Raw genomic sequence first — 55,448 nt, 5'->3', positions numbered from 1 at the left:
AACCACTCCTGTATCTTTACCAAGAAAAACCCAAATGGGGTCTCAAAGGGTCAGAAGAGACCGAGCAACGCTATGTGCCTATGTTGCTGATCTGTACCAGTGGAGGTAATTTTTTACACCAGCAGTTACTTAGATAGAAGAAATCACAGGTCTAGACCAAATAGATATGTACAGATCCACACTGTATCATTATAGCATATAGGGTCCTTGAAGGCTATGTCAGCAGATTATAAACTCTGGTATCCAAATGTAGATGTATAGTATTAGATTTGTTGCCTGTAGAATTAGTCATGATTTCCCAGGCCTTGCACATGCCACAAGTGTTCCTTATATACGTGCCTCTCCATTTTAGAACTCTATGGACATCCACTCTTCCTGTTTTAAGATTTGTGATCAAATGCTCCAGGTTTATGGGATAAAGCTGTCCTTGTTGTGTCATTTCATTATATGTCCTTTGCCTTGTGAGCTAATCATGTCCTCTTATTGACTAAAAGTAAACATACCATTAGAGTTTTGAGTTGTAGTTTCAAGGGAGCAGACTCACAGAGTACCTTAAATAGGAAGTTCTCCCCAAAGAACCTAAACTGTGAGTGCAAGTTGGGGAGATAGCTTAGGGAGAGTGGCATACACAGTGTATATAATAAATACACACAGATGTACATATATGTGTATTTATGTGTACACATATGTACAAATTCATTTCCATTAGGGTTTTTTCCTTTTTGAAAAAATGTAGCTGAATCATCTTGCCTTCTCCCAACTCTGCAGATGCCATAATCTAAAAATATATTGCTATTCTATATAAGTGAATACTTTGAGGAAAAGCCCTTAGTATCTATACAAAAGTCCCCATGAAAGAATATGGGATAGTGTTATTCCTTTTTTTTTTTTTTTGGTATAGGGAAAATAAAGTCAAGGATGTTGATCACAGGAAAATCTTAAACTAGGAAATTAACTCACTGCTTGCAGGTTAAATTATAAAAGCCCCAACTTAAGTCTTCATTCCTAAAGTCACTACCTCTTCTCACCCACTTCAGCAACAGCCTTCTCATCTTCAAAGGTTGAGAGGTAGTTTGCCTGTTCATAAAGCTTCTTGGCAGAGGCTGGGCAGGAGTGAGCTCTCAGGTGGGTTTTTCTATCCCTTTGCAACAGAATTTATGAGAGAGCCAATTTAAAACAGCTTTGTTTGAGGTCCAGATTTTTGATTCAGAGAAAAAAATTATATAAGTATATACTTACATAAAATTGGAATACTCCTCTTCCCCTAACACAGATTTCTGATTTATACTTTTTGTTCACAAAGCAATTTTCTTATCAGTGGCAGATTCATTTTGAACCAACACAAACATACAACCTGTAAATGAGATAGCTGAGTACTCATTTCACCATCTCTTTAAGTTGGAAGAAAGCTGAAAGATCATTCTAACACTTAACAACCACGTGCATGGATTCCAGTAGAAATGTAAGCCCCTTATGGGTACAGAATATTTCTCATTTTTGTCTCTGTAGCCCAGTGTCTAGTGTTATTTTCTTCTTTTGGAAAAGACCCTAAGCTGTCCTGCCTGAAAGTGTATTCTCCAGGATAGGAACTACTTCTACCACTTGGTAGAAAGGATAAAGCCTAATTAATCCCTCCTGACTTAAGGTAATGGATTTTTTTTAAAATTTATTTATTTATTTTTAGTTTACCACACACGGTTCTACATAATTTTGAGTTCCAGATTTTCTCCCCTCCCTCCTCAAGACGGCCTGGAATCTCACATAACTACCATGTATAACTTCGCATTGAATTAATTTATACACTAGTCAAGGTGTGGAGAAGAATTATGACCAATGGAATGAATCATGAGAAAGAAGAGACAGAACCAAAAAAAAAAACAACCCCCAAAAACAAAAACAAAAGAGAAGCAAAAAAGGCAAGCATGTAGTGTGCCTCAATCTGTATTCAAACTTCACAGTTCTTTCTCTGAAGATAGCATTCTCCATCGTGAGTCCCCTGGAGTTGTCCTTGCACCTTAACGTTGCTGAGAAGAGCGAAGTATGTCAGGGTTGGTCCTCACGGAGTCCATATATCTGTGGTTGTGTACAATGTTCTCCTGGCTCTGCTCCACTCGTTCAGCATTGTGTCGTGTAGGTTTTTCCAGGTTGTTATGAAGTCCGTATCATCCCCATTTCTTATGGCACAATAGTATTCCATTACCTTCATATACCAAAGATCATAGATTTTTAAGAGCTGGACGGGACTAGAGGCCATGGAGTCCAACCTTTTCATTTTACAATTGAGCAAACTAGGGTTGAGAATTGTTGAATGACTTGCTCCAGGTCATCCTGACTTTTGACCATGCTACCCATCATACTGCCTTTCCTTTTTTACCCCCTGCTCTTTTTGTACGCTTAGTACTTAGCACAGTGCCTGGCACATAGAAGTTGCTTAATACGTGCTTACTGATTTCCTGAGCAGTTTGGAGGTTGGGCCTTTCAGTTGGTACGGGACCAGAGGTACCATTCAAGACCTGATAAACATCACCTCACGATACTCAACCTAATTTTATTGTGCTGTCATGTCTGTCATCTTAACATTTTTTGAGGGTTACCAATGAATTCTAAGTACATCCTTATGACCACTAATACTATCAACACTTATTTTCTTCACTTATTAGCCACCCACTACTTCCATATAGGAATCCATCTCATCAGCACTCCGTCCTTATTTCCTCCCTTCCTAGTTCCCACTTAGGAGATATAATTCAAGCAACAATCTTGTTTTAGTTGTTCAGTGATTCAGTCATGTCCAACTCCTTGCGACCCCATCGAGCATAGCACTCCAGTACTATCCATGGGGTAGATACTATAGTGGTTTGCCATTTCCTTCTCCAGTGGATTAAGGCAAACAGATTAAGTGATTTGGCCAGGGGTCACACAACTAGAAAGTGTTTGAAGCTGGACTTGAATTCAAACCTTCCTGATTCTAGGCACAGCACTCTTAACCACTGAGCCACCTAGTTGCCTCTTATTGTTTAATAAGTTTTAGTTTTACATACACTTTCAAGGTTGGGTACTTTTTGAGGAACTGGGAGATTAACAAAGGGTGGCAGGAGTCAAAAGCATTATCCTGAACCAAAGGTAATCTAAATTCAAGAATTTGGATAAAGATAGTCAAAAATGTTATGTCTTCATATTTTCTGCAGGGAAATGAATCAGATATTCTTCACCAAGAGCAGAAAAGCAACAAGGTTATCCTTTTGTCTATAACTAAGACACAAGTGCTAAGACATCTGGTGTAGATTCTTTCTGCAAACCTAGGTTAACTTGTTAATTACCCATCCTCTTCCTCAAAGAACCATCTAAGGCCTTGACTAGGACAAGGGATGGTCTCGAGGTCTAGAAACAGTGAGAGGATGTTCTCCTGGTTTAATAAAAGACTTTAGACATCATCCCCCATTAGAAAAGCAGACCAAGAATTAGGTTTTTAAAAGTATTACTCTTGTTCCTGGAGGTTTCCTCATACTCCTTTTGCTTCAGTTTTCTTTAGGCAACACCTCTCAAAAGACATTTACATTGAGGAAAAAGGGGGTAGGTTCCCCTACATGCAAGGGGAGAGGGAAGTAAGGTCAAGAATTAAGTAATCAAGAGTCACCTCCAGTCTCTCTCTACTACATAGCCCTAGGCAAGTCTTTATGTTGTTTTCTGTTAGACAAGGATTGATCAGAATATTAAAACTTAATTTTTTAATCTTTCTGCTTGCTCAATCCTCAACTTGAAAACATTTGTTAGAATGCATGGCTATTCTCTTAAATTGACCTGAGCTTCAGAGGGTTCTTTGGTTAAAATTAATCTGTTCAGAACTTAGGAGAAACTGTGAGACTCCAGAGAATAACAGCTCACACACTTCTGGTGCCATAAGGTTTACAAAACATTTTCCTTAGAACAAAGATAACCTCCAGATAAAGATAACGCTCTTTGGTCACTCAATCCATTCAGAAGATCTGGGGCACTGTTGTTCTACGTTGAGTATCAGTGTCACTAAAGAGGGACAAGAAATTCAAGGGTATCAACAGGATCTAAGAATTTAGACCTAAAAGAAACTAGACCATCTAGTCCAATTTGATTAATTTTTAGTGAAGAAAATGAGAAATTTTGAATTCCAATGCAGACATGCTAGTATTATAAAATAACAGAAATGAAGACATTAAATAACTTTCTGATCAGGAAAGGGAATAAGTATTTCTATAGCACCTTATTACATGCCAGGTACTGTGTTAAGTACCTTTTTACAAATATATCATCACCTGATTCTCACAACAATCCTTAAAAGTAGGTGCTACTATTATCCCTATTTTATAACTGAGGAAAATGAGTCAAACAGAGGTTAAGTGACTTGCACAGGGTTACACGGCTAGTAAATGTCTGAGATTGTATTTGAATTCAGGTCATCCTGACTCCAGGCCCAGCACTCTATCCAATGAGCCCCCTAGCTTCCTCTGATCAATTCAAATAAGACTTTCCTGCCCCCAATTAAAAAAGAAAAATAGACCTCTAAATCATTTCAGCTTTAATAGCCTACAACATTGACCAAAAAGATGTGGCAACTTAAGGCCTTTTCATTTTGGCCTGATTGCTACCAAACACAGAGAAGAACAAAGGCAAATTGAGACTCGAAGAAGCAAGTGTACAAAAGGAATAATTTTAAAGTTGTGAGAATTGGTTGAGAGTCAAAGATTTGAGCTCTTCCTGAATGAGGTCTCCAAGATGTAGGGAATGGTTCTTGGGCCAGAGTCCTTGGTGGCTGTCATTGCTTGGTGGGTTGGTAATTCAGAGGACCAATCGTGCTTGTTGGGTCATGAGAACCTTGAATCTCTTCTTGATAGTGATACGGTGTCTTGAGTACTTGTCATCTGGGGAAAATCTGGCTGGGTGAGCTGAGCAGGTCTGTTGTCCTGCAGGGTCTGTTTTCTGTTAGGAGAACAAAGAGAACTGAAGGTGAATTCTCTCCTCTGACACTGACACCACTCTAGTACAGGCCCCTATTACCCCATACCTTAATTACTGCTGATGGGTCTACCTGCCTTAAGTCCCTCCCTACTCCAATCCATCCTCCATTCAGCTACATAAGCTATTTTCCTAAAGTACAGGTCTGACCATATTACCCACCTACTCAAACTCCAGTGGAGTCCTATTGCCTCCAGTATCAAATACAAAATGCACTTTTTGTCATTTAAAGCTCTTTATAATCTAGCCACTACCTACCCCTTCCAGTCTTCTTATACCTTACTCCTCACCACATATTCTTTGATCCAGTGACGCTGGCCTGGCTATTCAACAAACTTGGCATTCCATCTCTTGGCTCCAGGTATTTTCTTTGGTGTCCCCCATGCCCAGAACACTCCTGTTGGAATACTGACCTCTCTGGCTTCTTTTAAGTCCCAACTAAAATCCCATCTTCTAGAGAAAACCTTCCCTAGCCCCTCTTAATTGCAGTGCCTTCCCCCTTGTTAGCTTCTATTTATCCTGCACATACCTTCCCTCATATATATTTGTTAGCATATTGTCTCCCTCATTAGATTGTAAGTTCTTTGAAGGCAGAGCCAGGTCTTTGGGCTCTTTTCTTATCCCCAGTATGTTTACTGATTGTTTTGGACCAGAGACAAAGAAAAGGTTGGAAAGATCCATATAGGTAAAAGGTATGAAGTTACTCATTCTCATTCATCTCCTTGGCCCCTCCCCTCATCCCCAACCTACTTAGCTCCAGCAAAGCCCTAGTATTAGTGCTTACCAACACATCAGAACTGTGCTAAGTATGATTAGATCATTAGATTGTGAGCTCCTTGAGGGTATGTAGGGACAGTCTTTTCCTTCTTTTTGTATCCCAGAGCCTGGTGCATAGTAGGTTCTTAATAATGTTTATCGACTATGAGGTTAAGTACTCAATGAAGAGAGTGGGGAATGGAGTGAGATGGGAAGGTTGAAGAGAGATGAAAAGTTTGGGGATAAATATTAAATTAAGTGGGATTTATAATTAGGAGTGGGAAATGAGTTCCTCCCCCAACTTCGACTCTAGAAATCCTTTGCTAGATTCCTTCAAAGTCCAATACAGTTCAAATACCATCCCAGCAAGAGGCCCCCCCCAGATTCCCACTGCAGCCAGCACACCTTCCCCACCACCCGAAATTACCATGTGGTTTCCCGTTAGAAGGTACCTCCAGAGTCAAGCAAAGTGTCTGGGCACAAAGTAGGAGCTTAACAAATGTTTACCCAATTGGTTTCTATCTTTGGGCCTTTGCTCCTCTTGCTTTTTTTTTTTAAATAAATTTTCTCTTTTACACGACCATCTCAGTATAAATAGTGCACAAAAGCTGTGCCAGAAAAAAAGTGAAGCGGGCAAGTCATTTATCTTCACTCGGCCTCAGTTCCTTCTTCGGTAAAATAATACCACCTCCCAGAGCTGTTGTGAGAACCACAGATATGTGTAAAAGCGCTTGCAAACTTTAAAGCGTCATATAAATGCTAGCTACTAACTTTTGTTGCGTAGGGTTGATTTTAAATGGGCTCTTTTAACCCGAACGGTTACTTTCTTCCTCTCCTCCCTAACCCTCCTGTAGTCTCTCTTCTAAGTCTACACAACCCCCGTGCCTTCCTCCCGAAGTCAGCCCCAACACTCGGGGATTACCTTGCTCTCCTTACCTTTAGGGTGTAGACCCGGTCCCCTTGCTCGTTGAGGTAATACTGCAGAAACATCGCGGCCAATTCACTTCGCAATCCGGATACGCCACGGAAAGACTCGGGCTGCCACTACACTTCCACCTCCACCGTAGCCCAGGAGACTCCAACGACCGCCGCGGAAGGCCAGGCCTGCCCCCACTACCCACGTGTTAGTTCTAGGGACACTTCCGGGAAATAGAGCCCCCGGGGGCATGCTGGGAGTTGTAGTCCCTGACTCCTCTCCTCCTTCCCTCCTGAAGGGGGTGTCCTCGCATTGGGATTGCACTTGAGAGCACATCCCTATCCTGGAAATTGGGATAGGCGATGGAAGAGAGCGTCTAGAGGAAGGAGAGTGGGCTTCTAATGCCACTGGAAGCCATTACCCAAGGATCCTTCAGGGATAGAGAGGTTGATATTTTTGAACCCAGATCTTGAATATCCCTCCCCTGCATGCACATTCCAGTAAGTACTTCCACTGAACAACCGAAGTGCCCAGAACCTTGCAGGGGGCAAGTAAATAAAGGCGCCAAGGCAGCGCCAAAGCCGCCCTTGACCCGGGTTCGAGACCAGGGAGCCGAAAGAGGCCTTAGAGCGGCTAGGTCAAACCCTTCATTTTTCCAGATGAGGATATTGAAACTCAGACAAGTTAATTAACTTGCTCGAGGTCACCCGGGGGTAAGTAGGGGAGCCAGTCCAGAGATGTGAGCCCACCGCCTCTTTACTACATCCTGCATACTGGAGAGTGGATGAATTAAGATTAAAGACTAGAAGCCCAAGAATGGTAGGGGAATGGGTTAGCAGAAAAGAAGAAAAAATGAATGGGTGACGGGGTGGGGAAGTGGTGAACTTGGAAATCCGAGAAACATAATTCAAAATCGTAGTCCCGGAAGGTGGGTTTAATTTCTGGGTCGGGAATCTGGGGACAACCTCATTGTACTACTTACCTAGGATGAGTGGATCGTAGACTGAGAGTTGAAAGTGTCCTTCCAGGCCCAACCTCTTATTTTATAAATGGAAAGAGACTTTAAGAGCTGGAAAGGACCTTATTGTCCAACCCCCTCGTTATACAGATATGGAAACTGAGGCTGGTGAGGTTAAATAACTTGCTCATTCAGGGTCATTCAGCTAGTAATTGTCTGAGTTAGGATCTGAATTCAAATCTTCCCTGCTCCAAAGGGAGCACTCTCTTGTCTGTGCCTTCGCAACCTGGTTCTCCTCCCCCATCCTCCCATAGAATGTTCCTCAGTCCCATGGCTTTGCCTTCACTCTTCTCTCCCTTCCCCCACTGCAGAATGCCCTGGTTTCTAGGTTCCAGTTCTGTTTTGATTCAATCTTTTCCCTTCTGCTACCCTCAATTCTTGGGCAGCTACTGTAAACCAGGTGGCCCTCTAGGCTCTGGACCTGACCCTTGCCCCATCCTGGAGGCTGCTAGGCAGCCCCGATTGGTGCCCAAGCCAGAGGGTCCAGTCCCAGATGGAGGTGAGCGGGTCTGGGGGCCTGTCACAAGAATCCATGCCCTATCCCCCCCATCCCTAGGGACAGAAATTTGGGACTGTAGTCCTGGGGATCACCTTTTTGGCTTGGAATGTGGGACCCAAGAGGAAGATAAATCAATGGATCCATCTTATTCTCAGGCAACAGACCTGGGGAGGTTGGGGAACCAATTTGGAGCCTTGGGGTTCACATAGTCAATATCTTCAGAGCTGATTTGGGATGCCTTGGAGGAACTGAGCCAGGTAGCTCTGAATTGAGAAAGAATGGCCATTAGCAGATTGATTTAAATAGGCAAGAAACCTCCAGTCACTAGGCATTAACCCCCTTAAAGAAAGATAAAAGGGCCTAGTAGAATTAGGTCTAACACATATGTGCTTCTTTCTGCCAACTAGACCCTCTTTTCCCAAGTTTTTGCTTTAGAAATTGATATTTCAGGAGGGATATATTAGATCAGGGAGGATAGAGGAAATTGGGTGGAAAGGGCTTTTGACAGAAATTTGGCCAGAGTGGTCCTCTTTTACTGAGGCATGCCCTGGAAGCTACCAAGAAGCTAGGCGGCTTGGGGAGACCTCAAAACAATACCACCCCCCCTTTCCCCATAGGTTACTATAGATACAGTACAATAACTGTCCTAGGGTGGATTACCTTGGTTTCCTTGAAACCTAGTGACATCAGTTTTTCTTTGCCCAGAGAACATCTGGAAGCTTGTTTCTTTGATTTATCAGGGGCTGAAGGTTGGGTGTTATCGGGGAGGTGGTTAATTCATGGTTATTCAACCGCAGTTGGAACATAGACTGTACTAGGACCCTAGGCCCGCTAACCCATCTCATCTTGTTCCCTTCCTCTTTCTATAATGGCTAGCATGTCTTGACCTTTCATGCTTGTCATCAGTGATGGACTTGTCCACCATCTTCCATGACTCCATGATCACATTTTATGGTCGGCAGGGTAAACTGTGTGTGAGTTTTGTGTTCTTTGTGGGATAAAGGTGGGATTAGGCCTTGGTAGATTGTTAAACTCTTGTTATGATTAAATGGAGGTGTCTCCTTAGAAAGCATCTTATATATGTGGTGTTATATTTTCTTGTATTCCCAATGCCTTGTGCATACATAATAAATGCTCAATAACTACTTGTTAATTGAAAGCCTTGCCCTTTCCACTGCTGAGGGAATAACCCAGGTAAACCATAGAATCAGAATCAGTCTTAGTAGCAACTGCCACATTTCACTGGGTCTATCAGTTAGCTGCCTGAAGCATAAGAAAACCTGTCATTTTTGTTCACCTGGACTACTACTTGTCTCCTTATTACTCAGCCTTTTACTCTTCTGGAGTGGAGAATCTCTGGGAATCTCTGTGGGCTTCCACTCCTCAAGTTAAAAAGACTCTAGATTAAGTGGCTAGAGATGGCTGAGAGTAGGGGGGATGTCTCTGACTTTACTCTCATAAGCAGAAATGAGTTGTTAATAGGAATGAGAGTTTTAGGGATAAATTGGTTATGGCTATAGAATTCTTTTTATTGTACTTTTAGGTGAGAAGAGGAACAGGGGACTTAAAAAAAGGAACAAGGAAATGAAAAAGGGGAGGAATGAAGAAACAGGGCCAGGAACCTCTTTGAATCTATCTCTAATTTAGGGATGCCAAAGGAGCCTAGGGAAGGGCCAGGTTCTAGATTCTCCCATCAGATACTCAAACTCCTAGATAGGGTCGTGCTTTGAGTTGTTACCTCCTGCATGTCAACCCAGTTCTGTATCTTGGGATACCACCCAGTGGAGGTAGACTGCTAAAAATATCCTTAAAGATGTCATCAGTGACATTGTAAGCACTTCCCTGTCTTTTTTTTTTTTTGACTGGCAAAGATGTTTACCTTATGAGTTAGGGGACCAGCTCTGCAATGCATCAGTGTCCAAAGGGTACTCAGATGTTGAGGCCTCTAGTTGCCTCATTTCCTGCTCCATTCCCTCCTTTTTCTCAACAGCTCCTCCATTGTCTGGACCTGAAATGACCCCGAAGCCTGGGCCTGTCCCACCCTGTACTTCACTTCCATTGCCCCCACCCCCTCTAGGACCATCAGACAAGCCTCTCTGGGAGCCACCACCTCAAGCTCCCATTTCTTCATCATTCCCTCCGGGTAGCCCTTTGGTTTTGTCTGCTTTCCCTAGTACACTGCTGGTGACAGGGGATGGGGGATCAGGCCCTAGTGGGGGTGGGGCTGGTAAGGTTATTGTCAAAGTCAAGACAGAGGGGGGCCCAGCTGAGGCCCCCCGAACTCAGACCTTTATCCTCACTCAGACTGCCCTCAACTGGATTGCCCCAGGTCCTCCCCGTGGGGGCCCTGAAGGTCCCACTCCCCGGTTCCTGGCAGCCACCAATGTCAAGACCATTCTCCTTGCTAAGGCGGTTGGGGTGGCTCAGGCTGGTGAAGGAGAGGGACCCCCTACCCATCCTCCCCTAGCCCCACCACCCACTGCACAACTAGCTCCTATTATACCTCCAGAAAAGGCTTGGCGGGGGCCAGATGGGACTCCTGGGGAGGGAGGCCCACCCCCACCTCGTCCCAAACCCTCTCTGGGTGACCTTTCCTGCACCTCCAAGGGTGTTTATGAAAACTTTCGTCGCTGGCAACGTTACAAAGCACTGGCCCGGAGACACCTACCCCGGAGCCCTGATGCAGAAGCCCTTTCCTGCTTCCTCATGTGAGTGAGTGCCTCCTTTTGGAGTTAAGCTTGTAGACTCCTTCAGACTATTTATTCTTGGAAGGAAGAATCAGGAGAAGCCTGATGGGCGATAGACTAAAGTTGTTTGGAAATATCTGATGGTAGGTCAACTTCCCAGAAAAAAGATAATTCCTTCACATTCACGAATAGGCGGGGCTGTTCAAATGGGTCAGCAGGACGGGGACATTCCTAAGGGGATGAGGGTCTGTAAACAGATAACACTCTGTGCCTTTAACTTATATCTGTACTGGTGTAATGAAGTTTAAATGACCATCAAGAGGGTCACCAGAGGGTGGTATATATTCTAGGGGATGTATATTGAAAAGGCAAAGGGGCAGACTTAGCTGGAGACTTAGTGTTGGTATGAGTGGGAGGCAGGAACAGCTTTATGTTATGGATCCGAATCTCAGACCCTGGGCTTCAGGCTTTTTGCTGGCTGCCTCCTCGAGTTATTTTCCAGCTGCCAAAATGAAGGGTCTGTTACCCCACTTCACTCTCCCCCCAATCCCTTTAAAGCTCAGTGCCTTCGGTAATTTCCCTGTTACAGTAAACCCTAGGGAAAATTCTGAATCCCAGGACTTTGGGGAAAGTCCAGGGTCTCAAATATACCCTTTCAGATAGGTTCCATAAATTTTTAGCCTTTCAAAAAGCTTAGCAAATTTACAAAAGAAACACTCCTACCTTACATTGGTCATCCACCTTAACTCGGCTACCCATGTGACATTGAACAAGTCCTTTTATTAGTAAGAACCAACATTGATATAGAGCTTTAAGGTTTATATATACATAGATTTAAATAACCTATGTTATTTAACTTAATCCTCACGACAACTGTGTAAGATTGGTGCTTTTGCTGTCCTCATTTTACAGATGAGGAAATTGAAGCAGGCACAAGTTAGGTGACTGGCTTAAGGTCATATGGCTAAGCAATTGTCTGAGACAGGATTTGAATTGATCTTCCCTAGCTTAACTTCTAAGACCAGCTCTCTTTCTACTGCACCACCAAGTTGCTTGACTGGGTTAACCAACAGACATTTATTAATCACAGAATATGTAGCAAGCACTGAGAATACACAGACAAAAACCCTTGAAGTCTCTACCCCTCAACAAGCTTATAATTCTATTGGGGGAACCAACATATACATACGTAAGTAGGGTGTACGGGAAGGGAACAAGCATTTATTAAGTGCCTACTATGTTTCAGACCCTATGCTAAGCACTTTTACAAGATATTATCTTATTTGATCCTCACAACAAACTTGTGAGGTAGGTGCTATTATTATCATCCCTATTTTACAGTTGAAAAAAAACTGAGGCAAATAGAAGTTAAGTGACTTGCCCAGAGTCACATATCTAGTAAGTGTTCTGAAGCAGGATTTGAACTCAGGTCTTCCTGATTGCAGGCCCAGAGCACTAACCACTTCTCTATCCAGCTGCAAAATATATCCAAAGTAAGTAGAAAGTAGTTTTGGTGGGTACTAGCAGCTAGAAGGAATCAAGAAAGACTCCATTTAGGAAGGCAGCTAGGGATCCTAAGAGAGAGAGACAGTTAAGGAAGGTGTGCACTCCAGGCATGAGGAATGTGCTTTACAAAGGCATGGATGTAGAAGTACCAACACATTTGGAGTGTCGAGTCCTTTTCTTCATTTTGCTGACAAAAAAGGATTGATGTGGGTTGAATAGATAAGAAGCAACTAGAAGGTCCTCTATCCCTTTGTAAGGGCAAGCAAAGTGGGACTTTTTACTGTTTTTTCTTTTGGAGTACTTCTCAGCACTAAGGCAGTCAAGTACCTTTGAGTGAGTCTTGCCTTTGTTTGTAGGAAGGCCCACACCCTTTTTCTAATTAGGTCATTAGAGTTGTAAAGCCCTTAAGAGGTGTGAAGCCTTCAGGAGGTGTAAAGCCCTGGGGCCCAGAAAAAGGGTATATATATACCCAGAGGATAGCCATTGAACTCAGAATGAAAATTGAGAATCCAGGTGAGAACTCTCAGTACTGCAGGAGGAGAGGTTTTGCTTGGGGGCTCACTCGCTGGAAGAGTGTTCCTGTGATTTGGCCACAGAGGCTCAGGGTAGCCATTAAGGAGCCCCCTGGCTTCGAAAACCCAGATATTAGTGCTTCTCTCTCTGGTAATTATGTAATTATTGCTATGGACGGACTGTTAGAAACATTGTCTGCTGATTTGTGTTGTTTTGCTCTGTTTATGTAATTTCTGCTTACATTTTCTGTTTGTGTTTTCTCTGAAGTTCAGGGTGCTGACTTTTTCCCCTGAACTAAGTGAATGATATGTGTATGTTTAATTTAAGTGAGATTGTAAACCCCTTAAAGTTGCTTTCCTTAGAAAAGCAGATCAAAGAACCTGTGCTAGCAGCCCTCCCATGTGCTGGTGTTGTTGGTCTTACACAGCCACAGTAGCACAAGTAGCATTGTTGTTACACCCTTCCAAAAAATATGCTTGATATATATTCCTTCATTTATACTTCATTTGTGTTAACAAACTCCTGCTTTAAGATTCAAATGTTCCTGTCAGAGTTAAGCTCGTCAGTGAGTCATGCCTTACTGTGAGTCATCTCAATTATATAATTAGGTTACTAAAGTGTAGCAATGGATAGAGTGCTAGACCTGGAATCAGGAAGTCCTGAGTTCAATTCCTTCCTCAGAGCAATTAATTAGCCCTGTGATCTTGGTCAAGTCACTTAACCTCTGCCTGTCTCAGTTTTCTCATCTGTAAAATGGGGATAATAATGGCACCTACTTCCCAGACATTGTGAAGTCAAAATGAGATAGTATTTGTAAAGTGTTTTGCAAGCCTTAAAGCTTATCATCATTATCATCATCATAATCACCAGTAACACCACCATCATCATCATCACACATAGCTAAGATCACTACATTATGGAAATGGGAGTTTTGAATGGGGAAGGTGTCACGATGGGAGAGGTAATTTTGGAGCATAAGATACTATTTAGGGGGCTTATAGTAAGTAGGGTGTTATTTTGGGGTGCCTTGGGCCACTAGAGAACAGCATGAAGGGGCAGCTAGGTGGCACAGTGAGTAGAGCACCGGCCCTGGAGTCAGGGGAACCTGAGTTCAAATTCCGCCTCAGACACTTGCCACACTTACTAGCTGTGTGACCTTGGGCAAATTACTTAACCCCAATTGCCCTGCCTTCCGCCCTCAAAAAAAAAAAAGAACAGCATGAAGATAGTAAGTCCTTGAGGACTGGAGTACAGTGGGAAAAAGGGAAGCCCCAGAAACCAGGAGGAGGGCACAGAAAAGGAATAGAAAAACAAGAATGATAAACTCTGCCTACGGCCTTGACGATAAGTTACTGTGCCCTACCTGTGAGAAGTATCTCATGGGCTGCAGATTGCCTGTTCAAGTTTTCAGACATCTGGGCTCAGCTACTCCTGAAAAGCTTTTGTAATGAAAGGCAGAAAGATGTTAATTAGGTCTGAAGGCACATCGGCCATAAACTTGGGGTTGCTTCCTTCACCAACAGATTGCGGACCCCCTGTGCCTTTGTGGACAGTTTCATGAGTTCCTGTGGCTCCCCCAGACATCACCATCTGGTGGGAAGTCTGGCAATGAGCCTCTCCAAATTTAGCTAGGCTCACCCTTAGTTAACAGGATCTGTACTTAAGTGCTTCTAGCTTGGAGAGTTTGGGGACAGCTTTAGAGAACTTATGAAGTACTAGGGTAGAATTTTAGTGGTCTTTCTGTCTCTCTCCTCTGTCTGTCTCTCTCTTCTCTCTGTCTCTCTCTCTGTCTCTTACGTCACAACCCCTCAAATCTAGCAGCTATTAGTCAACCAAAAAGCATTTAATAAGTGCCTGCTATGTGTTGGGGATATAAACACAAAGAATGAAACAATTCCTACTCTCAGGGAACTTATATTCTAAAAGACCTGCCCACTTTGTGATAGAACGAGGGAGGAAATTACTGCGTCTGATTGGATGTGGGCTGTGGGTGTGATGGTGACAGAGATGAGTGAGATCTGATGGGGATGGGAATGTGGAAGGTGGATGGAAGGAGTGGGTGTGAAGTGGGTAGATGTCAGGATGGGCGCATGTGTGAAAGGGTCACAATGGGGAGAAGTAGAAGTAGGATGTGACAGGAATAGGGGTGTTTTTAGCCCAGTGCTTCGTTCCTTGGCCCGGCTAAAGCCAGCTATGACCCTGGAGGATGGACTGCCACGGGCGGTGCAGGAGTGGGAGCGAAGTAGCAACTTTGACCGAATGATCTTCTACGAGATGGCAGAAAAGTGAGTTTGACCCTTGTTCACTTGACTGAGGAGGGATTTATGGTAGGGATCATTTGATGGGATGACTGTGGGTGGGGTGGGCGTGAGACCAGGGGGTCTCATGGCAGATTGGTATCTGAATGGTATGTGATAGGGCAGAACAGATGTGGGATGACACAAGGTTTCATGGGTCCTTGGCATCCCACCCCCATTATCTTGCAGCATGTTCTCAGCCTAATGCCAGAGTTGTCTTGTTAGATCTTCCTGTTGCCTCCATTATTTTACCTATCATGAACTTCTCTCAGGATCAGCTGATTTATAACCCTTCCCACCTACCTGCTGTATATCTCCAACTAGGTTACCCCTATCATCTCCAAGTGAACTCCTAGCTTAGATAGCTAAGGCCATCTCTCCTCCAAAATTCCCTTTTTTAGTTAATGGTACCACCATCCTCCCACTCACTTGGGTATGAAATCTTAAGGTAATCTTTGATTCTCTCCTTTCCCACATTCCGTACATCCAGTCAGGTACAATGTTTGGTCAAGTTTGCCTCTACACCTCTTGCATCTGTTCTCTTTTCTCAACTACACTGGGACCATTCTGGTTCAGTCATATCATTAGTTCAAAAGAAAATTTTATTGTTGGCTCTTACATTTTATATCACAGTCATTTCTCCTTCTTCCTCCCCTTCTTTGTTAGAACAAGATAATAGAAGTGAAGAAAGTCAACACAAAGACTGCGTCTGAAAGTGTAAATATTATATTCCACATCTGCAGTCCCTGAATTTCTACCTGGAGGAGGAAGTTATGTTTCCTCCTTCACCAACAGATGATTGTCTAGGACAGAAATTAGTCATTACAATTTGCCATTGTTTGACTGCTTTTTAGTGATAAAATTTTCATTATTATAATCGTATTCTCTTGGTTCTGCTTTCCTTAGTCTTCATTACTTTGTTCAAGGCCTTGTTTGGAAGACCTTTCATGTTTTGTGTCTGAATTCTTAAAATTCATCATTTCTTATATTGTAATAATATTCCATCGCATTCATATACCAAAATTTGTTTAGCCAATCCCCAGTCCATGGTTATTAATTTTGTTTCCTGTTTTTTGCTACCACAAAGAATATGGCTATGAATATTTTGTGTTTTGTATACATATATGTGCATATTTACACATATGTACATATGTTTGTGTGCATAAATGTGTTCATACACACACACACAAACCCTTTTCTTTCTATGATTGATTTCCTTGGGGTATTTGCCCAGTAGTGGCATCCTTAGTTCCTTGTTACTTTTTGCCTGAGCTACTATAGGATAGTCTTCTAAATGGCCCTCCTCTCTCTCTCCAATTCTTCCTTCACATCACCGCTAACATAACACACAGGTCTGACCTTATCACTCCCTACTCAAATCTTCAGGGACTCTTCAATACCTGTAGGACAAAATATACTAATTTGCTTTTGATGCCTTCCACAATATAATTACAATATTTTCCCTGCCTTATTAAAACTTATTCTTTCACTCACTCTGAGTTTCAGGCAGATTGGACTACTTGCTGTCCCCTAGCTTGACATGCTATTTCTCTGACCTCTGTGCATTTGCGTAAGTAGACTTCCATTCACAGTATGTACTCCCTCCCTCCCTCTTCTCTGTGTTTTGGAATCCTTCTCTTGCTTTAAGACTCAGGCCTGGTGCCAACTCTGCTGTGAAGCCTTTCTTAATCACTTCATTCACTTCCTTCTCAAAGTTTCCTATGCTATTTTGTCTGGCCCTCTTCTTTGTCCCCATCATATTCTAACTTCTATTATGATTACCTATGTGTCATATAACTAACCCTCTCCTTTCTCTCCCCTCCCCCAAAACCCTCCTCTCTTGCCAGAGGGTATATAAGCTTCTTGAAGTCAGACACTGTTATTTTTGTTTTTTGTATTTCTAAGGCTTAGTACAGTGCCTTACACACAGTTGGTATTGAATTAATGTTCTTTGAATTAAATGTTAGTTATGTTCTCCGCTTAGTGCTGAGATATAAAAAAAAGGAAGCTATAATCCTGATCATGAGGAGTTTCTAGGCTCCTGCCCGGCAATACTATATATTCCAGTTATCACCATTCTTATTCATTAAAGGAAATATTCTTGGGTCCAGATTCTATTCCCTATTACCGCCTTTCTTTGTGCCTACTTCATACACCTGAACTGATGAATTGGAACCAACTCTGACATCCTGTACCCACTACTTTCAGAGTACGGAAACAAACAAACCAACCCAACTGAGGCCCTCCGGTCTACCATTTTCTCTTAACCAGCTGAGAATCAGCACTCATTTTGGTGTACTTCTCAATCCACGGCCACACCATGTGCAATAATCATAGCACCTACCTCACAAGGTTGTTGTGAGGATCAGAAGAGATTCTGTATATAAAGTGCTTTGCCAACAAGAAATAGGAGGTATTATTATTATAATTAAAAGTAGGATGTGTGTCTTTTGCATCTCACTGGGTAAAAAGGTAAATACAAAAGAGGATAGACATGGTGATCCTAAGGAGCCCTAAGCTATTGGAAGGGGCTATAAAGTAAGACTGAGGGGGGGAGGGGGGTCTGAGCACAGGAAAGACCCTCTGTTTCTTCTTTCTTCTCACCCAGTTTGGCAGTGGGTCTGTCCAGAATGTAGATAAGGAAATGCATGTAATGACAAGGAGCACTAGATTTGGTCAGCACACCTGGGTGCAAATCTTCGCTCTGTGGTTTACTATTCGTAGTTCCTGGGTCAAGTCATTTAACATATGCGAGCTTCAGTTTTCTCATGGGCAAAATTTGGAGATTGGACTAGATGGTTTCTAAGGTCCCTTCCAGCTCTAAATCTATGGTCCTATGACCTTATAGGACCCGTTTCAAGCCTGTGATCACCTTCCTAGGTGACTCATGTTAGATAGGACTGTGAACCTCAATCTTAGGTTGCTTCATTTCACTTTCAAAATGGATGTAGCCTGGGAGCTGGAAAGTGAGTCCGTGGATCTTGCCATGTGCCCCTTCCTTGCCTTCCTTATTCTCTACAGGTTCATGGAGTTTGAGGCCGAGGAGGAAATGCAGATTCAGAAGGTGCAGCTGATGAGTGGGTCTCAGTGCTTGCCTCCTCCAGCCCCTCCTAAGCTTGATCCCCCAGGACCCCCAGTCTCTGAGATTTGTCAGCAGCAAGGTGAGCCAAACTTCCCCCAGAAGGGAAGAGAGTACGAACCAGCTATAGATCAGCTGGGATTTGTGAGGTTGTCACTGCAATCCTGCTACCTGAAATTTTTGAGTTCTTAACCTGAATACAGCATTCATTTGCATGTTACCCTGCATTATTTACATGCTTTTCTCTTCCTCTTAAAAAAAAAAAGCCCTAAATGAAGACTCCTGCTTTGTCTCTACAGCTTTTCCCTCAGAAGATGTAGTGGAATGAACATTGCATTAAGAGGCAGCAGAGCTGGGTTTTTGGTCCCTCTTCTTCTACTAACTAGCTGTGTAACTCTGGGCAACTCCATTAATTCTCTTTGGACATCAGTTGCCTCCTCTGTGAAAGAGAGATACCTTATCTGCCTGGAGGAAGGGATTTGCGTCAGATTTTTAAAAATAAACTTTCTCCCCCTGTTTTGTTAATCTTGGTCTGTTTTCAAAAACAAACAAAAAGCCTACAACTAAATATTTTTAAAATGTTTTAGGAAAATTCACAAAAAGTTAAGCAAATTGAACATATTCTGTCTTAAAATTTTTAGACAAAGAAAATTTTTGGAGCTTAAAAATACATTGCTCCTTGGTTTCTGTTAAGAAGTTAGTACAAAATAAAATCACAACAACTTTTAAATTAACGATGTTTTCTCATACTTTTCTCTTGTAAAGAATGGTATTTCTGGCTATTTAGGGATAAGGCTGTTATCAGCCTTCCTATGTCCAGAATGTAAACATTGCTGGTATTTTCTGAACAATGATTATAAAAGTGAAATTCTGGGGTATTTTAGCACTTTGGTACTGAAAGCAGTTCATTTCAACATGAATAAAAACTTGATTAGTATTTGAATATAAATTTACAGCTGAGGTTCATATTGAGCTTATTTCAGGTTTTGGACTGAACGGTCTTTTCTTATTTCTTTTGGTTCTAATATATAGATGACTCTTAGGTTCCCTTGATTCCGTGTTTTTTTCTTAGGACTGCCAACTCCTGATGGTTTCTCCCTTGGGCTCTCATGTCCAGTGTCCCCCAGCCTTTGCTAAATCAGGTCAGGCCTACCTGGCCTGGAGATACCTTGTATGTGTGTGTGTGTTTGTCCTTCATTCTTGAAGAGGACCATGGCATCAGGGAAATGATGACATGACTTGTAGTTGACTTTGATTTGAGTGGGGGAGGTCTGTGCAGCGCCACCTAGCTGTGGAGATACCTTAGTATAGCCAATCAATAGCATTGATGGATATAGAGATTGGAGGAGAAGCAATAACTAAAGGAGGGGACAAGAGTCATGATGGCATGCATTTCAGTTAGACTAAATTTTCAGTCTTTGTCCTTTTACTGACACCTCTCTAGGGTCCTAACCATAATGGGATTTTGTGGGCAATATTCCCATTTTGAGGGGCTTGATTCCTAGCCAGAAGTTCCTTTCCAGTTACTTATGAGGCGTTAACATTTTTATGTGTCCCATAGCAGTATGACTACATGCGGGCTTGTGCTATCTCTACTTCTCCTTTCCCCCACCCCCAGTTTACATCCCGAAGAAGGCAGCCTCTAAGAGTCGCCCCCCACGTCGTCGCCAACGCCGACCTCCTCGCCCCTCAGCCCCTGAAGCACCCAAGGAGATCCCACCAGAAGCCGTGAAGCAGTATGCTGACATCATGGCTGGGCTGGTAGGCGTCCCCCATGCTGCCTCTGGGGAGCCAGAGAAGAAACAAGAAGAAGAAGAGGAAGAGGAGGATGAAGAAGAGGAGGCCTATCCTGACCCGGGTCTGCTGAGTTACATAGAGGAGTTATGTGCTCAGGATGTCTTTGTCTCCAAGGTGAGGATATGCCTGGAAGGGCCAGGGCTTTTGCCCTTGGAGTCCAAAATTTGGGTGGTTTTTTTTCTTCATTTTGTTTTGTTTCTTGCCCAAGAGGAGATAAAGCAAGGAGCTGGGTCCCACTGCCTAGCTTTAGATGAGACCTTGGGAGGGGGCAGGAAAAGCTGAGACCACACAGTGTGCTCCTTAGAGATTCTCTTGGCTGCCAGGTACCCCCTTGTTCCCTGACCTTGTTCAAACCCATCTTCCTTCTTTTCAAGCTACCTTGAAGCAGGCAGATGGTGCTGTGGGAAAGAAAGCGTGACTTGAAGCCTGGAAGACCTGGAAGAGTTCAAATACTATTTCAGACACTTATTACCTGGGTGACCCTGGGCAAGTCACTTAACCTGTCTACCTCAGTTTCCTCATCTGTAAAATGGGGATCATGACAGCACTTACTTCACAGGGTTGTTGTGAAGATCAAATAAGATAACATTGTACAATGCTTTGCAATCCTTAAAGCATTGTATAAATGCTAATTATTTTTTTCCTCTCCCGCAGGTGGAGGCTGTGATTCACCCTAGGTTTTTGGCAGAGGTGTTGTCTCCAGAGCAACAGAGGGATCCCTTGGCCCTAAGTGAGGAATTAGAACAGGAAGAAGGACTTACTCCCACTCAGGTAAACCATGGGAGGGAACTGAGTGGGGAGGAGGGGTCAGGAGAGAGCCAAGAGGGAAACCCCAAGAACTTGTCCAGACCCTGCTCTGCCTAGAATAGAGCTGTCTAGAGATGAGCAGTTCCAGATCTGAGATGCAGATGCAGGTGCAGGTGAGGAGGGCCGATAGCTTCTCATTTTGCCCAAATTGCTAGCTTTCCTTCCTTCTCCCACCCCTCTCCCCTTATCACCAAGGGCAGAGTTTGAAGTTCTCTTCTCCTTTGTCCTAGCTGGTGCAGAAGCGGCTGTTGGCATTGGAAGAGGAGGATGAAGAGGAGCCCCCAAGCTGCAGTGGAGCCCAATCAGACTCTAGTCCTTCTCCTTCCGATGAAGAGGAAGATGGGGTTGGGCGGCTCCGACCTTCACCTGGGGCTCATATGGCTGGGGCCACTGTCCGCCTGGGGCAGACAGCTTCTCCAGGAAAACGGGCAAGGGGAGAAGGGCATGGTGGACAGGACAAGGTAGCAGAGGGCCCAAGGGGACTAGGAAGGGATGGTAATACTTTGCCAGCCCCCAGTAGCTGGGACCTTCGGCTAGGGATCTCCACTCCACGGGTGACTAGGGGCCTTTTAGGGGTGGAAGGCAGAGGGTCTGGGAAGGGTACCACTTTGGTGTCTTTGTATCAGGAAGGCCACTCAGCGGGGCCTGGAGATCAAGGGGACCATTTAGTGACTGAGGGGATCCTAGAATCCTCTCCTTACAGCTGGCCAAAAGGACCTTATTTGGAGGGAGCCACCCATTTGGAGGCTGGACCTCCAGAACCAGTTGATTTCACTACTTCTCCACAAGGTCAGGGAATGGGACAACAGGTCACAGGTCTCAGAAAGGGATGCCAGGTGACAGGTCTTGGGATGCTTCCTCAAGGGAAGGAGCCATCTTCTGCTCCCCAGGAAGAGACTGTGGTGGGGACTTCTTGGAGAGGTGACAGAGGAGCTCCCATGATCAAAGGCTTTGGCCGGAGCCCCTCCTCTAGAGCAGCTGGGGATAGGGAAAGGACCCCATTCAGCTCAGCCCCTTGGGTGAGTAGCAAGGGGGATTCCACAAATCTGGAAGTGGTCTCAGGACAGACTGAGGGGATCAGAGAAATATCTCAGTATGTGGAGTTTCAGGGAGGCCATCATGCCCCAGGAACCCAAAGCCACATTTCTTCCTTGGGGCATAGAGGAAGTATTCCATTTGAGGACACAGAAAAAAGTATGGCCTCTTCTGAGGACAAGGATGACACAAGTCCCCTAGAAAATGTTAACTACTGTAGCTTTTCAGAGCCTCTGAGCACCAGCAGCCCTGTCTTAGGGATTGGAGGACACATTATTGGAAATGGAGGGGATCTTAGTGATTTGTGTCCTGGAGGTAACTCCTCAGTAATAGCGGGCAACAATTGTGCCTCCAACCTGGGGTCTGCCATAAATACTCTCTCCTCTAGATGTCCAGACCATGACCTACTCTTGGGGTCTGTGGAACGTTCCTCCTTTCCAGGGATGAGGCATGATGTTAGTATAACCGAAAGTAATGTAAACTCAGCTTCCCCTCTGCTGGGAATCGCTGAGAATGGCAATTTACTGGCTATCAGAGATGACCATGACCTCCAATTAGTTATTGGAGTTAACTCTAGTTCACCAAAAGGTAAATGTTATGAATGCCAAAGAGAGGGCAGAGAGTATTTAGGCCCACCAAAGTTCAAAGACACAAGTCCCTTACCAGAAACCAAGGATGACTCTAATACACAAGAGCCCCCAAAACCAGCCTCCCCTAACCAGTGTCTTGGGGACATACCCCCAATCCTGGAAACTAGTGACCCTTTGGCTCTTGGAGAAACCTCTTGTCCAGGAAAGGAAAAACTTGGACTCATAGATATGGTTGGCAAAGAACAAGAGGAGGAAGAGGAGGATGAGGAACTTTCTAACTTTGCTTTCCTCTTGGCCTCTAAACTTAGTCTCTCCTCACGGGGGCTGCCCCTCAGTCCTCTACCTGCCTCTGCAGTGGTTAGGGGACCTAGTCGAACATCCCAATCACTGTCTCCAGAGGCTTTAGGCCTCAGTCAACTTCTGTCACCCATACCGAAGTCTGGGAAACGCTCTCTGGGTGGTGGACCGTCTCCTGTAGACAAAAGGCCCTGCCCGGGGAGTGAAGTGGGTGACTCTGGGGAACTGTCCTTGAATTTGGGGGAAGCACGGACTTCACAGTCCCGAAAGAGACGCCGTGAAGGTTATGTCCCTGGGAGGAGAAAGAAGCGAAGGCGGAGCTTGTAGGGGGCAGCCAAATCATCCTACCCTCAATGGGTAATTCCCTAGGGGTGGGGGTCCTCAGGGTTGGTTTGGGCCCTGTGGCACTCAGAGCTCTTTAATCTTCTCTCAGCCATTCCTTTCTGGTTGCTCTATAAACATGGTGAGGTTTGGGGGGAGATCAGCAACTGACCTGGATGGAGATGACCACCTCAGTGAGAAGTAAGATGTGAGAGGACCCTTGGAGGGAGTTTTATGAGAAAGTGAATTAAAGACATCCCTGTTGGAAATGGTCTGCAGTGAATCTTTCCTTTGTTCTTACTGTCTTTGCTGCCAGGGGAACTGAGGCAGAGTAGAGGAAGGGAGGAGACATCATGGGTGGATCCTAGGTTCTGTGTGTTCACAGAAGATGTGGGATCCTATCCTCCAGCCTCATGCTCTTTCCCTGCAGCCATCATCAGAACAGGTTGGCTTTCATGTCCATCTCCTGGGTTTGATAGGGTTCTTCAGATATTTCATCCATCCCCTTTCCCAACCCCTGACAGATGACAGCCCTATGCTGAGATAGCTCTAAGAGGAGTCAACTGGCCTCACTGCATGATTTGTCTCCATGTCTCACAACCCTCATCATTGGTAAGTCCTTTTTGGTATCTAACCTCTATCTGCCCTATTGACATTTAACCAGTTTCCTCTAGGTTGTCCCAAATGGAATGTGTTTTTGTCCTCCCCCCGCTCCAGCTCCAGGAAGAAGTTGGGCAGGGGGTTCCTATAGAATGCCCACTATTAATATCCATAGGCATACAGCACCTCGTTGGGTTTAGGAGCAACTCTTGGCTCCAGGGCAAGCTGATACACTAGAGCTGACAGTGTTGTTCCATTTCTTTTAGCTGTCATCCTCTGCCCCTCCTTTCCCTCTCCAAAGGCTGCTGTTAGCTGTGCTGGGGTGAGCAGTCATTCCCCATTTTTAGTGATAGAACAACAGGAATTGGGCAGAAAGGATAGTGTGCGCGCGCGTGCGCGTGTGTATGTGTGTGTGTGTGTGACATCAGTGATGATGTATATATAACAGTGGCAGGGAGAGGAGGATAGGGTATGTTGTCTTACAGTAGAGTATCTTGTCCATCTGGAATTAAAAAAGAACCGTTCTGGTTGTATCTTGGATGACCTTTGGAGGGCACAACCATCCCCAGACATTTGGAATACTCAAATGAGCAAACCAACTGCCAAGCCTCCAAACAATTATGCCATTGATATGGCTGAGCTTCATGGTTTTTTTTTTTAATAGATATAGATATAGATTTATATTTATATATAAAATAGTTTCTTACAAAAAAAACCAAAACCAACTTAAAAAACAAAACAAAACAAAATCAGGAGTCACATGAACAGAGATGGAGGCATGGGCTAGTCCCCCGGTGCTGCCCTGAGTCTGAGGGGCTGGAATCGAGCTAGGAATAAAGGGGTGTGGAGGGGGCCAGGATTCTCAGTCGTTTTTCGGCTTGGAGGTGTTCACAGTCCCATTGGACGTTGGGGTAGGGATACCGTGAGATGTGGCCTCTGGGGCTTGGGGGTTGGCCCGAAGGGTATATGGGGGGCGTAGGTAGGTGCTGAAGAGTCTTCCATAGAGTGGGTCGTGCAGGGAGAAGTTCTGGAACTGGCCTAGTGAAATAAGGGGGAAGGAAGGAAAGGAGATGGGGTAAGGAAAAGAGAGAAGAGGTTATGGAAAAGAGGACTCTTTCATAGCACAAGGAGGAACAGATCCTAGAATTCCCACAGAGTTGTCCCCCAGCCTGACATCTTTCTTTCCAGAATTCATGTATCCTCAATCCCAGCTTTCTCCCTATAGTTTCAACTCTCCTGAAATACAGATTTCTGCTCTCCCCAGGCCCCCCACTACTTTCCTTGACTTTCTTGCCCAACTCCCTTTCTAGAACTCAGATGTTCTGATTCTTAGCATCCATTCTTCCCCACAACCAGCATGTTTATCCATATTTCTTTTCTCCAATCCCTCCTCACTCCTTCCCACAGTGCTGTTGAGGACAGGCTTTGAAGGAGGTGACTCACAGAGGGAGAGGCCTTGGGTAGATGTGGACTGGCACAGCTCGGCATGCAGAGTGGCAGTCGAAGGTCGGGGTGAGCCCAGCAGCAGGTGCAGGATGGTGCCAAAGCCATCTTTGTACAACAAACGGCCTGGTCCCTCTGGTTCCTCTTCAGCAAAGAGCTTTTCAGGGGGAAAAACAAACAAAACCCCCCCCAAAACCAAAAAAACCAAGAAAAGATAGAGAACAGTTAGTCTGGGATCATCTCTTTCCTTGGTCTTCCCAAGTTATCAAGCAGATGACCTGTCCCCAACACACTCTTCTTTCCCAGTGGGGCCCTTTCCCAAGACTATTCCAGGCTGATCACAGTAGAACCTCAGAGCACTTTATAGCCATCACCCCAGGCCCTACCCCTGTTCCAATTCTTTTCTAGGTCTCCCCATATTAAGATTTGCTATGGTCTAACTGAAGTGGCAGTGGGTCAGAAACCCAGGTTCTAGAAACTATCCAAAACATTAGGATGAACTATTTAGGTGTTTTGGTGGGGAGATCATGTTCTGCATATCCAGCAATGTCCCCTCACTCTTTCTAGTACCTCAAAGGCTAGACGAGTCAATTCTTCAAGGCTCCTGCCCCTATCTAGGGCTGCCAGCGCAAGAGCCACATCTCGGAAATCCACTGAACCACTGGAATCCTATGAAAAATGGGAGTTATCATGGTATTGTGGTCAGTAATGTAAGGATGAGGGCCTTCATTTATCCTTTCCTCTCACCAGATACCATCTCCCACTTCCACATCAGCTGCCCAAGAACTGACTCTTCCTGACAGAATTATTTCCCTTTGGGGTGCTGAAGGGTGAGCTTCCCTAAAATACCATGGGTATCTTCAAGTTGTCTCCTAAGTCACCTGATAAAATGATTTCTTACTCCACTATGGAAGGAGTGCCCAAGACTTTGCTATAGGGAATCTCCTTTAGGGAATTCCTAAGGAATGCAGGAAAGCTCCAGATTATTGACATTCTTACCACACATGTCAACATCATTTATTCATTGCCCTCAAGCTGGATGAACTGGTTTTGTACTCTCTTGGTCTTGGCTGATGTGGGAAAACTGGTCAGACGGATAGAAAGATGGCGACTGGCATCACTTACTACAAAAAAGGGGAGTATGCTTGCTGTGTACGTGTGTATGTGTGTGTGTTTGTGTGTGTGTGGGACCAGAACATCTCTTTTACTCTCATTTTCTCAGAGATTGTCAAAAACTTTGATCCCCTGACTTTGGGAACCATTAGATCTGGTTTGTCTCTGCTGCTCTGGGGACTTTTGAGAATCATGTTATCTGTTCTGGATAAGAAAGAACTCTGGCATTCAATAAACATCAGACATCTTCCAGGAACACCATAATTCTTCCAGTGGGCAAAGCCACTAGAAATATTTGGAATACCATGAATTCCCTGGGAAAGCCTGGGAATATTTAGGAAACAGGAAACTCCCAGGTCCTTTTTAAAAAAAATCTGCCAAGACTATTGAAAATTCCTTGGGGATGTGGTAAAGTTTTGGCTATCCCCTGAGGGATAGCATCATAACCTGCTGCTATAGTGTTGTTGCTAGATGCTCCTGAATGACATAAACCAGGAGTTTATGAGTGGGACTGGATGTTACTGGAAGGATGTGTGTCTGGGCTACCACTTCCACCCTCTCTCCCTTGAGCGCTATGGAATTTATCTGAGGAGGGAGCCACCCACAGACAAGGAAAGGGGGTAAAACATGTATATTTAAGATTCATGGGACAAAAGTAAGTTATGGTACCAGAACTGCCAAGCCACAAGCACTAAGCTTCTACTCTGCTTAATTACTTCTTCTTATCCCCTTTATACAGAGAGGAACTTGGCTCCATATGAGACCAGATGCTCCCCTAGCTTTAACAGTATCCAGATACTGCTGTCAACTAATCTATGACACTGTGCTTATTTTCTCCCTGTGTTTCCTTATCTTGCTTAGTTCAACAAATATGTGCTGTCTACCATGGCTGGACAGGATTATGAGGGACAGCAAACATAGCAGCTAGACTTCCTAGTATGGTCCCCCGAGCTGGCTTTCTAATGTGGCTTTCAACAAACAATAAGCACCTACTGTGTACAAAGTATTGTGTTAGGCACTCGGGAAATACTAAGTTTAGAGTCACTGTCACCAAAGGGCAAGGGGATATGGTACATGCACAAGTCATTATAATGCAAAATAATGCTTGATGACTGCATAAGATGTAAACAAAATGTTTGATGAGATCTCTGGGAAGCCTTTTCAACATGGCTTTTATTGTTTTCCAGTGATAGTTTCTAATATGTCCACCGAAAGGCATTCCCTAAATCTTAAAGCTACTCACTTTAGGGCTTGGAGAATAGGACCCCTGGTGACAACTCTCCAGCTTCCTTCTCACCTGCTGGAAGTAGTCGAAGGCTGCAGCCACAGTGTGAGAGTCGGAGAGCTGCAGCTGTTTGGCAAACTCTTCTTTGCTGACCATGCGACTCCGGCCTGGCTCTGCTCCGGCATCCACACAACCAGGGGACAAACTACAATGGAAGTGTTTCAGGCTGGGAAATTGGATCAGTTCCCTTCTCACCGTGCTTCTCAGGACTTGTGTCTGTCCCTTGAGTCTTCCCAGTGTGGGATTGCCTGGGTGTGTTCCCAGATTGTTCTCTTAACTAATAGTCCCTTGAGGTCTCCCACCTTTCATACTTTGCTGGTTTTCTTTCTCTCCTCTCTTCCCTTGGTTTCCTTGTTTTCTCTCCTTTTTTCCCCTTTCCTTGGGATCCCACCCTTCATTCAATCCCTATTCTTTGTGTTTCTTGTTCTTTCTGTATTTCCCTCTGATCATCTCTTCTCTTAGGCCCCATCTCCCCACTTCTCTCCAATTTCTGCCCTGTATTCCAAGTCACTCACCCAGCCTTTCGAAGCACTTTTCCCAGCTCCCACAGCTGGGGTTCCAATGCCACCTTTAACTGACCAACCACAGTCACAGGTAGGTTCCCCACAAATTCACACTCTGTGGCAGGAATTCCCAAGGCTCTATAAGGTGAAGAGGAATATGGAAAAAAGGTGTCTTCAGAGAGCTTATATCTGAGACAGCACCAAGTTTATCTGCTGGAGCAGGCAAATTGTAATCACTGAATTTTCATTACCTAAGAACTCACATGCTTGTTTTCCAAGAGCCTATTGACTGGCCTTCCTCCCTGCTCTAGAACTTTGGTTCCCTACTCCCATACCCCACTTCCACTCTGCTAGTTCTCTTCATTTGTTGCTTTTCCACAGGGGTTCTATGCCATTGGCCTTAGGAACTATGAAGGAAGTTGGGTGTATGCAAAAAGAATACTCACTGTGCCATGACCCTCTGGACATTGTTGGCATAGAGAGTGGGATTGCTGCTCTCTTCAGGGCTTGGCTGATACACTGGGAGGAACTGAAATGCAAACATATGCCTTAGTAAAGAATATCTTCCTGGGGGCATCTACTCATCCCCCCATTCTGTTTCCCCAGCGCCTTCTATGTCTTACCTCCACATCCACAAGGCTACAAGGCTGGGAGGCTGTAAGCCAGAGAACTTTGAGCCTGGGGGAGAAGAGAGTTTTGATGCCTACCAGGCCAGGGATCCTATCTCAACTCTTTATGAAGGGACCTCAACTATCATGGGGGAAGTTGCAGGCCATTTGGCTCTATTCAAGAAGGGAGTGTGCCCTTTAAATGAGTCCTCAAAGTAGACTTTTAGCTAAACACAGCTGTGTGGAGAGGCATTTATTTGGGAAGCAGTGGAGGGGTAGGTAAAAGGAATGGAGAGGAAATACACAGCCATCTTATCCTGTTATACTTAATATTAGTTAAGACTAACCACAATATAAGGGCTAAAGAAATGGGGAGCCCTAGGGATTTGTGTCATAGGAAAAGAGCCCCAAGAGTAAGAAGGTTAGGTATAGAGGAGGCCCTGAGGGTTTCATTGTTAAGATGAGGTTACTGGGAGGTAATCAATGAGAACAGAATAAGCATAGATAGGCTTCAACTAGAATAGGAAAGCAGAAAGCACTTTTAGAGACTATGCTTTTTAGACTATAGTTACGAGACCCTGGAAAAGGTGGTAAGGCAGTTAAGGTATTGCCTTTCTTGGTGTTCTCCCCAGCCTTGGAGAAAGACATTGGAGAGGTGTTATTTTGTCTAAAGGTTAGCAGGATGAGTGGGACTGGATGACCTCTGGAGGGCTTGGCCAGCCTGGTGGTAGGTAGGCTGAGAATCCTGTGATGAATCCTCAGCCCTTCCCTTTTCTACACCCCACCCTCTGCTCCCACCTCCTTTCCCCCACCACATGCCCAAGGGTACCACCAGGACTCACACTCCAGGGCCTCTCCATGCCCAGCTTGTGGTATCCTAAGGGAGAAGCAGAGATTAGGAATGAGAGGGAAGGCTTGCTTATTCTTTCCAGAAGCTGCCCCTCCTCCAGACTCTGCCAACTCTGCCCCTTCTACCCAGCTTATGCACAATTTCTCCCATGATGTGGGTGATGATTGGCCCCTATCCCATATTAGGGTAGATTCAAGCTCTTTTCATCTTCATACCTTCTTGGATTCAGACTCACCAGGCTGTTGGGGTATCGGATGAGGACAGGCTGCACAGGCACCCCTGCGATGAAAGCTCCTAAACCCCATGCCCAACACCCAAAATAAAGATTAGTGTGTGGGTGGGGAAAGAAGAGATGGAGGGTCAGGGCAACCCCCAACAGTCTTCTGCTCTGGGTCACTTCTAACAACCTGAGATCTTGACTTTTTTTTTTTTAGTATTATCTAAAGGTCTTCATGAATTCTCTGGACCACTTGATTCACTCCCCTGGAATTCCGAGTCTCCCCCCATCCCAAAGTATTCCTCAACTCTGATGCTTACTTTTTCTCTAGTTTTACGTCTACCTCCGCCCCACCTCCACACCCTGTTCACCTGGTTTGAATTTGAGCAAGGCTTTCTTGTTGGAACAGGTGCCCTCAGGAAAAAACAGCACCTAAGGAGTACAATAGGAAAGCAGGATGGGAATGGAGGTGGGAAGAGATAGCTGTGTGTTCTAAAAAGGCATCTCAAAGGGACACAAGAGATGGCTAGGTAGTTTCCTGTGACCCCTTTGGAGATTTTTTTCCCTCCACTTCTTGGGGTTACCCCCTAATGTTCCATGAGAGGCTTTATTAGAAGTGGCTCCCAATTCCTGTTTCATGGAGAGGCCCATCACTCCTATGCCCTAAGATTCATGCATAATCATCTTCTGCCTTTTTTCCTGGAAGAGGGGGTGGAAGGAGGGCAGAACAGAACCAAGCTGCTGTTAAGAGTGGAGAAACTGGCAAATGGTATACTGGGAAGCGGGTCCTATCGAAGGAGAGAGGCTCAGAACCTGGACCTACCTGAGGCCACTTGCCTTTTGAGGTTGCCCGCCTTCGGACCTCTTCTACCACCTTTCTTCGAGAAGCAGGGTCATGCCGGGACACTAGGATGGCTTGGTTGAAACGGAGAAGTGCTTGGTGGGAAGAGGGGGAGGATGCAGAAGTAAAAACAGTGGGGTTGGTTGTTACAGAATGATGCAATTTTAGGGACAGAAAACACCTAAGAGACCATCTAGCTCAACCCCCTCATTTAGACAGGAAAAATGAAACAGAGGAAGAGACCTACAAGCCCAGAGGGCAGGAGACCAATAAATGAGGAGCAGAACCACAACTAGCACCCAGTTTTCTAGCTCCAGGCCCAAGCCTGGGGGTGCTCTTATCTATTGTTCTCCATACCTAAAGTGTCTTCTAATCTGTGCTTTGAGGGTAACCAAATGACTTATTGTAGGATTGTGTCCAACACCCTCATTTTACAGATGAGGAAACTGAGGAAGGCAGAAATTAAGTGACTTGCCTAGGGTCACACATCTAGTTAGTATCTGAGGTGAGATTTGAATCCAGGTCTTCCTGACTCCAAGTCTAGCACCCCATCCATCATGCCACACCGTTTCTCTCTAATCCTCTCTTTTCAGGCAACTGACCTAAATATTCTCCCTCACTTTCTTTGGCTCCCCATTCCCAGGTCTTCCTGACTCCAATTCCAGTGTTCTAACCATTATACTATACTACCTGTCTTTATTACTATCTTGGGTTGAAGATTCCCCCTTGTGTTCTCTGTTACTCCTTCTGTGATTCTGATTCCTGATTTTGCTTTTTATTACAATGCTACTTGAGGCAAGTCACTTTTCCTCCATGGGCCTCAGTCTCCTCATGTATTAAATAGGGTTGGACTAGGTATTTTTAAGATACTTCTAACTCCTATTATTCTGATAGAGAGGCCAAGCAGTAATTTACAAATGTTGCTAATTTGCATGTCACTGTCAACACAGACCCAAGTGGCCCTTCCCCCCCTCCGTGAATCCAGGCCAGTTTTCTTAGAGGGTCCCCAATCCCTGGTTCTTCCCATCCAGCTGTCTTCCCCGCCACCATTCTCCTTCAACCCTGGTGTGCTCTCTTACCTCCAATGACTGGTACAGAAAGGTTCTCAGCTCGGGATACAACCTTGGGTAGGTCACAGGGCAACAGAACAATGGGGTCAAAGAAGGTCGAATGGGGAGCAGCAACCAGGACAGGTGCCTCTAGGCATGAGGCACGATGACCTCGAACCCGGATGCGGAGGAAGCCCAGAAGGAAAAAGAGTAGCCGGCTCAGGCCTAGTACCCCACTGTGACAGACTGTCCTGTACAAAGTAAGTCTGGGTATCAGGAGGGCAAATCTACTCACCTTCACCCACCTCTAGGTCCCTGACACCTGGGCAAGTATACTGTATTATCCCTACAAGGCTTCTCTCTGTTCTCTGCCTCCCCCTTCCCTCCCACCCCCCCCCCCAAGTCCTGGCTTAAAACAGTCAAGGTTCTAGGCTAGGGGATCTCACTCTGATGTTGAAACTTCTGGGAAAAGAATTGAGTCTGTCAGTCTTGTCATGTGACCCAGTGTACTTACAGCATCCCATTTTAGAGATGGTGTCCCAGGTAGCAGGGGTGGATCAGAAAAACATCCCACCCACGGGGTTTTAAACCCACCAATGGATTCCAGTGCTCTACCCACATTCTCTACCCACTATGTTTTCTTCCTCTCAAAGAAGAAAGGGGTGGGTAGCAAGAAAGAATAAGGAATTGTGGAATGGAATAGCCATGGCTGTTTGTCCCCTGCTTTCTCACTTACTTCCTCCATCCTGTGATTGGCTCCTGCAGCTGTTCCTCAGAGAGCCCAGCCACTTGGAGCCAGGCAAAGGGCCAGAGGAGAAAGAGGACGAGGAAGGCCAGCAGCACTCGGATGGGGGCCAGCAGTGCCCCCAGCAGGCAGAACTGGGGACAGTGGGAAGGGGGTAGGGCAATTAGAACTTGGAAGACAACCTTATACAGCCTACTCATTTTCTTAGGGATGGGAAGCAGGGCCAGAGAGGTTCCCTCCTTCTCCTGACAGAGTAAAGGGTGGCATGGGTGATATGGTTAGAGATAGGGTATCCTGGGGAGGAGAGGGGAATCTGGGAAAGTTAAGGAGACAGGTCAAACTAGAAGGGAGAGAAAATTCCAATTCTATTTAAGACTATAGTTCTATAGCCAAAAAAGATAATGAATATAAAAACACTTAAACATTTAAAGTGTTATGCAAATATAAGATTATTATCTGGATCAGTGAATCAAACTGGAGAAGAGTGGGTTGAGAGAGGGATGGAAGGGGGAGAGAGTATCTGCACAGAATAAGGGCAGTGAAGACCCTGATGAGAACAGGAACATCAAAAGACTAAACAGGATCAGAGCCATACCTTTCCTGCCTTTTAGTTCCCCACCTCAACCCATATGTAGCTCAACTATCCACAGAACTCTATGAGCACTCTCTTCTCCCCTATCTGGGATGGAGGATGAATTTGGTAAATATATTGGCATAGTATTCACTTCTTTCCTGCCTCCCAAGTTGCTTAACAGTAATAATCTGGGATGGAGGAGGGGAGGGTATTGGGGCCCAGATTAGGGAGGTAGTGTTAGAGTTGCCAGGAGTCTGGGTTACTCTGGCAGTAACCCTAGGGAGATAGTAGGTAAACAAATCCCTGCCCTAGAGCCTAGGCCTGGGATTAGAAATCAGAGTCAAGCCTATTTGCCCCTTTCCTAGTTCTCAACCTTCTGACCTGTCTGGGGTTGCCTTCCTTTTCCTGCAGCCAACCTTCCTTCTCCTCACCCCACCTCCCAAGGTGCTGCAGTGCAGGGGGTTGGGGGGAGGTGGGAAGGGCATAGGGACACAGGCAGGGGTAACCTAATAGTCTTCTCTAAGCCAATTTCCCAGGTGGAATATTCAACATCCCCACCCAAGTTCCCTTTAACCTCCTAACTCCATCCTCAGTCCTCAGTAGCTTTAGGATGCTATCTTCATCTCTTTCAGTGTCCTCCATCTCATCTAGTCTCTCCCGGTCTCTTTTTGGTTCTTCATCTTCACCTTCCTAATCCTTCCAGTCCTCCATTTATTGTATCTGTCTACTCTGGTATCCTTTATCCCCTAGACTGTTCCATCCCCATGGTACCATCCCCCCAACCATTCTCCCATATTCCCTATCTCCAAGGCTCATCTTTTCCCAGTTCCCCAATTCCATCTCCCCCAGGGCCCAAGCGTCCCACATGTTCCCATCCCCATTAGTTCTTCCTGCCTTCCTCAACCAATCTCCCCTCTGCTTCCCCAGTCCACACCTCACCTTGACCCTCTGAAGGCGGGAGAGGTGCAGCTCGTGCACGAAGGGATTAGGTGGTGGTGGGGGCCCGGGGGTAGGGTCAAGGGGAACCCAGTCCCCCGGGCTGCCCTGGCTCATGATTTCGGGAGGCTGGGGGCCCCGGCCCGGGCCCCAGCTCTGCAGAGCGTCTGCCTGTGGTGGCGGTTGCTGCTGCTGCTGCTGCTGCTGCTGCTGCTGCGGTGGTGGTGGCGGCGGCGGCAGCGACTCTGGCCCCAGGCCCGGCCTGATGCTGGGTGGAGAGAAGGGAGGGGGAGAAGGAGCGCGGAACGAGCTCGGCGTTGTCAAGGCTCTGGGAAGGGGCGGAGCTTCCCTCTTTGGGGAGTCAGAGCTCCCCCACACCCTCCTGCATCGTCCCTAGCCACCATCCCCCCCACAGCCCATCTCCCGCCCCAAATCCCAGGGCCATTGTTCCGCAGAAGCCGGATGCTCTTCGGAATGCTCAGCCCCCGCCTGGTCCTTCGCTTCTACGGCTCCAGGCCTTCTGCTCTTCCTTCTCGTCCTTCTCCTGCAGCTTTCTCCTCCTCCTACTGCTTCTTCTCCACCTCCCTTCCCTCTCACCCGCCCCCAACCTTGGTCCTTTCCTTCTAGGGCTTGACTATTCTGGCGCCCGGCCTTAGTCTGGAGGAAGTGTGGGTGAATGGGGGGGGGGGCAAGCTTCATGGTGAGGAGTGGGGATGGGGGATGGATGGTGGGGAGCGTCCTGTGGATGGAGAGGCTGGAAGGTCCCACCCTCTCAATCCAGAGCTGGGAGGTTTGGAGATTTACGTTAGGGACCCTTGGAGATGACCCTTGGAGAAGAAATGGGGATAAACTAGGAGAAGCCTGGGACAAGGAATCACAGATTCCAAAGTGAAGGGTAAGAGACCACCCCCGCCCATCCTCTCCTGGATCCGGGGGACAGCCTCTGCTGCACCTCTTCCCCCGCCCCGTCCTCACTTTCCTTTAATCCCACGAGGAGGGTTGACCTCCTAGCTTCATAGCGCCGGTCTGCCGCCCTCTGGTGGTCTCTAACTCCTTCAACCCTCCTTGACAATATTTCTCTCTCTCCCCCGCCCCAACTCTGATTTGGGGAATCTCTGTATTCCTGAGATGCCCCAGATTCCCGGAAGGTCTGTAATTCATTTGCTCTTAGTTGTTTGAATAGGTAAACTTTGAACTTGATTTTTAAGGAGGGGCTGATGATAGGGTCCAACATTTCTGAGAGAAGGGTCAGCCCCTCCTTAAAATCAAGGTCAAAGTTTACCTGTTCTAAAAAACTGTTCCACCCTAGCAATCAGGCGCTCACATTTACCCAGGCCTGGAGAGACCAACGTCTCCTTCTCGGCTAAACCTCCTCCTCCTTGTCCCCCACTCTGCCCCTCCACGTGCTCCCTTCCCCCCACCCCCAACACGCAGGAGAGGTATAGGTACATTTTTGTTTGAAACTACAAGTCTACTTACTTCGCAGGACCTTTCAACTTCTCCTTGAACCACTGCTGCTCCATGCTGACTTTAGCCACCTCTTGCAGCCCCTCCTTGGTACACTTCAGGAAATGCTGCTGCATACCTTTTCTTTCCTCCCAAATAATAAATACTCCCATTTGGGGCAGAGACTATCTTTGCATATTCATTAACTTGCACAACGCCCTTCACTTAGTAGGTACTTCACTGATGATCTTAGCGCTCCTATTGCAGTCACTTAGACTTCTTTCAGTACTCTAGAAGGAAGACTTTGACTGGCAGCTAGGTGGAGCGGTGCTGCACTTTGAATTAGGTACACCTGTATTCAAATGCTGCCTCAGACACTTACTAGCAGTGTGACCCTAGGCAAGTCACAACCCTATCTGTTTCTAAATCATTAAAATGGGAATAAGAACAGGACTTACCTCCCAAGATTGTTATGAGAATAAAATGAAATGACGTATGTAAAGCACTTTGTTGTTACTATTATCAATCAACACAGTGACTTAAAGGATTATATCATTTCAGACTAGACAGTTTACATATTTTCTTAAACTGTTTTTTTAAGAGAGGAGGATTCCTTTAGCCTATCTCAACCATATTACATAACTATATAACAGTCTTTTCCTGTTAGGAAAACTCCATTCTTTCTATTGTAGTATCTTTTCCATTTTCTTTAGTTCTTGTCTCGTTAGAGATGGAGAATGGTTTGATGGGGTTTGATAGCTTGTATTTTTTCTAGCACTAATGTTGTAAGAGTGAGAGGCTACAGAATAATCATCATCCCACCTCACTTAAGAGCTATTCTATGGATTTATGTGAACTGATGCTGAGTGAAGTGAGCAGAACCAGTAGAACATTGTACAGCAACATTGTGCCATGATCAAGTATGAAAGACTTAGCTCTTCTCAGCAATACAATGATCCAAGACAGTTCCAAAAGATTCGTGAGGGAAATGCTATTTACTTCCAGACAAGGAACTGTGAAGTCTGCATGTAGATCAAAGCATACTATTTTCATTTTTTAATTTCTCATGGCTTTTCCCATTTGTTCTGATTCTTCTTTCACAGCATGACTAATGTGAAAATACGTTTAATATGATTGTACATGTATAACCTATATCAGATTGCTTGCTGTCTTGGGTGGGGAGGGAGGGAGGGAGAAAAATTTGGAGCTCAAAATCTTACAAAAATGAATATTGAAAACTATCTTTACACGTAATTGGAAAAAAATAAAATACTACTAAGAGAAAAAAAGAGCTATCCTCTGAATTAGGTAGGACCATCTCTATTAAATTAATCATTCAAAGGATTTATTAGGTGCAAATAGTCCTTGATTAAATCAGAAGTCAGTGAATCATTGTATGAACTGGAATTCAGATACACAGGAAGTATACTTCTGTTAAGCAGCTAGGTAGAGTTCTGGGCCTGAAGTCAAGAAGACATCTTCCCGAATTCAAATCTATCCTCATTTACTAGCTGTGTGCCCCTGGGCAAGTCACTTAACCCTTTTGCTTCAGTTTACTCATCTGTAAAATGAGCTGGAGAAAGAAATGGTAAACCACTCCAGTATCTTTGCCAAGAAAACCCCAAATAAGATCACAAAGAGTTGAATACAACTGAACCAAAACAACATATTTGGATTGGTTCAGAGATTTGGGCATTCCCTGTTGGGACTTAATGACAAGCTATTTTAGACCTGGGAATTAGAGTGTTCTGAAGCTTGGTGGTAGAAGCCCCCAGGAAAGCCTGGAGAAGTAATTCCTTGGGGGAGGGAAGAGATCAACTTGGCCCTAGTTTAGGTCTTTTCTTCTACCTCCCTGTCTGCATGTTGTTTCCCTCTTTAGATTGTAAGCCCTTTGAGGGTAGGAACTATGTTTTGCCTTCTTTTTTTGTATCTCCAGTGCTTAGTGCAGTGCCTGGCACGTAGTAGGTATTTAACAAATGTTTATTGAATTGATTGGAGAAGGATTTTGTGAGAGACTTTAGATTTTTTTTCATTGGCATCCTAGTAGTGTCTATGGGACAGCAGTAGTTGAAAAGTGTCTGTGTCAGGAGCCAAGGACATCTTTCTCCCTCTCAATCTCAGGGTTTTAGAAGAATGAAAAGTAGCTATTCATGGAAAGGTTGGAGACCCCCAATAATTTGTAACAAAAAATTCATTGTTAAAATCTGAATGTTACTTTTAAAGGCTTTAACATTTTCTGTTTACACTATTAATTTGCTTAGCTAGTATCCCTCCCTCTCATATCCATAAAATCCCATTGCAAAGCTTCTGTATGCTGAAGTTATTTCCATCTCAATACATTCTTCACAATTAAATCTATACAAATATGATCATTGGAACATGCAATGTAAATAATTTTTTTATTTAAAAATTGATAGAGGTTTGTCACCATATATGAGAAGGGGGAGAGATAGGTTGCGTAGTCGAGTTATTGATAATTTTTGACTCTGTCATTAAATAACAATTATTCTCCATCCTTCCTACATCCAAATCATGATAGGAAAGGCCACTTTCATCCCAAAGTCACAAAATAAAATCCACAAAGACTCAGAAACTAGGATAAAGAATGAGGTAATGAGAGTTTGACACCTTTGTCCTTTGCCTGCTTCAAATTATTTCTTTTCATTTGTTAATTTACTATGGTGAGTTACCTTTAGGGACTTTAGCAACTGACTCCTCATCTTTGTCTCTATTCTGTTTCAGCTAGGAACCCACTGAACAATGCCCTGGACTTCATTGCTACTCAAAATTCTATTGCCTTGCAATGCATCTCTCCCACTCCCCAACTCCTACTAAACTTGTCTTCCTTCCATCATTATCTGAATTTTAATCACTCAACCCTTCCCACTTGTCTTAGATCATCACTCCCCTCTTGACTACATTAAATTCCATACCCAACCCTGGACTCCATGTTCAGTTGCTTCAATGCTGTCCTCACCATCATTAGATCTCTCGGTCCCCTGGTTTTTAAAAAAAGAACTCCACTATGCCAACCCCTGCCCTTGATCACCTTTACTGTCTGCTTTTTTTAGTCTTATTTTTTAGGATGCTGGCTCCTTCTTGAGAACAAGGCAAACCTGGTCTATTATGAATTCACGATCCTTGTTAAAGTTAATGAATTCATGCCCCATGTTCATTGCTTCTTGTTAATATTTCTGATTAGTTCATTAGGCACCACCCACAGAAGTTGTTCTAGACTCCTCCAGTTCTTTTTTTTTTTTTTAAATGCAATTTATTTATTTAACATATTTGGTTTTCAGCATTGATTTTCACAACATTTTGAATTACAAATTTTCTTCCCATTTCTACCCTCCCCCCCACTCCAAGATGGCTTATATTCTGGTTGCCCTGTTCCCCAGTCAGCCCTCCCCTCTATCACCCCCCTCCCCTCTCATCCCCTTTTCCCTTCCTTTCTTGTAGGGCAAGATAAATTTATACGCCCCATTGCCTGTGTATCTTACTTTTTAGTTGCATACAAAAACTCTTTTTGTTTTTGAACATCTGATTTTAAAACTTTGAGTTCCAAATTCTCTTCCCTCTTCCCTTCCCACCCACCCTCCCTGAGAAGTTGAGCAATTCAACCTAGGCCACACATGTATTATTATGTATAACCCTTCCACAATACTCATGTTGTGAAAGGCTAACTACATTTTGCTCCTTCCCAACCCATCCCGCTTTATTGAATTTTCTCCCTTGACCCTGTCCCCTTTCCAAAGTGTTTGTTTTGATTACCTCCACCCCCATCTACCCTCCCTCCATCATCCCCCCCGCCTTTTTTTTTTTTATCTTCCTCCCTCTTCTTTCCTGTGGGGTAAGATACCCAACTGAGTATGTATGGTATTCCCCCTCAGGCCAAATCTGATGAGAGCAAGGTTCACTCATTCCCCCCTCACCTGCCCTCTCCCCTCCTCCCATAGAACTGCTTCCTCTTGCCACCTTTATGTGAGATAATCCACCCCATTCTATCTCTCCCTATCTCCCTCTCTCAGTATGTTACTCTCTCATCCCTTAATTTCATTTTATTTCTTTTTCCCTTCATCTTCAACTCACCCTGTGTCTGCTCTCTCTCTTTTACATATATATATATATATATATATATATATATATACACACACATATAAACACACACACATATATATAAACACATATATATATACACACATACATACACATACATACATATACACATAGATACATACATACATACACATTCACTTATATATATATACATAAACATATATATATATACATATATATATATGTGCATATTCCCTTCAACTACCCTAATACTGAGGTCTCATGAATCATACTCATCATCTTTCCATGTAGGAATGTAAACAAAACAGTTCAACTTTAGTAAGTCCCTTGCAATTTCCGTTTCTTGATTACCTTTTCATGCTTCTCTTGATTCTTGTGTTTGAAAGTCAAATTTTCTATTCAGTTCTGGTCTTTTCACTGAGAAAGCTTGAAAGTCCTCTATTTTATTGAAAATCCATATTTTGCCTTGGAACATGATACTCAGTTTTGCTGGGTAGGTGATTCTAGGTTTTAATCCTAGCTCCATTGACCTCCGGAATATTGCATTCCAAGCCCTTCGATCTCTTAATGTAGAAGCTGCCAGATCTTGGGTTATTCTGATTGGGTTTCCACAATACTCAAATTGTTTCTTTCTGGCTGCTTGCAGTATTTTCTCCTTGATCTGGGAGCTCTGGAATTTGGCAACAATATTCCTAGGAGATTTCTTTTTGGGATCTATTTGAGGAGGTGATCGATGGATTCTTTCAATTTCTATTTTGCCCTGTGGCTCTAGAATATCAGGGCAGTTCTCCTTGATAATTTCCTGAAAGATGGCATCTAGGCTCTTTTTTTGATCATGGCTTTCAGGTAGTCCAATAATTTTAAATTCTCTCTCCTGGATCTATTTTCCAGGTCAGTGGTTTTTCCAAGGAGATATTTCACATTGTCTTCCATTTTTTCATTCCTCTGGTTCTGTTTTATAATATCCTGATTTCTCATAAAGTCACTAGCTTCCACTTGCTCCAATCTAATTTTTAAAGTAGTATTTTCTTCAGTGGTCTTTTGGACCTCCTTTTCCATTTGGCTAATTCTGCCTTTCAAGGCATTCTTCTCCTCATTGGCTTTTTGGAGCTCTTTTGCCATTTGAGTTAGTCTGTTTTTTAAGGTGTTGTTTTCTTCAGTGTATTTTTCAGTATTTTTTTGGGTCTCCTTTAGCAAGTCATTGACTTGTTTTTCATGGTTTTCTCGCATCCTTCTCATTTCTCTTCCCAATTTTTCCTCTACTTCTCTAACTTGCTTTTCCAAATCTTTTTTGAGTTCTTCTATGGCCTGGGGCCAGTTCATGTTTTTCTTGGAGGCTTTTGTTGTAGGCTCTATGACTTTGTTGTCTTCTTTAGGCTGTATGTTTTGGTCTTCTTTGTCACCAAAGAAAGAATCCAAAGTCTGAGACTGAATCTGGGCATGTTTTCACTGCCTGGCCATGTTCCCAACCAACTAACTTGACCCTTGAGTTTTTCAGTGGGGTATGACTGCTTGTAGACTAACGAGTTCTATGTTCTACGTTTGGGGGGGAGGTGCCAGCTCTGTCAGAGCCTCACTCCTCCTTCCCCAAGGACCCCCAGTCCAGACTGGACTTAGATCTTCAGCAGGCTGTTGCACTCCTGCTCTGATCCGCCACTTAATTCCTCCCACCAGGTGGGTCTGGAGCCGGAAGCAGCAGCAGCCGTAGCTGCCCCACCTCCGCTGCCCCCGGGGCTGGAAGCCGAACCTCGAACTCCTTCCATTCCCGCAGCTTTTCCCACCAACCTTCTCCGCAGTCTTTGGTGTCTGTGGGTCGAGAAGTCTCGCAACTGCCGCAGCTCACACATTCAGGGCGCTAGGGCCCCCTCCGCCCCACCTCTGGTCTGGATCATCCACGCCGCTCAGGCTGGGCTCCGCTCCACTCCGTTCCCAGCTCCCAGCTCCCAGCTCCCAGCTCCCAGCTCCGCGCGGGATAGACCTCACCCAGAGACCATCCAGGCTGTCCTGGGCTGGAGCCCTGCCTCCCTCTGCTGCTCTGTGGGTTCTGCCACTCTAGAATTGGTTCAGAGCCATTTCCATAGGTTTTTGGAGGGACTCGGGTATGGAGCTCACTCTAGTCTGTGCTTACCAGCCGCCATCTTGGCTCCGCCCCCCTCCTCCAGTTCTTAAACTCTCAGCTTATCTTCCTTGAAATATCACCCCTCGACATATCTCCAAATCTCCTAATTCATGTGGAATGGGATTGTTCAGAGGGGCCCACTTGATTTGCTGGACTAGGGCATTTCCTGCGGAGCTCAATTCTGAAGGATATTTACTTTGGCAGGAATTTCCTGATTGATTCTTTGGTCCTGTGACTGGGGTACATCAAAGGTTATTGGCTATGGAGTCAGGAGGAATTCAATGTTCTTATAAGAATTGTAGAAAGGCCCAGCCCTCTCACTTTTGATCCTATCACTTGGAACTCTCCCAACTCTCCAGACTTTTGTGCAGAAGGGGGAAAGAATTTCCCTCCCTTCCCCTCCCCTTCCCTTTTGGCATCAGTAAAAGCTACTCATATGTGGTGGCAAGAACATGTGCTTCCCTAGGCAAGCTTGAGCCTAGACCTCAAGTCTCTGATTACTTCTGTTTTGTGTGTTTTTCCATGATCACGGGTGAAATAATGATCTTAGAGATTGATGTTTCCAGTTTCAGTGACTACCCTGAGTTCAAGGAAGCCTGGATTCCAGAGTCAGTGCTGGCTGCCCAGTAGGGATGCTCCTTAAAACTATACTGCTTCTTGGAGGAAATGATGACCATCAATTGAATCATTTTGAGTCTGGAGGGATTAAAGAACCATGTCTGGCTGTCCAGAAGATCTCGACTTTGTGAGTTACATGGATAGTATAGATTCTAGGTGAATAGGAAATATCTGTCCAGCAGTCCCACAAAGTTTTTTACTCCTCAGAAGAGACCTATCTTTCTTCTTTTTTCACCTTTATTCTATAGCCCATCCATGCCTTCTTGTCTTCTCTGGAACCTCACTAAACAACTGTCCTTTCCCTTTCTATAGGTTCCTTCTCTTCTTTGGCAAACACAGACAAGCCTTCCCTAGGCTTCAAACTACCCAGCCACAGCCAACCAACTATGCAAAGAACCAAAAGAAAACAAAACCTTAACCACTGCTTTATTCTTTAGCACCTGTGAGCTAGGTACCATATTCCCTGCACCACACGCCCCCCACCAACTCCTGAAATGTGTAGCCTATATTCACTGATTACTTCCTCTCCTCCAAATTGTTTATTTTTTAAAATTATACATATATTTGTGAAATAGTGAATTCTTTTTTAAAAATTTTTTTAGTTTTCAACTTTCATTTCCACAAGATTTTGAGTTACAATGTTTCTCCCCATTTCTACCGTCCCCCACCTCCCCAAGATGGCATGTATTCTGATTGCCCCTTTTATCAGTCTGCCCTCCCTTCTATCACCCCCCTCTCTCCCCACCCATCCCCTTTCCCCTCACTTTCTTGTGGGGCAAGATAGATTTCTATACCCCATTGCCTGTATATCTTATTTCCCAGCTGCATGTAAAAAACAATTTTTTTAAACATTAATTTTTAGAACTTTGAGTTCCAAATTTTCTCCCTTCTTCCATCCCCACCCATGCTCCTTGAGAAGGCAAGCAATTCAATATAGGTTATACATGTATCATTATGCAAAACACTTCTATAATAGTCATGTTGTAAAAGACTAACTGTATTTCCCTCCATCCTGTCCTGTTCCCTTTTATTCAATTTTCCCCTTTGACCCTGTCCCTTTTCAAAAGTGTTTGCTTTTGACTACCTCCTCCCATCCCCTTCCCCTCTCCTTTCCTGTAGGGTAAGATACCCAACTGAGTGTGTATGTTATTTCTTCCTTAAGCCGAATCTGATAAGAGCAAGATTCACTCATTCCCTTTCACCTACCCCCTCTTCCCTTCCATTACAACAGCTTTTTCTTGCCACTTTTATGTAAGATAATTTACCCCATTCTATCTCTCCCTTTCTCCTCCCAATATATCCCTCTCTTACCCTTTAATTTTATTTTTTTAGACATCATCTCTTCATATTCAACTCACCCTGTGCCCTCTGTCTATATTTATGTATATTCTCTTCAACTACCCTGATACTGAGAAAGGTCTAATGAGTTACAAATATCATCTTTCCGTGTAGGAATGTAAACAAAACAGTTCACCTTTAGGAAGTCCCTTATGATTTCTCTTTCCTGTTTACCTTTTCATGCTTCTGTTGATTCTTGTGTTTGAAAGTCCAATTTTCTATTCAGTTCTGGTCTTTTCACTGAGAAAGCTTGAAAGTCCTCTATTTTATTGAAAATCCATATTTTGCCTTGGAGCATGATACTCAGTTTTGCTAGGTAGGTGATTCTTGGTTTTAGTCCTAGCTTCTTTGACCTCTGGAATATCATATTCCAAGCCTTTTGATCCCTTGATGTAGAAGCTGCTAGATCTTGAGTTATCCTGATTGTATTTCCGCAATACTCAAATTGTCTCTTTCTGGCTGCTTGCAGTATTTTCTCCTTGACCTGGGAACTCTGGAATTTGGCTGCAATATTCCTAGAAGTTTTCTTTTTGGGATCTTTTTCAAGAGGTGATAGATGGATTCTTTCAATTTCTATTTTGCCTTCTGGTTCTAGAATATCAGGGCATTTTTCCTTGATAATTTCTTGAAAGATGATGTCTAGGCTCCTTTTTTGATCATGGCTTTCAGGTAGTCCAATAATTCTTAAATTATCTCTCCTGGATCTCTTCTCTATGTCAGTGGTTTTTTTCAATAAGATAGTTCACATTGTATTCCATTTTTTCATTCTTTTGGTTCTGTTTTATAATTTCTTGATTTCTCCTAAAGTCACTAGCTTCCACTTGCTCCAGTCTAATTTTTAAGGTAGTATTTTCTTCAGGGGTCTTTTGGACCTCCTTTTCCATTTGGCTAATTCTGTCTTTTAAGACTTTCTTCAATTAATTGGCTTTTTGGAACTCTTTTGCCATTTGGGTTAGTCTATTTTTTAAGGTATTGTTTTCTTCAGTATTTTTTGGGGTCTCTTTTAGCAAGTTGTTGACTCGTTTTTCATGATTTTCTTGCATCACTCTCATTTCTCTTCCCATTTTTCTCTACTTTTCTTACTTGATTTTACAAATCCTTTTTGAGCTCTTCCATGGCCTGAGACCAATTCATATTTTCTTGGAGGCATTGGTGTAGGATCTTTGACTTTGTTGACTTCTTCTGGCTATATGTTTTGGTCTTCTTTGTCACCAAAGAAAGATTCTATAGTCTGAGTCCTTTTACACTGCCTGCTCATTTTCCCAGCCAATTACTTGACTTTTGAGCTCTTTGTCATGGTGTGACTGCTTCCAGAGTGGTGAGTGCTCTGTCCCAAGCTTCAGGGGTTTTGCGCTGCTGTTTTCAGAGCTATTTCTCTTCTGAGGTGGTATGATACTCCTCTCCTGGATTATCCTCTGGTCTGTGAGAGCAAGCACTCCTTTCTGCCATGTAACTACCAGGAGGACTCCCTCTCCACAGGCCACAAGCTCTGCCACACCAGTGCTCCTTCTCTCCCAAGGACCACCAACCAGGACTGTGACCCAGATCCAAGCAGGGCAAAGCAAGGGAACACTGCCTCAGTGCCAGCAAAGAGATCCCTGCACTCCTTCTCTGATCAGCTGCTTGATTCCATCCACCGTCTGTGGGCCTGGGGCTCTGGAAGCAGCTGCCACCGCTGCAGCCACCTCTACCACCTCCACCACCCCAGGGCGGAGGCCGAACTGCATACTTCTTTCACTCAGGTCCAACAGTTTTCCCACTAACCTGCTAAGCTGTCTTTGGTGTTTATGAGTTGAGAATTCTGGAAATTGCACAGCTGCCAGTGATTCAATGCCTTGAGGCCTGCTCCACCTGGTCTACTCTGGCCTGGTCTCTTCCAGTGTGGTCCATGCTGGGCTGCAGTCTGCCCTCAGCATGGTGTGATAGACCCTTCCCAGAGACCATCCAGGCCATCTTGGGCTGGAGACTTGTTTCACTCTGTCATTTCATAGATTCTGTAGCTCTAGAATTTGTTTAGAGTCATTTTTTACAGTTGTTTGGAGGGATTTGGGGGAGAGCTCGAACGAGTCCCTGTTTTCATGCTGCTCCCCAAATTGCTTATTAACTCCCTAAATCTTACCCACCTCCCTTCATAGCTACTAAAATTGTTCTTCTGAGCAATTTTCTTCTTCCTTCTCATGACTTCCTTTCTCAGATCCCTTCCAACTCTATATCTCTGGCTCTGACCTTTTACCTCCAGCCCATATTTCTAATCCTGCCAAACATATCAAGGGGAGGTCTTGCTCAAGTTTAACACATCTAAAACCAAACTTATCATTTCTTTCCTCTATTTCCCCTTAATATCCCTGCCCGCCCCCCCCCCCAAACAAACAACCCTGAGTAGTTTTCCCCAAGTTCTATTTATCAGTTACAGATTTTAGAGTTAGGACTGAAGGACCTAGGTTTGATCCAAGGCTATGCCACTGACTACCTTTATGGCTTTGAACAATTCATTCCTTTTCTCTGTTTCCTCAACTGTAAAATGAAGGCATTAGATGATCTGTAAGGTTCCTTCCAGCTCCAAATCCTTTGACTTCATCATTATCTCCTTTCTGCCTCAAATGACTCAGACTAAAAATATCTTAGCTGTTTGGGGTCTTCATCCTTTTAAATATATGTTGCAAACAGGTATCATCAGGTATTAGTGATGTCAAGACTAGAATTCTAGTTTAAATACTCCTTTGACTGTCTGTACTTCATGCTTAAATGTTACTGTAAGTCTTCCCTTTTCTTCCTGACTCCAGATGGCCTAAGGAGGCCAACACAGTGATTAATTTCTAACCTTAATTTCTTTCTTGTCCTCTTTCATTTCCCTGTGTCCTATTTTAGCTTTTCTTCAAGTCTAGTCATTGCACATTAAATGCATTGCTAAAGGGCAAGTCTAGAATTGGTTATAGGGCAAGAAAGGGGGATAACTGAATGAGGACCGTAGAGTGAGGTGGCAGGGTAGTCAGGAAAGGGAGCATTTTTAACAGTCACATTAAAATTTCCCACCCTCTGCTCCCAGAAAGCCCCAGTCCAGGCCATTTGCTACACTGTGACCCCATTCCACATTATATCTGGATTGCAGGTATTCATTGTAGCCAAGGCGTTTGTGTTCTGAATACATTGTCTACGTATCTCTCCAGGTCTGCAACTGGATCTCATAGTTGAGCTCATTGTATCCCACAGCTTGGCATCAGGCACATAACTCTGTTTCCATGACAGCCTGGACAGAGGTGCTTTCATACCTCAGAGGTTCGATCTTGGAGGTGCCAGTTTTGGCCTCTTTCCATCCTGTAGGGCATGTGTGAAATTTGTCTTTTAGTGTCATTCCGTTGTGTTAAGACATTGTTCAGTTCCAGTTAGCGCTTACTAAGTGCCTTCTATGCTAAAGGTAAGAGATATCTGACATAGTGGATAGAGGGCTGACCTTGGAAGCGGGAGGAACTCGGTTCAGTCTTGCCTTTGACACACATAGTGCCCGTATTCCCCTGGGAAAGTCATTTAAGCTCTCAGTGTCTTACATATCTTTCTAAGACTGAATTGCAGATGAATGGCTGATCTGAATTTGTAGAGGTAGTTTTTACACCAGGAGTTTTTTTACACTGAGGAAATCAGAGGTCCAGATCCTCCACCCCCTAGGGGTAAGGTACAGTGCTACGTCTGGAGCATACAAAGACAAAAAGGAAATACAGTCTATGCCTTCAAGGAGCTTATGTTCTACTGGGAAAACATATAAGATGAAGGATAAATAAAAAAAAAATATTTTGAGGAGGGAGAGAGCCATAACAACTTTTTAAATGCAAAAGAAGAAGGTTTAATAGTTGAAAGATCAGTCAACAGCCCTGGCAATTCTTAATCAGCTCCTGAAGAGGGCAGACCTTAGGAGTGTATTGGGACTATGGTAAGCAAAAGAGCATTGGGTTAGCACCCAGAAGCAAAGAGGTAGGGAGGAGAAAGATGAAAGGGGACATGGAGAAGCAGTGAAGCAGACATCATCTAATTCACAATTTTGTCTGGAGCCAGCCTGGTGTTTCCCTGCTCCACCCTTTCTTCAAGTGGAACCATCTAGGAGCCACTCAAAACATATTACTACATGTCTGGACTCTGGCTAGGTTTCTCTGAGTTTACAACAATACCAGAAACCCTACACATTTAGAGTCTAAGAGGTCGTGTAGGTTTGAATATTTGGTGCCTTACTGATCCTCTTTTCTCTAATCTCTTCTGTTGTCCCTCTCCTCTTAGTGCCCTCCTTGCTATCTTTCTCCCTCTTCTTCCTTTCTGCCCCAGAACAAACCATTCCGGCACTCCCTGTTAATTAAAAGGGAGATTGGCAGGTGTTAAATTGGAGCATCAAAGCCATTAACACTTGCTTGGGAGTTTTCTCCAGGATATAATTATAGCGTCTTTAAAAAAAAAGACTCTTTTGGAGGGTAGGTGGGCAGGGTCTGAAGCATTCTTAAATCAGGCCTAGTACTCTTTATTACATTTCTTATCCCTACACCCTGGAGCCCTTGACTTTGTTATATGCTTACCCTTCCTATCCGAGTTGATCTATACATAGAGCTTGGTGCTAAAGTGGAGGGAAAAAAATTGAATGATCTTTTAATTAAATTTTTTTTTTGTCAGGTTGGCATGGGTAGGGGTGTGGTCCAGATGCATGGGATGAGGAAGCCCCCTTTGGCAATGTAGATTGGTAACTTATTTAGTTTTAGTTTGGGCCAGTGAGCAGTTAGTTATGTGACTTGCCCAGGGTCCATAATTGTAGGTGTCAGAGATGAGTCTTGGACCCAAGCCATCCTAACTTAGAGGCCAGTAGACATATTTCTAACATCCATATTCCAGTTATGTTTAATTATATAGACACAAAAGGTGTGTGTATTATTTGTCAGTTCAACTCAGCAAATCTTGCCGTGTGCCTCTACTCATAGCTGGTGAGAGTTAAGGAAGATATAGAATTTAGGTAAAAAAAAATCAGGGCTTGATATTTTGTTTTGTTGTGGTTATCTGGACTTAAGAAATGATAGTTAAAATGTTTTATTGGAAATTAAATTTAAAAGTGTGTTGTATGTTCTTGGAGAGCTGGTTTAAGCATTTACTACCACATCCCTATAATAGTGTAATCCCTGTGCCAGAAGTTTCCTTTAGTAGAAGATCCCTCAGACATGGAGTATGTCACATCTTATATCTCTAGTCTCTAGTAGCTAGGTATTGCAGTGGATAGAGTGCCAGGAGTCAGAAAGACTCATCTTTCTGAATTCAAATCTGTTGTCAAAGATGCTGGAGTGGTTTGCCATTTTGTTATCCAGCTCATTTTACAGATGAGGAAACTGAGGCAAACAGATTAAGTGACTTGCTCAGGGTCACACAGCTAGGACATGTCTGAAGCTAGATTTGAACTCAGATCTTCCTGACCCCAGGACCAGCCCTCTATTTCCTGAGCCTCTGGAGTCCCTTCCAACTTTGAGATCTTAAATTCTATGTATGAAATCAGTAGGGCTCTTGTCAGAGCTTGTAGATACTAACCATACTGTTTTCTCAGGAATTAGTTCTTCATTGCTTCAAAGTGATTGTTAACTCTCAGCAGTTGGTGCTCATTATTACCTCAGAGAATGAGCTTTCTAACAAGACCTACAGGGGAAGGATATTGCAAAGTGTGTCTTTTCTGAGTATCATACAATTCTTTCTTTTTAAAAAATATATTTATATATTTTATTAAATATTTCCCAATTACATGTAATTTTTTTTAACATTCATTTAGAAAAATTTGAATTCCAAATTCTCTCTCTTTGTCAAGCCCTTCCCCTGGCCCTTCCCCCACCTCTTGAGAAGGCAGGCAATATAATGTTGATTATACATGTGAAGTCATGCAAAACATATTTCCATATTAGCCATGTTGCAAAAGAAAACAGACAAAAACTCAAGAAAAATAAAGTGAAAAAAAGTATGCTTCCATCTGCACTCAGAGTTCACCAGTTCTCTCTCTGGGTCCTTTGGAATTGTCTTTGATGATTATCTTGGTCAGAGTAGCTAAGTCTTTCACAGTTGATGATCTTTAGAATATTGCTGTTACCGTGTATAATGTTCTCCTGGTTCTGTTCACTTCACTTTGCATTAGTTCATGTAAGTCTTTCTAGGTTTTTCTGAAACTATCCTGTTAGTCATTTCTTAAGCACAATAATATTCCATCATAAGCATATGCCAAAACTTGTTTGGCCATTCCTGAATTGATGGCATCCTTTCAATTTCCAATTCTTTGCCACCACAAAAAGAGGTGCTATAAATATTTTTCTACAAATAGCTCATTTTCCTTCTTCTTTGAACTCTTTAAGATACAGACCCTGTAGTGGTATTGCTGGGTCAAATGGTATGCATAGTTTTATAGCCCTTTGGGTGTATCTCCAAATTGTTCTGCAGAATGGTTGAACTAACTCACAGTTCCACCAGTAGTGCGTTAGTGTCCTAGTTTTTCCACATTCTCTCCAACATTTGTCATTTTCCTCTTCTGTCATGTTAGCCAATCTGATAGGTGTGAGGTGGTATCTCAGAGATATTTTAATTTGCAAGTACAGTACGTTTCTAATTCTAATGCACCTCCATAGCATTTCTTCTGGCCCCTGCCTTGCAAGGATTTGGCCAGGACCAGAGGAACCATCTCCTTAGGCAGCTAAATGGCATAGTAGATAGATGGGCCTGGAGGTAGGAAGACCTGAGTTCAAATCCAGCCTCAGATACTTGTTAGCTGTGTGACACTGGACAATTCACTAATGGGAATAATAACAGCACCTATCCAACCTCTCTCTCTAATTCCATGTTAACTCATGGTGCCTTATTCCCTCTTGGGTAGCACTTTGCATGAGGTTTAGATGTTGGAAAGGAGCACTCTACTCATTCTTTCCCAAGTTGTCTTTTGGTCTCCATGCTTCCCTCTTGGCAGCTGGGTCAGCTTTTTAAAACTACCTGGAACTGTTTCTTGTCTCTAAGAGAGTAAGAATGAACTTTCTGGGAGTGCCCTCCAGTTGAGGGAGATAAAAATTTGTAATCTGGAGTATATTGCTGGTGGTTTGCATTCCAGTAGGGAGATAAGGCACTGAGATAGATATAATACACAATATTACATGGTAAGTATATTAAAGATAGGCCAAACCTGGTCCTATATAAGGTCTAAGGGATATGAAAATTACTGATAGGAAAATCAGGGAAGGCTTCATGTAGGAAATGATATTTGAGTTGGATTTTTAAAGGATTTATATGAATTCAGTAGGTGAAGACCATTCCAGACATAGAGAAGAGCATGATCAAAGGCTATGAGTCAGGAAAGTGGAGGAAATGTTTGATATACAGAGAATGCTCTAGATTTATTGATCTATAAAGGACAAGAGTAGCATGAAACCATGCTGGAAAGAGCATAATAGCATCAGATAGTGGAGGGCTATGAATGCTAGGCAAAGTAGTTTAAATTTTACTTGGCAGGAAATATAGCAGGTATTGAAATTGGTTGTTTTTTTAAAAATTATTATTTATTTAATATTTTGTTTTCAGCATTGATTTCCACAAGATTATGAATTACAAATTTTCTCCCCATTTCTACCTTCCCCCCACTCCAAGATGACATTTATTTTGGTTGCTCTGTTCCCCAGTCAGCCTTCCCTTCTGTCACCCCACTCCCCCCCATCCCCTTTTCCCTTACTTTCTTGTAGGGCAAGATAGATTTCTATGCCCCATTGCCTGTATATCTTATTTACTAATTGCATGTTATTTACTAGTTGCATGTAAAAACTCTTTTTTTTGAACATCTGCTTTAAAAACTTTGAGTTCCAAATTCTCTCCCCTCTTCCCTCCCCATCCACCCTCCCTAAGAAGGCAAGCAATTCAACCTAGGTCACGTATGTATCATTATGTAAAACCCTTCCACAATACTCATGTCGTGAAAGACTAACTATATTTTGCTCCCTCCTATCCAGTCCCCCTTTATTCAGTTTTCTCCCTTGACCCTGTCCCTTTTCAAAAGTGTTTGCTTTTGATTACCACCTCCCCTTATCTGCCCTCCTTTCTATTCCCCCCCTTTTTATCCCCTTCCTCCTCTTTCCTGTGGGGTAAGATACCCAACTGAGTGTGTATGTTATTCCTTCCTCAAGTGAGATCCGATGAGAGCAAGATTCACTCATTCCCCCTTGCCTGCCCCCTCTTCCCTTCCAATGAACTGCTTTTTCTTGCCACTTTTATGTAAGATGATTTACCCCATTCTATCTCTCCCTTCCTTCCTCTCTCAATATATTCCTCTCTCACTCCTTAAAGTTCATTTTTTAAGATATCATCCCTTCATATTAAACTCACCCTGTGCCCTCTGTCTATATGTGTGTATATATATATATATATGTAAATTCCCTTCAGCTACCCTCATACTGAGGTCTCATGAATTACACACATCATCTTTCCAGGTAGCAATGTAAACAAAACAGTTCAACTTTCAGAAGTCCCTTATGATTTCTCTTTCTTGTTCACCTTTTCAATGCTTCTCTTGATTCTTGTGTTTGAAAGTCAAATTTTCTATTGAGCTCTGGTCTTTTCACTGAGAAAGCTTGAAAGTCTTCTATTTTATTGAAAATCCATATTTTGCCTTGGAGCATGATACTCAGTTTTGCTGGGTAGGTGATTCTTGGTTTTAATCCTAACTCCATTGACTTCTGGAATATCATATTCCTAGCCCTTTGATCCTTTAATGTGGAAACTGCTAGATCTTGTGTTATCCTGATTGTGTTTCCACAATACTCCAATTGTTTCTTTCTGAATGCTTGCAGTATTTTCTCCTTGATCTGGGAGCTCTAGAATTTAGTGACAATATTCCTAGGAGTTTTCTTTTTGGGATCTTTTCCAGGAGGCAATCAATGGATTCTTTCGATGTCTATTTTACACTCTGGCTCTAGAATATGAGGGCAGTTCTCCTTGATAATTTCTTGGAAGATGATATCTAGGCTCTTTTTTTGATCATGGCTTTCAGGTAGTCCAATAATTTTTAAATCATCTCTCCTGGATCTGTTTTCCAGGTTAGTGGTTTTTTCAAAGAGATAGTTCACATTGTCTTCCATTTTTTTGTTCTTTTGGTTCTGTTTTATAATATCTTGATTTCTCATAAAGTCACTAGCTTCCACTTACTCCAATCTAATTTTTAAGGCAGTATTTTCTTCAGTGGTCTTTTGGATCTCTTTTTCCATTTGTCTAATTCTGCCTTTCAAGGCATTCTTCTCCTCATTGGCTTTTTGGGGCTCTTTTGCCATTTGAGTTAGTCTATTTTTAAGGTGTTACTTTCTTCAGTATTTTTTTGGGTCTCCTTTAGCAAGTGATTGACTTGTTTTTCAAGTTTTCTCACATCACTCTCATTTCTCTTCCCAATTTTTCCTCTACTTCTCTTACTTGCTTTTCCAAATCCTTTTTGAGCTTTTCCATGGCCTGAGACCAATTCGTATTTATCTTGGAGGCTTTTGATGTAGGCTCGTTGACTTTGTTGACTTCTTCTGGCTGTATATTTTCATCTTCTTTGTTACTAAAAAAAAGATTCCAAAGTCTGAGTCTGAATCTGAGACCATTTTAGCTGCCTGGCCATGTTCCCAGACAACTACTTGACCCTTGAGCTTTTTGTTGGGGTACTACTGCTTGTAGAGTAGAGAATACTTTGTCCCAAGCTTGAGGGGCTGTGCTGCTATTTTCAGAGCTACTTCTACACAGCAAGCTCTACCACGCCAGCGCTCCTTCTACCCCAAGAACTGCCAACCAGGATTGCGGCCCAGATCCAGATAGGGCAAAGCAGGCTTTGCACTCCTGCTCTGATCTGCCTCTTAATTACTCCCACCAGGTGGGCCTGGGGCCAGAAGCAACTGCAGCTGTAGCTCTGGAAATAGCCTCAGAACTGTACCACCTCTGTTGCCACTGGGGTGGTGGCTGACCATGAACTCCTTTCACTCTGTCCCAAAAGCTTTTCCCACTAACCTTCTCTGTTGTCTTTGGCATTTGTGGGTTGAGAAGTCTGGTTAACTGCCACAGCTCACTGATTCAGGGTGCTACGCCTGTTCCACCCGGCTTGCAGTCTGGTTGGTCCTGGCGCAGCCCACACTGGGCTGTGCTCTGCTCTGCTCCCAGCTCCGTGAGATAGACCCTTCCCAGTGACCATCCAGGCTGACCTGGGCTGGAGCCCTGCTTCCCTTTGCTATTTCATGGGTTCTGAAGCTCTAGAATTTGTTCAGAGCCATTTTTATAGGTTTTTGGAGAGACCTGGGGGGAGCTGCAAGTCCCTGCTTTCCAGTCACCATCTTGGCTCTTCCCCCGGTTGTTTTTTTTTTTTTTAATCTATGTGCAAGAAATGCTACTTTTACAACAGGAAGAAGGATGGATTAGGAAGAAATGGAGGTGGAGAGATTGTTCTTGCAATAGACCAGGTGGGTGGTCGTAGTGAAAGTAGAATGTGAGAAATATGGAGGAAGAAGTTACAGGACTTGTTGACTGCATATATGTGAGAAGCAAGGGAAATGGGAATGTGAAAGTAAAACTAAATTTTATAAGATATAAGAATAAGTCATTGGTGCTACCATTGATAGAAATATTATAACTCAGAAGGAAGAAAAGATTTGAAAGAGAAAGATTAAGCTTGGCTTTAGACACATTAATTTTGAGGTGCTATTGGGACTAGAGGTATGTCCTGAAGGCAATTGGAGATTCAGATCTAAAAGAGGCATATGATGCATAAAAAATTTGAGAGATGGTTTTTGGGTAATTAGTCACTTTATTAATCATACTAGCAATAATTAATAAAAAGGGTTAGTGGCACTCTCAAATGCCAAAGATCCCTCATGGAATCTACTTAATGCTTATATGCCCTTGGAAGAATGGGTGTTCCTGAGGGTGGCAATGAGAGAATGGATATTAATGAGAGACAGACCTATTCTAATGAGGGGCAGGGAGACATGACTGATTATGTCACTCATGGACAAAGGAGATTTTCTGAAGCCATACCACCCTCATCTGGCAATCTAGCCTGCCTGAGTGGAGCACAATGGTCCAGAATTCACCTTAGAATAAATTTTTTGAAAGGTTCTCTAGTTGGGTGGGCAACAATTCCAAGATTTCATTTCATGATTTGCCCTTCCCTTTAGAGACTAAGCTTTGATCTAATCTCCAAATGAGAAGGGGAAAAATCCAGGGTCTCCCCAACATTAACAATTAGTTATTTAATAATCATTTCTCTCAGGCAGGAGGGATATTTGAAAAATAAAGGAGTCTAACTAGATGACCTGTGAGGTTCCTTTCAACTCTAAATCAATGATTTTATGATCCTTTTAAGTATAGATTTAAGAATCATTTATATTGGCATTATACTTGAAGTGGGAGTGGATTAAATTGCCAAAGGAGAGGCTATACAGACAAAAAAGGAAAAAAGCCAAGGATGGACCCTTACTTTCCAAACTTTAAATCTCTCCTTTCACTTCTATACATTCTTAGGTTTGGTGTAAGGTAATTTGGAAATAAATGTGTAGCACAGATTAGATTGGAGTATAGCATGGAGTAATACATGGAAAATATCTAGAGATAGTGCTGAAAGGATGTCATCCCATTGAGTTTTTGATTACCTCCTTAGACAACTTCTGGGGCCATGTGTGGCTCAGCACTGAAGGACTTTGCACTTTGGGGTATTGTGGCAAACCCTGGGATCCTTATTTTTCCCTGTCCTCAGCCTGTGGGTCATAGGCAGGCTGCAGAGAGGACTGTCACCTAAATAGGAATAGCCATCTATTCAGAAGACTCTAAAAGGGGTAACTCTGCTCTCTGGAACTTTCTTTTCCTTCCTCTCTCTGGAGCATGTACCATGTAAGACTCCCTGTCTGGAATTTCCTAAGAAGAATGGCAAGTACTCTTTCTGACCTTCACAGAAGCTGTGAACTATTTACATAGCATTCAGGCCCATGT

The 55,448-nt window shown here is 43.8% G+C and overlaps 3 protein-coding genes across 4 annotated transcripts; 1 reads left to right on the top strand and 2 right to left on the bottom strand.

Annotated features, from left to right (window-relative positions):
• Nucleotides 1-4,531: 4,531 nt before the first annotated feature.
• On the bottom strand, nucleotides 4,532-6,848 carry NOP10 (NOP10 ribonucleoprotein). The gene is made up of 2 exons (XM_036737174.1): nucleotides 6,682-6,848; nucleotides 4,532-4,953 (listed from the first exon to the last, which is right to left on the bottom strand). Exons 1-2 carry the CDS (start codon nucleotides 6,733-6,735, stop codon nucleotides 4,813-4,815), a joined length of 195 nt encoding a protein of 64 aa, XP_036593069.1. The 5' UTR covers nucleotides 6,736-6,848; the 3' UTR covers nucleotides 4,532-4,812.
• A 1,181-nt stretch (nucleotides 6,849-8,029) lies between these two features.
• Nucleotides 8,030-23,381, top strand: NUTM1 (NUT midline carcinoma family member 1). 2 transcript variants are annotated; one of them, XM_036736790.1, is made up of 7 exons: nucleotides 8,030-8,178; nucleotides 10,169-10,886; nucleotides 15,041-15,169; nucleotides 18,203-18,342; nucleotides 19,879-20,171; nucleotides 20,712-20,828; nucleotides 21,095-23,375. In XM_036736790.1, the coding sequence occupies exons 2-7, from the start codon at nucleotides 10,192-10,194 to the stop codon at nucleotides 23,111-23,113; spliced, it is 3,393 nt and encodes a 1,130-aa protein (XP_036592685.1). In that variant the 5' UTR covers nucleotides 8,030-8,178; nucleotides 10,169-10,191; the 3' UTR covers nucleotides 23,114-23,375. The 2 variants fall into 2 exon arrangements, with proteins under 2 accessions (XP_036592685.1, XP_036592686.1); XM_036736791.1 differs by lacking the exons at nucleotides 8,030-8,178; nucleotides 10,169-10,886 and adding an exon at nucleotides 13,774-13,845 and having other exon boundaries at nucleotides 21,095-23,381.
• Nucleotides 23,382-24,367: 986 nt separating this feature from the next.
• LPCAT4 (lysophosphatidylcholine acyltransferase 4) lies at nucleotides 24,368-34,229 on the bottom strand. Its single transcript, XM_036737099.1, has 14 exons — nucleotides 33,875-34,229; nucleotides 32,353-32,495; nucleotides 31,647-31,867; nucleotides 30,550-30,662; nucleotides 30,098-30,158; nucleotides 29,745-29,803; nucleotides 29,502-29,536; nucleotides 28,675-28,729; nucleotides 28,498-28,580; nucleotides 28,064-28,189; nucleotides 27,561-27,693; nucleotides 25,721-25,819; nucleotides 25,151-25,307; nucleotides 24,368-24,745 (listed from the first exon to the last, which is right to left on the bottom strand). Exons 1-14 carry the CDS (start codon nucleotides 33,986-33,988, stop codon nucleotides 24,570-24,572), a joined length of 1,575 nt encoding a protein of 524 aa, XP_036592994.1. The 5' UTR covers nucleotides 33,989-34,229; the 3' UTR covers nucleotides 24,368-24,569.
• Between the last annotated feature and the right edge of the window lie 21,219 nt (nucleotides 34,230-55,448).

Source organism: Trichosurus vulpecula, chromosome 8 (assembly GCF_011100635.1).
Source record: "Trichosurus vulpecula isolate mTriVul1 chromosome 8, mTriVul1.pri, whole genome shotgun sequence".
NCBI classification, from domain to species: domain Eukaryota; kingdom Metazoa; phylum Chordata; class Mammalia; order Diprotodontia; family Phalangeridae; genus Trichosurus; species Trichosurus vulpecula.
The sequence above is the reverse complement of the archived record's forward strand: the minus strand, read 5'-3'. Positions and strand labels throughout refer to the sequence as shown.

What these genes read in the sequence shown, in the direction of transcription:
- NOP10 (XM_036737174.1), bottom strand. Translation starts at nt 6,735, where the DNA reads ATGTTTCTGCAGTATTACCTCAACGAGCAAGGGGACCGGGTCTACACC. An exon ending in ACCGGGTCTACACCCTAAAG is followed by an intron (nt 4,954 to 6,681) that starts GTAAGGAGAGCA and finishes TTCTCCTAACAG; the next exon opens with AAAACAGACCCTGCAGGACA.
- NUTM1 (XM_036736790.1), top strand. Translation starts at nt 10,192, where the DNA reads ATGACCCCGAAGCCTGGGCCTGTCCCACCCTGTACTTCACTTCCATTG. An exon ending in TTCTACGAGATGGCAGAAAA is followed by an intron (nt 15,170 to 18,202) that starts GTGAGTTTGACC and finishes TATTCTCTACAG; the next exon opens with GTTCATGGAGTTTGAGGCCG. An exon ending in AAGGACTTACTCCCACTCAG is followed by an intron (nt 20,829 to 21,094) that starts GTAAACCATGGG and finishes CCTTTGTCCTAG; the next exon opens with CTGGTGCAGAAGCGGCTGTT.
- LPCAT4 (XM_036737099.1), bottom strand. Translation starts at nt 33,988, where the DNA reads ATGAGCCAGGGCAGCCCGGGGGACTGGGTTCCCCTTGACCCTACCCCC. An exon ending in CAAAAGGCAAGTGGCCTCAG is followed by an intron (nt 30,159 to 30,549) that starts GTAGGTCCAGGT and finishes TGTACTCCTTAG; the next exon opens with GTGCTGTTTTTTCCTGAGGG. An exon ending in TGACTCGTCTAGCCTTTGAG is followed by an intron (nt 25,308 to 25,720) that starts GTACTAGAAAGA and finishes CCCCCTGAAAAG; the next exon opens with CTCTTTGCTGAAGAGGAACC.